Source organism: Triturus cristatus, chromosome 7 (genome assembly GCF_964204655.1).
Source record: "Triturus cristatus chromosome 7, aTriCri1.1, whole genome shotgun sequence".
NCBI lineage: Eukaryota > Metazoa > Chordata > Amphibia > Caudata > Salamandridae > Triturus > Triturus cristatus.
Genome location: NC_140590.1, coordinates 154763182 through 154835270, shown reverse-complemented (window position 1 = coordinate 154835270; position 72089 = coordinate 154763182). Strand labels below are relative to the sequence as shown.

The window sequence follows — 72089 nt, the reverse complement described above, 5'->3', positions numbered from 1 at the left end:
TTTAAGAAAAAAAGAAGCAGGGTGGATTTGTAGATAGCGAGCTGTTGAGCTGGGTCACAATAGTGATGATGAAATGCACTACTTCCTGTACGAGTGTTATCCCGCCCTGGAATCCTGACTGACTCTGTACAAAAAATTATGTTCCCTCATGTTATATTTTTGGCACATTGAATAAGACTCCATCACATAATGACAAAAAATGTAATAATGCTACTTGCACCTTGGTTGTATCAACTGGGAGTGGCATAATTGTCAATCTTATAACTCCCTACCGTTTATTATACAAATATGGGATCTTATTTGCTCACATCTCTCTCTCTTTTCTCCTCTGGTTACTTGTATACTTGTTATTAATCACTGCATTAAGATTCTGATTGGTCTGACGAATTTGGAGATATACATATGTAATATATTCAAACATTCTGTAAGAATATGATATATAAAAACTGAAAAATCTGTTGTTTTAGGTATATTTCCCAGTTATATTATCCCATGCTAAGATGGCCGCCGTATTGTTGCTGATATCATGTGACTGGATTTGAGCATATGAAGCTTGAATCTAGATCTTATACAACAAATTAGTTATATCTGTTTATTTCCCCCGATGTGGGATTGTAGTAAATATAGACTTATGACGTCACATTTGACTGCCCTGGAGATTTGTATATCAAATGTGCGTAGCCGGATTTCGGCGCGCTGAATAAAATGTGATCTAAAAACTGCTTAGGTGTCTTGAATAAACATATCTCCTTGTCCGTATATTACTGTTGGACTTATATACTATTAGCGTGATTTCTGTAAGTCACATGGTTCGGTTATTCCTATTCCAGTATGGTGCAGAAGCGGCGAGAGCCCAGCAGAGAGCAGCAGAGAACCGCAGAAGCGACGAGCGAGCAGCAGAGAGTCGCGGAAGTGGCGAGAGAGTAGTAGCAGTATCGCCGAGCCCGGTTGAGCCGCAGACCTATCCGTGACCAGGTGCCTGACCCCCCCGGACCCCGTCGGACACCACCAACCACCAACCCCCGAGGCAGCGCAGCATCTGAACGTGAGTAGCTCTGGACGTGAGCAGCTCAATCCCCACAGAGCTCACACCTGAAGTTACGTGCCGTAGGGGTGGAGACAGTGCATGGGAGCTCAGGTCCCGGTTTAGCCGCATCACCGGAAGAATCTCTGCAGCTACCGGCCCGCCCGCCTGCACCCGCACTGAACCCTGAGACTTGCAGGGTCCCGGAGTGCAAGGAAAATAGCGGGAAGGCGGCGAGAGGGAAATATCATTAGTGGACGGCATTAAGGGAGTCTCGGTAGTCTGCCAGGATCGGGCACAAGCCCATTGTCTAACAAAACGAGAGCCAAGTGAGAGGTATCTGCCCGATTCATTGAGTCCTGAGCTAGGACCTGTTGACTTGCGATCCGCGCACCAGGCTTTGCACTCTCTGCCCTCCAGCAAGGACAGCCAGCCCGCCCAGCAGCAGCAGTAGCAGCAGTAAGAGGTGAGGAGAGGAGCGGAGCTGACATTCACTCACTCACTGGTTTTGACCCAGCCATCGTTCCCCGGACCTCAGTCCTCCCCAGGAAACCTAGGGGGAGCCAGAGCTGGCCGGAGACGCCGAAGACGCGACGCACGGCAGGCAGGCAATCCAGGAAAACTGGGGAGAACCACAGAGAGCCGCCAGCTGCGATCCAGCGAGCTAGCAGGAATAGCCGGGACAGCCGTGAAAGGGGCAGCAGGACAGCAAGCAAGCTGCGAACCGCGAGCCGAGAGCTGCGTGGGGAGCGAGGACCAGGACCCGGACCAGGACCTAGGACCCGGGCGGAGGTTGAGTAATTCAGCCCACAAAGGCCCCCACAGCGAACGGAAAGCTTTGAGACGCTAAGTAATAAGAGCGTAGGAAAGCATAAGCGGCGACTGCAGAAGGCAGGTTAGTAGTGCAGTAAAAACGCGGACAGTGCACTAGCAGCAAACAATAGTAACAGCAAGCCACAGGAAAGCAACGCCCAGAATTGAAAAGGAGCCCAATAAGGCATAAAAGCAAGGGTAAAGGACTACAGAAGCACCGGAGCAGATCATCAGCCGACAGAACAGGACAACGCACATAAAAGGACAACATGAGGTCAGGAAGAGAAAGAAAAACCCCAACAAAGCAAACGGCGAAGAACAAAAGGAATAACATAAACTCAAGCGCAGGGCCATTAACAAAAAACAAACGATTATCCAATAGCTCCAACGACATAGACTTACAAGGAAGTCTTAACACCGTAATTGACTCCTTCATAGATGAAAAACAGTTAACAGAGACAGACCAAACCAAGACCTTAACTTCTGATTTACTACTAACCAAAAAAACGAGAAAGAGACAGGATCTAATCAACTTTGCAGGTCAGCATCCAACAACCAAATACGATTTCCAACTAAAAATTTACACCAAATTCACCTTTTTAAAGAATCCGGGAAATGAGATTTATTCATCAAACTATACTGCAACAGGTTTGCAAACCCTATTGCAACCCGCTGACGTAAGCAAACCTTTGCCCCAAGCCTCCAATCAAACTGTAGTCGAACTACATAAGCCTCCAAGTCTAAGGGAGAATAAAGAACAAATCATAGATAAAACCGGGGCCAGAGAAGAACTGGAACTAGGCGACATTGACCTAACGTCGAAAGAAGGCGTAACTAAACCAGGCGACATTAATCCAGCCCCGCTAATGGAAGGTCAAATCCAGGAACCAATTGTATCCTGCAAAATGCCAAAAGATGTCATACCAGGCAAACTCGCTTCAGAGCTGGAAGACTCACCAGGACTTCCCGGCAACCACACTCCAAATAGAGAGATCTCCCCAACTCAATTTCCAACTTTTAGCTCCGCGCCTACAGAGATAATGGCCAAGATGTATGCAAAAAAAGATTCAGAAATCAACCCACTTAGCGGTTACGAAGTTTGTTTCGAGTCAGAACTAAATTATCCCTTTGACAACAAGGGACATGCTCTAGAGGAAAAAGCAACATGCCCAAAAAATTCCTCCTCCATCAAAGTAACAAGGGACTCATTTTCCTCGGAAAAAGATATGACTTTCCTGGTAACACAAGAATGGAATGATCTAGTGGCCGCTTATAACGCAAAACAACCTGCGAACCGACCAAGAAATGAGAGCATACACCAGTCCCCAGAAGGGACAAGAGACCCCACTGATATCTTCTGGACAACTTTACTTAATACAATTCAACTATCATCCACAGCCCTCCAGTATCAATCAGACAAATTAGACTTACAACTGATAGTTTTACATAAGCTGGCAGAGGCTACAACGGGGATTGATAGAAAACTTGCCGATCTTAACGGCCTCATCAAAAGAGGACAAGAGTCAGTAAAACTGACTCAAATTGAAAGAACTAATTGCGTATGCTCACCGATAATCGACAAATTATCTTCATTACCAACGATGCTAGGAAATCTCTTGGAGGACATAAAATCAACAACAACAATGCCATTAATAAACAAGGCAAGGTTGGAAAGTCCATCTTGCGACAAAATTCTAACTGTACAAGAAAACGATTTAGTCGGCACCACACAGCAACGGTTCCAGCAGTCAAACCTTGTAAATACAACAGAAGAGACCTCAGAGAACAACTCAGTAAAAGGTCAAGTAGACCTAGTGCAGGATCTAATGAACGCGCGCACTCGAAGAAAACAAATAAGGAAGGGCAGGTATAATAAACCAGCTAGCCAACCGCCCACACAAGAGATCGGCCTGGCAACTCCACCAAAGGTGCAGGAACAGCCGGGAGCTACAACTCAACCTATGGAATACAAAAATCCTTCACCTTAATACATAAATCAATCAGTTAAAGAGACACCATTCAAAACAAGAATAGGAACTTTGACAACTACAAACGACGAAACCAGGGAACAATCAGGGCAGATGTTACAGTGTCACCTAAGATCCCCAACCCATAAGACCAATAGGGGCTACAGCATAAGTCAAGCAGAGGAACCACTAGCAGCCCCAGAAGCCGGTAAATATACCCAAGAGGAATCTGAAATCTCTAGAACATCGACTACAGTAACCGCCCATCTAACAAAAAGCACACACCCCATAATACAGCCAATAACCAAAGAACCGAAGGGCAACTTGCAAGCAGTAGAAGATAGCAGTAAAATCAAGGAATTAAAACATAGCGCAAGAACAATCCATAGTTCAACATTATCCAATACCCAGAGCTTACAAGAGAACAATACAACTAATCAACAATCACACCAGGAATCACGGCCCCTAAGTGAATCTGAATCAGATACAATACTTTTCATACCCGAATTTAAATCTAGAGGAAGAGCAGATACCCTAAATAGGGGCAATATACTGAAGTTAATTAATTCAATCGACAAATTAGGAAATATAAACACCCTCGACTTGCTCGCCATCGAATTCCATCCAGCCCAATCGCCCAATGGTAATGAAATAACAAAGACCTTCTGGATAACTAACAATGTAGCTAACCAAATCATGCAGGAAACAAGCAGATTCTCTCATTGGGGAATTAAACTCCAAGCAGTAAAAAGGCCAGCGCTCCTACTCCGCTACTTGAAGAAAAATATCAGGATCGCCATCAAAATGTCAAATCGATTTTGAAAGGTGCTCTCAGTCGATCGCCGGGAGTGGGAAACCATCAAACTAATCTTCAACGACTAAGCCCTAATCAACTAGCTCTATGCAGAACAACCATAACACGGACCGTAAATTGACATACAGTACCAGCACCAACTACTAATTCAGGAGATACTTCAAGATCCAAACTTAAAATTTGTAGTTGGAACATAAACGGTCTCATGGACAAACTAGAGGACCCCGAAATAATAAATTATTTTAAAACCTTCGACTTGATACTCCTACAGGAAACATGGGAGACAAATGAAATATCACTACAAGGCTATACAAGTCAATCACATCCGGCAATCAGTAGCTCCCTATTTGGACACAGGGCAGGAGGATTGGCAATATTCGCTTCAATAACAACAATAGGTGAAATAGAAACAATTACAGTAACCTAACTCCACCAAATGCGATACAGGTATTATCATTAACACTTACATCCAACTCAACCATCAAAGAGCTATACATCGTCAATTTATATATACATCCAAAGCACAGACACTCCGGATCAATGGAACTCGTCAAAGTACTAACAAAATTAATGGAAGACAGGGACATGGAAAAGACGCTTATTGCAGGCGACTTTAACCTTGTCCTCTTTGGCGACAAAACAACAGACGATATGACCAAGGAAATGGATAAAGCTTGGGAAATTCCAAGTCAATCTTTCCCGACCCGAAGCAAACCTACAAAAACAGCTTGCCAATTATTGAAAGAGCTAGAGCAGCTAAATTTGAGAGTACTCAACGGTCGCCACGAAGAGGACACACCACCGGCACCAACATTCTTCTCTTCAATAACCACCTCATACCTAGACTATATGTTGGTGTCACTTCCACTTTACAAGAAAATAAGCATGTTTAGGATAGGAGAAGGCTCTCAAAGCGACCATTTACCACTGGAAGCCAATCTGAGCTTGACTTGCGAAAACAAAGCAGAGGTGCAAAAAAGCCAAACTGGCATAGATTACACAGCAAACTACAGACGAATAAGGTGTAAAACGCCAGATATCGAGAAGTTAGCAGCCAGCGCAAAAGTTATCATACATCAAACACCCAGCCCACATTCTAACTTAACTAACATCTGGGCAAATTTCACACAGACACTGGGAGCTAAACATGGGACTGAACTAAAAACCCACAAAGGACACACCTCATGGTCTACTTTCGGTAAAATAACAACGCCAGAGATAAAAAACATAAAACGAGGTATAACAAAGATCCTCAAGCGGCTCCGGAAAGACCCTAACACCGATACCCTACAACAGGAGCTTCGCACTCAAAAAGCTCAATTAAAAAAGAAAATTTGGGCAAGGAGAAGACAACTGAATGAGGATCTCTGGGTAAAAATCGCCTACAGTTCTAAACAAAAGAATAGCTCTAACTTCTGGAAAATAATTAATAATCTTCAGCACCCGGGCCACAAAGGAATAGACTCTAATATATCAGAATCCGACTGGGCCAACTATCTAGTAGCACATTTCAACACAGTTGCTCTGGAAGAGGAGACCTTCATCGGCGATGATCGGCCTGATGATACGTATCTGAACCTAGAAAAGGTCTGCACATCCAATAAAGTAGAGAATTCACCTTACATGAATAAGTCAACTCACCACCGAGCACAAAAGGAGTTCAGAGAACAACTATCACCACCTGATCTAATAGTGTATAAGGAGGAAACCCATTACCCAGAAATAGCGGGCAGAATTATATCCCAAATATCTGAAGGTAAAACAGAGGGAGCCCCCGGTCCAAACGGGATACCGCCAATATTGTACAAAAACGACGCAGCATTTTGGAGCAAGATTCTAGCACCAGTCTTCTGTGAAATTAGAACAACAACTATAATTCCACCATCCTGGAATGGATCAATCATAAGTCCGATCTACAAAAAGGGGGCCAGGAATGATCCTAGAAGCTATCGCCTCATAGCTCTAATCGACACCGAGGCGAAATACTATGCGGGCCTTATTTTGGAGGACTTAACAGCTTGGGCAACAGAATGAAACATCATCACAGTAACCCAAACCGGGTTCCGAAGCGGCCATGGAACTACAACAAATATCATGGCGCTAACCCTTTTGATAGAAGCGGCGAAAACCACCAAAACCTCCCTATTTCTAAGCTTCATCGATTACTCCGCCGCCTTCGATAATGTGGACCAGCATAAACTTTGGCAGAAACTGGACAAATGGGGAATTCCAGGACCACTTTTACAGCAGCTGGTAGGGCTCCATACCAACACTTGGGTCAGGATCAAATTAGGATCTGGGAGGTTTCTTTCCAGAAAAATACAGACCAACAAGGGACTGAAACAAGGCTGCGTCTTGGCCCCAATGTTATTTAACCTTTTTCTAGCAGACCTTCCAAGAGAGCTTATAACAATCACATCTCATGCACCACGGCTGGGTGACACATCATTGTCTAACCTCCTTTACGCCGATGATCTGGTCCTCATCAGCCGGTCCCCTATTGGCCTTCAACATCTTTTAGACAAAACAAACGAATTCTCCAAAGGTAATTCATTAACAATCAACCTAAACAAAACCAAAATAATGACAATAAATTATCATAAAAAAAGGAAATGTCTATGGCGTTTGGATAGTAGAGAATAAGAGAGGGACCCCTTGGCAGTTTGCAAGGAAAATGAGGTCGTTCAACCATAAGAAAAAGGAAATATTTCCCTTGCTTGCACTTACTTATCTGAAGTAAAAAAACGGGTTTTCTAAACTTGTCTCAATTTATTAAAAAGGATTTTATTATGACGAAAATCTTTCTATAATCTTTAAAGGTCTAATCATGATACAATTTCATAAAAACACATATGTTAAAAACACAATCAATATAAAAAACATACACAGAATTACAAAGTTTACACAATTACAGACATCCAAGAGTGATGACCAGCATCATGGAGACAAACATGAAAGTAAGACCCCAATTTATGTTCTTTACTACTACACATCCATTGGACTCAGCAATACAGAAAATAATATTTCCAATTATATGCTCGTTATTCTGTGCTGGTTATGGGATTGTGTTTCCACAGATGTTAGCGTCGACGCGTTTCGATGGCTTCTATACTGATGCTGCCATCTTTATCAAGACGGAAAATATAGTTGTCTCCTATTCTCTTACGTTGCTGTCCCTAAGGAAGGAGTATACGAGAATATTATTTGTCTGAACGTATTATTATGTACAAGATTATATAGTTGTACCCAAGGGGGATTATTAATTGAAAATGGTACTAAAATAGCCCCCTATTTATTAAATACTGCAAATTTGGTCTATTTCAGATATATTATTAGTCAAGAAAAGCTATACAGTAATTTTTGCCGAGCACTCTCTATTGTCCGGCAAGCCAATTTTCATGAAGCACAGGATTAAAGCTTTAAGAAAAGCGTCTATTACCCATAGAATTGCTACTAACTCACCTTATTTTAATTGGGGAGTCAAGTATTATTTATATAGACGGGCAGGTGATATTCTTCAATTGAACCGCGATCTCCCGACAGTTCTGACGGTCTAGAGAGACGTAGCTGTCTGTAAGTTACTAAACCCACTGATAAAAACACTCTCCTACAGTACAATAGCAACCACCCCCATTCACAGAAAGATAATATTCCTTTTGGGGAATTTCTCAGATTACGCAGAAATTGTACCAATGTCTCAGACTTCTACAAACATGCAGAGATCATGAAAACTAAATTTAAAGCACGAGGGTACCCCAATAAATTAATAAAAAACTCATTAAAGAGAGCTAGATTCTATAACAGAGAGAGTCTTTTTGAACCCAAAGCGATTAAAAACAATCCAGCAACGGGAAAGGTGATTTTTGTAACTCAATTTTCCAACATCAGTAACCAAATTAAAAACATTGTCAACAGAAATTGGAAAATTCTTAACTACGGTACACAAATTCAGTTGCCGAAACCCCTTTTCTCGTTCAGAAGAAATAAAACCATTAGGAACTCTTTAGTGAGAACATACCCAAAAACAGGGGAGAAGCAAACTACCTTAGAGGGTAACAAAGCAAAGGGCAACAATAAATGTGGCAAAATGCAGTAAGGTGAAAGATTTTCGTCATAATAAAATCCTTTTTAATAAATTGAGACAAGTTTAGAAAACCCGTTTTTTTACTTCAGATAAGTATGGCGTTTGGATAGTCAGAGGCTAGAGCAGGTACTTACCTACAAATACTTAGGCATTATATTAGACTGCAATGGCTCCTTTAAACAGCAATTAGAAGCCATTCGTCAGAAGGGCACAACTTTTTCCATGTCGATAAAGCCACTCCAGAAAGCCCTTCCAGACCGGTCCCTGGGTCCTCTCTTGCAGGTAATAAAAGCTCGCTTACAACCTATTACCTATGGCTTCGAATCTATGCAAGGCAAAGACGCAACAACATTGGATAACACCATTAGTCGTGCATATAGGGCAATATTCCACCTTACAACTTACTCGTCACCAGCTCAAATTCGCCTAGAGTTCGGCTTACAAAAACAAACAGTGAAGAGAAGAGGCGCATACATAAAAAGCTGGTGGACAATCAGAAAGCTGAACAAGGAACAAGGAACACTAAATGCACATCTCTGGATTGAACTGATAAAACGAGACAAATCCCCAGCAAGGACCTATTTAATGGAATCACTGGTCATCTTGGGTCTAACAGAACTGTGGGAATCTCCAACCGATGCCGGTACCTTCAAAAGAGTGGTAACAAAAGTCACCAAGGCGATCTCGTTGAAAAAGGACAAGGCAACTTTAGCCAAGAGAGAGCATGGATGGGGAGTTTTGAAAAATTACACAACTCTCAAACCACAACAGTACCTAACAACGGGTCTCACACACAAAACAAAAAACAAGTTCCTTAACCTCCGCTTAGGAAACATACCCATAATGCCACATTTAGCACCCTGGAAGAGGGATAAAACAATAAATCTTTGCAGACTATGCCTCTCCGGCAAGGAGGATCTAATACACATTATCTGTATTTGTAAAAACCTTTTGGACATAAGGCGTTCCCTGCTCCGGACCCTTTGGAATCAGAGGAGGATAACCAGCTGCAGACAGGCCGTGTTGCTCTGTTTTAACCCCACGGAAACTCAACTAAATTGCAGAACAACAAAAAAATTTTAAATAGTTGCGGACAGACTCAAAGAAAAAACGGGACACCAATAGACTCAAACTAAGACTTTTAAAAACCTTTTAAAGACTTCAAATAAGCTGATATTTTCTTTTTAACTGGTTGTTTTAAATCCAAATTTTTAGCAATGAAATTATGCTATTAAATGTTGTGAGTTTTTATTAACTGTGCAATAAACTAAATCCTAAATCCTATTCCAGTATGGCTGCCAATCTGGTATGTGTCACACGCTCGTTTTTTGGTATGGCTTCGTTCACCTGAAGTTTTTTGACGTTTTTTGACTGTTTCGAGTGTTGCATATTAAATGCGTGCAGTCGGATGTCAGCACGCTGAACTTGATGGTATTTAGCCATTATCAAGGCATTTTGAATAATACATATTTCTTTGCCCTTATTTCACTGTTCCGTTCTGGTATTAATAGCGTGACGTTAGTAGGTAATATGGTTTTGTCATCACCATTACAATATGGCCGCTGAGTTGGTGCGCGTTACATGTCCCTTAGTGGGCGTGTGTTCGCGCACCTGATGTAGGAGGTGTGGTTTCTTTAGTTTACCCGCTCTTCTTAAATGCCAGATAGATAGTGCCACGGTTTCTTGCAAGGATTCCCTTTGGAGTGACGTTTTTCAGCACATACTTTACTTACAATTATCATATTGTGGTAAGTCTGTGGTCTGTATGTTATCTGCTTGGGCTAATGGGTTACAGAGGCTGCCCCTTTTGTTGTTATCTCTCTCGTCAGGGACGCGTTATCTATCTCTATACGCTCCATGGATAGAAGGGGTGAGGGTTATCAGCGTTCTTGATATTTATTATTTTGGTTTAGTAATTTCGTTTTATTTTGACAGCCAGCTTGTTGGGACCAACATAGACTATATTTATCTTTTTGGATTTGCATCATTAGAATGTTTATGTTACTGGCTGTATTTTAGTGAAGTGTGGGTCATTTTATCTTCATATGTGGGATACTTTTATCATCTGTTTTGGCCATTTTTCCATGTCCCTTCACCACTTGATGTAGCGCACATATTGCGCTGTCATTCTCGTCAATTTGAATGTTTTTACATGTGATCTATTCATAACGCTATTATATACTGGGTGAGCCCTAGGAGGGCAAGTATGATTATCTTGCCATTTATGCTCACCCAAACAAGTGAGTTGGCTATTTTTTGTCTTATGAGGTTAATATTTGTCATTAGCCTCAATAGTGTTACAGGTTTTACTGGTTTTTGTCTGAGATTAGGGATTACTATCTACTTATTGCTGTCCATTTTTTATATCTATCTTCTTTTAATTTGTCTTCCACTGATCTATAGATTTGTGACCAAAATACTTTAGGACGCTGATACGTTCACGCTACCTGGATGCGTTATAGGTAAGATCCTCTCCATATATTTTGATGTCTTTCAAGAGAGATCTAGATAGATTGTAGCCTCTTTTACCTATCATAGAATATATCCTTAGTGACTAGGTTTATTCATTTACCTTCATGAGTATTTGTCATTTGAATAGGTTTTCCCTCGTACCATGTGGTCTCAGTGTGTTTTCATATTGACTTCCTAGATATTAGCAACACAATTTTGATAATATGTGTTTACCTAATAGCTTTGTCTCATCTTAGTAGGTAATTATTTAAACCCTTTTGGACTGGTAGCATTCTAACAAAGATGTGTTAATTTTACTCAATAACACATCTATGTGGATTAAAAAATTGATTTTTCAATTCTTCCATGACAGATTTTTTACCTATGGAATTAGCTCGGCAACTCATCATAACATAAATTGATGTTATTTTAATCCAATATTGTGGGTAGTTCCGTACACTTTCCAGCCAGTCGTGGGCTTTATACTGATAGCTTGCGGACTGTGAATATAATGTAGGTTCAGAAGGAATTTAATCGCCTTTTTAGCATAATCCCCCCTTTTGCTATCTACCATTTAAACTGAAAGTCATATTGTTTGTGATTACTTATAGTATACGGTGTACCAGAGGAGAAATCACGAATCGTGAGTTTGATGCACTTGCAGTTGAAGAAAGTACTTGATCTTATCTCTGTTCATTGGTGGGTAAAGACTTCCTTTTTTGTCATTTTATTGTGCTGTTAATTCTTTGAATTTTTCATTTTGTCCTCTGGTCGAATTGTTTAATAGAGGGATGGATACTTCTTACTAATTTGCGATATTTGAGTATCTTATTTAAGACACTCATATGATAGTGATTATAGTATATAGGGGCTCTTTGTGCCAATATTGTTGGATATGCCTTTTTTGTCCCAAAGTCTCGATGAAGATTCTTTTACACACATTTCTTTGTACACTTTCCTTCAGATTCAATCTCCTGTGTATACCCTCTCGTATATTTCTTTCTCCCCCTTGGTCCTCTGTAAACTTTGGATTTGTCTTTGTCATGAATAATTAAAAGTAGTCCTATATCATGAGATGAAACGTGAGAAACATAAGGCTACATGAGCTTATTAACAAGAATGATAATATTTGTGATAACTGTGTCCCGTCTGGGAAGATTGGTCCTTAAATGTGTTAATTGATATTGAGGAATAATGTTCTATACTTTGAATGAAATTGGAAAAACATAGAACTGTCTAATAGTCTGTTGGTTTGTCTTTGTTATGTATAATAGAATAATTATGTCAAGTTCTTTTAATGTGAGTAAGGACCAGATGTTGGTCTGTTGTTCGCTTGTGTATAGGATGTTTGTTATGTGTGTTAAATGTTGTTTTTTATATATGTCTTTTATATGTTTGTATTCAACAGCCCTGAAGAAGTCCTCTATTAGGACGAAACGCGTCAGCTGTACTGTATGTGGAGTCATTAGAACTGGACTCTCCTTTTTTATCTACGCAAAATGAAACTGGAATAAAAAGAAATAATCAAAGAACTATTTGCTTTGGAACTTTTTCCTGTTGGATTATATTATGCAATGTGGTGCACCTTTGCTTATGTTTGAAATAGGTATGGAAAGTAGGAAAGGGCAGAGCGGCCGGGCCTGTGTGGCACGTAATACAGCACTGTTGGCCATTGCTCTTGCTGTGGGGGTGTGTGTGGGTCTTGCAAATCTATTAAGGATATGCTCAGCAGGTAAATCAAGGAGTAGTACAAAGGATAGATGGATTCACTGCTTTCAGTGGGATGTGGGTTGCGCTGCAGTCTCTGGCGCGTGGTTGCCGTGGGGGGTGGCAACCCAAAGGCACTACCCACCGCACTTCTCCGCTCGCCGAACCAGCGAGCCGATCCACTATCACTCCACAAACTGGACAGCGCTGATCGCTGCAGATGGTATGGGCCGGCTAGAGGTGGCAAGGACACCAAACAGGAGAGACATCATGCGACAAGCGCTACCTCAGCGCTCCCACAGCTGGGTCGGTGCAGAGAAAGATGATCTGTGGCGCACTTCGAGGTGCAGCGCTACAATCTGTGCTGGGCCGCTGGGCAGGGCCGAAATTGCCAAGGCCGCCTCCCTCTCTCCTTCAGGTTGGACTCCATTGTGGCCCTGACACGTGGCTTGCGTCTGCTGCGGCGGGAGCACCCGAGGCACAAGCTGCACACCAAGTTAATTATTTCGACCCCGGGATATAAAGCCGGGCCTAGCACCAAGTGTACGTGCCCCACTCCCACCGGTAAATGAGGCTCCTGAAGTGCGGCCTTTACTCCTCACCTCCAGTGTTAAAGCCGGTCAGCCCACGGGCCACACGTTGACTTTGTACCCCCGGCAGCGGTATTGCGGCTCCTGCCGGGTCACCGAGGCGCCTGCATAAGGCCTGCTCCGGCGATCCAAGGCTTCGGGAGGGTGCAGGCTCAGCAATACGCACCAGAGTTCCTCGCTGAGGAAAAGAGCGACGGATGGCATCCAGGGCCTGCACGCCCCTCCTCCGCTGCCAAGGCTGATATCCCAGGCTAAGTGCGACGTCAAGCCGATCTCGGCGTAAGCTTACTGAAAACAGCCGTGCTGTGGTGCAAATGAATCGCGCTGGCTTCAGGCACACAAGACTGCCATTCGTGCCTCTTCAACTTTTGATTTTAAATGGATAGATGCCGAAAACAGGTGAGCTCGGGCAGAGCCGCCTCAGAGAGCGGCCCTGTTATCCGGCAGTTGGCCACGCCCCCCTCAGATGGGGTTTTTAATTTTCCACATGAACTTTGGAGAAGTCGCTTGCTGAGATGCAGCTAGAAGATTCATGGCAAGTATCTTTTAAAACTCTTTACACCCCAGTCCATACAGCCAATTTAAGGAAATATCACATGCTTCTATTGGACCCCTCTAAAACTATCAAAGTTGAGGAATGGAAGAGTGCTGAAATATGTAAAATGCAGTCTATTCAAAGCTGATGATGTCCACATGTTTTTGGAGTGTCCAGGGATCCAAAAGCTCTGGGTCGATGTGAGTAGATGTATGACCTCCATTCTTGATATGGCACTTCAGGTAAGCTTGCCTATTATAATCTTTGGGGTGGTAGTACAACATGAAAGTTTGAGAAATTATTTTAAAAAATAATTTTCTATTTAATCCTCCTTGCTTGGAGGGAGATCTTTAAAAATTGGATCAGTAATCTTCCAGCTACTTGTCAGACTGGGTAAAGTCTATTAAATATATCATTAAGTTAGATAGTTCAGTAGCGAGAAAGAGAAATTAATTTTGGACCACAGTGCTGAACTGGTTAGAGTCAGTGGGGTAGAGATCGACTGAAACAATGTGTAACAGGGGAAGGTCCAATGATTACGCCTTTTCCTGGTTCCTACTTCTCCCATTGTGATCTTCAAATTGGTCTGGATGGCCAGGGCGGACGTTTAAGGAGAGGAAAATTTGATTTTATGCCTTAAATATAAATGATCTTCCTAGGCAAGGTGCTCATAGAGGAAGATCTCAGAGGTTAAACCAAATGCAAATGAGAACTAATAACAAATAAATACATAAATAAATTAATAAAACAATCTTTCTTCGTGGAAAATAGAAATCTAGCAGACAAATTGCACATTTTTCTAAATATTTAAAGCAAAGTCCCCAAGCTTAAGCATTCTATTGCAGTGATAGATTTAAATGCTGAAAAGACACACTATAGAGTTAATTGGCAATTCCTAGTGCGTGCCTTTTGATGGCATGGGTTTGGCCTACGATTTCTACAACTAATCTCCTTACTATATTCTTCTCTCTGTTCTTCTGTTATGATTACTGGAGTGCAGTCCCCATACTTGACTCTACATTGAGGCACGAGGCAAGTTTGCCCCTTATTAGCCTTGTTATTCACTCTTGCCCATAACGCTTTCTGCATCAACTAAAACACTCCAATGATGTTTCTGGTTTCCAGCCCAAAGACATGCACATTACATTTACAGCATATGCGGATTCTATCCTTCCTTATATTTCTTAGTGGGAATCCTCTCTGCCACATGTCTTTAAAGAGCTAAGAGCATACTTGGAAGTGTCTGGTTGTAAACTTAATGAAGAAAAGTCAGAAGTGATACCTTTGAAATAGTTCTGTTTCAGAACCTCCTTCACTGGAATGGGCTTTTCCTGGAACCCTGACGAAATAAAATGCCTGTGGGTCTGGTACCGCAACAATCTCAGGGATAATGTAAAAACAAGCATTGGCATAGCCAATAGGTCTCGCCTTTGGGACCTTATAAGTGTTTAGCCATGCAACAGTTGCATAACTAAACACTTATAAGGTCCCAAAAGCGAGACCTATTAGCTATGCCAATGCTTGTGTTAACTGCTGCAATCTATTGAAGCCTCACGGAGAACATCAAAGTGGCCGTGCGGCCGCGAAAGTGATCGCAATCAAACATCAAAGCGGCCGCGAAAGTGAAAGTAATTGCGGTAATGCGCGACGCGCGCGCCCGCGCACATGCACTGTAGCTCTAGGCTGGCCTGGTAGCACTTTTTGGAGCCCTAACATAATGTCTCGCCAGACCAGCGCATGCGCTGGGTCAGGCGAGACCTAACAAATATGGGTGTTCTTGTCTCCAAAATTACTAAACTGACACAGGGCTGATCGCAACAATTTTTGTCATGATGAGGTTGCCTTGATACAATTCAAATTATGATACTCCCTATCAACAATTTTTATCTTATGTATTTACCTACTATAATCCCTGGGGCACACTTCACAGCTATCTATAAGCTATTATCTTGCTTTTTTCTGAAATGGAAAATCCTCTCGTATTTCACTACATAGCCTCAGGTTGTCCAAGTCCTTAGGTGTGGTTATCTCCCCAGATTTTTCCCTGTATCAGAAAACTTTTAGTAGTAAGCAGTGCCAAGGCTGTTTTTATGACACCCTGGTTCTACATCCAAATTGTGGTACAAATTGGAGCTTGCAAATATTTCTCCCTTCTCTCACGAGCACCTCATTTACATGTCCTATCCCCCTAAGTATTAGATACCTTCCCTTGTTTTCCACTCCTGTTCATTATCCAAGCCATATGTGATACCCCACCCATCCTCAAATGAGTACTTTGTTCAAAGTCCTATTCGGTACAACAAATGGTTCTTGAATAATGGTAAATCCCTGTTTTGGCGAGTTCAGTTGAACAGTGAACAGGGGTTTATTAACAATGTCTCTATTGCTCTATCATAACAATGTGGTCATTCCTTTTGGGAGCCTCTCATCGCTCGTTAAGCTACTAATTCTCTGAAACAATATCTTCTGTTGGAACCTATGCTCTCGACCACACACTCTATTCCCTTTCATACCCTCCTATACCTGGTCATGACGCATAGATTTTCCCCATCCCCATTACCATCGGCTCCAAAGCTGCTCTTATCTATACAACATTAAAATACCATTCCAACCGACAGACCCAAATCTAAAGTTTAACTCATCTGGTAATTGGATTTAAAGTACAATTGGCCTATAATCTTATGGTAGAAAATGTACAACACTGGATGCCCTTCTAACCTCAATCAAAAAATATACTATTTTTATAAAGGCTTTATTATACCTCAGCACATCTCTTCAAACTAGAATTGCTCAAAACAGATAAATGCTGGTGTTGGAATACAAGCTCTGGATCATACCTTCACATCTTTTTCATGTGTTCCAAGCTCTCTCAATTTTGGGATCAAGTATGGTCACGAATTAATGTCATTTTGGGTATTAGCTCTCCACTCTCCACGGCTGCTTTATTTATTTGTGGTTTGAGTAATGTCTGGTCTCATAACAGACTTCATGGCAAATTAGTGGATCTTATGGTTGTGACTGGTTTACAGGTAATCACCTCCACCTGGAAATCTCCAATAGTGGTGGAACTTGATCTGTCATAACCATCACCTGGATCGGCATAATTCACATTCTACCTTTCTATTTTTCAAACACGAAGCATTGTGGGAACAACTTACCAGATACTTATGCCTGCATGCAAGTGATAAAGCTTAATTAACTGTCCAGTAACCAGATACTGTCTGTACATATTACTCTGCATGTTTACCATGTTGATTTATTTCCTTTTTCATTATTTACTTGAATCCATATAGTTCAATTCGTTTTTACTATCGTATATTTATGTTATGTTATGTTACTGAGTTTATAAAACATGTGTACACCAAATGGTTTCATAGCGCTATAGTGGGAACAAGGATATGAGATACAGAATATGTGGTGCATTAGTTATATGCTTGTCTAAATAATCAGGTTTTAAATGATTTCCTAAATTCTGATTAGCAAGATGCAGATCTTATCTCAGGGGGAAATGAGTTCCAAAGTTTGGGGGCGATAACTGAAAATTTGGAGCCACTCAGGAACTGATAAGTAGTCAGAACATTGTGGGCATTTTAGGGCGTTCTTTTGGATTAGGAAGTTGATGAAGAGGAGGCTTTTACTGTGAAGTGATTTAAAAATGTTGTAGTTGACTTTGAAGATTGCTATTTGTTCGACAGGCAGACAGTGGAGGTCCTTCATCAGGGGGTGGTGTGGCAACATTTGGGTTGTTTCTGAATTAGACAGGCTGCCTGTTCTGGATAATTTGAAATCTTTTATTTAAGCTTTTGGGTAACAGAAAGAGAGATGCAGTAATCAATCCATGAGAGGACAAGGGCAATGACAGCCTGGACAAGGGCCTCAAAGGTGAGAAATATGAAGATTTGGGGGATTTTGCGGAGCATTAAGAAGGAAGAAGAGATATCAAAGAGCCTTGAGAAAGCCCCAGACTCAATAGCCATAGGGGTAAAACATGTGTTCGCTGTTTGCATATCAAGTGGTGCATTTCATCTCTGTCAGAATATTGAACTATCCATCAAAAGTAAAAGAACACATAAAAAACAACGAAAGGGATGCATGTTGATTTATTGTGAATGAGAGGACTCTCCTAATCCTTTTTCCATTACCTTTTAAACTGAGGAACAGAAAGTCCAAACCCCGTTGGAGTGCTCCACCCACACAAAACCTAGGGTGTTTCAACAACAGGAAGAGAGCGTTGAACCTTCTATCCTACCATCATAATCTGGTTGCTGATAGGTTCTTAATAACGGCTCCTAGATTTGGATTTGCAGTTTAATAGTGTTCAGCATGTGTCGGCGAGGAGTCCAGTGCTGTCAATGTGAAGAATCTTGTGGTTGGCAGATTACACTATTCAACATACCGAGAAAGGGAAGGATGGTTTGGGGGCATGAAGACGATGCACTGCAGTGATATCTCTTAGACTTTCATTTGTATTTTGTTAGAAATGTAAAGCTCACAATGTTTGGTGATTAGTTTATTGTGCTAAAACAATGCACATGAACTACAATTAATGAAACAGAAAACAACAATATGCAAAGGCAATTCTGATACAAATATTGCTCTTCAGACATAACTTTATAAATACAAGATTTTATATATATATATATATATATATATATACATACATATAGTTTCAGAATTTGATCCCAAACTAGAAAAGTTTAATATGTTCTACATGAGGATAAAGTAAATACAGATGACAGCAGTGAAAAGTGAGGGCTATTTTCAACCTCTGACACTTCGCATTTGTGAACATTAAAATCACGTTTACACCAAGATGATGTCACAGTGTGGGGCAAACTCTTTCCTCTGCATTTGCTTAATTTTAAAGGGACCTACCAGTGTAGAGAAAAAAAGCCAGTTCTCTTTACCCAATCCTTCATCTCTAACAATCACCAACCATAGGCATTCCACATTGTTCCTTTGTTTGATGACATCTTCTTGATGTTTGAGATCTCTTATTGCATCATTCAACAGATATGTTCTGTTGCCTAGAGGCAGCAGGAAAACACCTAGAGGGAAGCACTCCATCGGACTGGTTATTACCATGCACGACAGAGTGCCTCGATGCTCTCAACCAACAGCGGGGCGTCACTTCTCATATATAAGGCCCTTAATGTTTTGTGCTCTGTGTCAGCCGTAATATTGGTTGTTGATTTGGTTTCTGACCGAGATGCTCACATATATAACATATGCCACCCAGGCGACTGTAATAGCGATTCCGACCCCAAGAGCAACATTGTTGAGCGTCAGCGCCGTGCGGGAGTTCTTGCGAGCCTGAGTAGCGTCCCCCATGTTATTGGCGTCTCGTGTCTGTAAGACAGAAAAGACCATGATACGGTTAGAAACAGGCACTGGGGGCTGAGCCTGTTACACATGCATTCAGCCACTTTTCAGGTACTTTCACAGATCTACCAGGAATCAGAAATCCTCCTACTTACTGAATAGAAATTTTGAACCACTACAGTAACATCTATTTCACCAGACTGCTGAAAAAATATTCCAGACACTAGAACATGGGACACTTTGGCATCGTGTAAAAAGTATCACTAAAAGGAGAGTTAGTTTTGTCTCGCACCTCTACCCCACCTCCAAAGAGTGCAATTCTCCCCAAGGTTAGGGTGAAATTAAATGCCACTAAATGTAATCCCTATAGTGCCTAGTGCAAAATACTGAAGCAGGTGTCAGATACGTACCTGGCCGCGCCTTTCCAAGAACACTTTATAACTGAAACAGTATGCCGCCTCTGATGAATTCTGACACACATCACCCAACCGGTCACATCCACCCCCTTCCAAACAATGCAGGGGTGTGGCTACATTGGTGCAGCAGGTCCAGTGGCACCGGGACCCTATGAGCCCAGACCATGGCTGAATTTTACTATGCCAACCGAAATTCAATGGGCTATGTTCCTTGCTTGCACCAGGGCCCTTGGCCTCCTTGCTGCATTGATGAAACAATGTACTCTCTCCTAAAGCACACGTAATCCACCCTTGGTAGTGTGTAAGCAATGAAGCACCTTGCACCACAAAATTTATAGGAACTAAAAATGTATGTGAATGTCTAACGATCACAAAAAGAGCAACAGAGCAAGAGGCCCAGGAGAGGGCACACCTCCTCCAATGGGAAGACAGGGTCCTCCTACATGGTAGAGAGGGGTTGCGGCAAGCAGCTCAGTCCAGGCCTTCAACCAGCGGGTTGCTGGTTTTTCTAGACTGGGCACATGGACCTAACTTCTGCTCTGTGAACACCGGGTACTCTGTCAACCATGAGAGAACCCAAAGCCCACAAGACCCCATTAAAAATCATCTAGAGAAATTCTGAGTCCCCCATTTTACAGATTTTTGATATAAATTGAAAATCTTGTAAAGTGGCAGAACATTGGAGTAAAGCAAAACGTTATGAAAAAGTGTCACCTAGTGCAGAGCTGATTAAGTATGGATATTATCCTCCTCTGGATGTTTTATGTAACCTAATTTATTTTTGTCAATCTATTTGTTGCTGCAAGAAGTGACACCACTAAATCAAGATGTTGTGTGTGAGCTGCAACAAACCGCCCAGCTGATGATGTTAGCTTCTATCCGTTCTAGGCTGTGGTCCAAATGGCTCTACCAATGCTCTTCCATTGGCTTTGAAGTCTAATTTTCAATGAATGCCAAGTCATTGGGTTTCACCCCGGAACTCAACCTCACCTTCAAGGAACACATTACAAAACAAGCATTTGCAATGCAATAGGTCTCGCATTTGGGAGTGTTTAAGCTATTGGCATTGTAAATGACAATGCCTTTTATTTATGTCTTTCGAAAACCTGCAAGCGATGCATAAACACGCACTACATATAGTCGTTGTTTACGAGAACCAAGGGGACAGTAAAAGAGGCGCAGTTACTGCCATCCTTGCTTCTCGTTTGCAATGACTACAAGTACAAAGTGTGTGTTTATGCACTGCTTGCAGGTTTTCAAAACATAAAAATAAAATGCATTGTCATTTACAATACCAATAGCAAAAAACTCTTGCAAATGGTAGACCTGTTGAATTGCAAATGCTTGTTCTGTACTGAGACCCGCATGCCAGCATCTGCCACTCTGAAGAAGTCATGGTGTGTTTCAATATTTACCATCACTACACTCAGAATGTGCTTTAATGTTTACCTTTCTCCCACTACAGAGCATGTCGCGCCCTTGTATAGTGATTATATGACTACAAGGCCGTGTCAAATTGTGCAGGGAAAAGAAGGACACAGGCTGAGAGAAAGCAAAAAATGAATAATAAGTTTCTGGGGAGAAAAGACAATATGACGTAAAATACAATATAGCTTGCATAAGTCTTAAATCCACCTTGGGGCGCTAATTGACAACAAGTTGTGGAGGAAAGGAAGGAAAAATGAAGAAAGGAGTAAGACAACTTGTTGTCACTGCTTATTGTATGCAGATATCACAGTATACCTCCAGTGACGTAACACAAAATGATGGGGTTTCTGCAGATTGTGATGAGGGGGCCCAACTCTTCCAGCTCTCACTAGGGATATGACAAAAACATACCATGGGATTTGGGGAGGTGGGGGTCTGTACGGGAAGCATACCGGCTCTTCTCAGAAGTACTAGAATTTAAAGCTGTCATACATTTTAAGTGCATCCAATGTCCGAAGACATGCCTGGAGCTGTCAATGTGTGCATAATGCACCCCTCTAACAAAAAAACACCCTTTGGCAAAGCATCCTGTGTAGAAGAGACTCAGACTTCCACCAGTCTACACATTTTCACAACTAATATAGGGGCATATTAACAAGGGCTTTATCTCCGCTTTTTTTACTTTAAAAGCCAAAGAAGCAGAGATAAAAAATACCGCCCTATCAACAACAGGGTGCTAACATGCAAAATCGCATGTTAGCACCCTTTTTCACAACGCTTCACTTTGCATCTCTAATGAGATGCAAAATGGGCGTTCAAGAGCAAAATAATAGGATATTATCAAGCTTCACGCTAACCCTGTTAGAGACAAAAAAAGCAGCGCTAACCACGGTTAAAGCTGCTTTTTTACGTCTGCTAATTTTCAGACTTAGCCATGTAATCCAAAGGGAGGTGGATTACATGGCTAAGTCCACCATGGGCTATCAACAAGGATATCCCTATCCTTGTAGTTTTATCGCTGCATTACCAGCGATAACCTCCCAAAATGCCGCTATCGCTGGATTTTTTATCGCCTAGGCGGTTAGCGTTGTTAATAACGCGATAACCAGGCGATATTATCCAGCGATAGTGGGCGTTAAAGAAATTAACGCTAAGCACCCTTAGCGTACATTTTCCCTGTTCCTTGTTAATATGCCCCATAGCGCCTAGAGGGCTACTTGCTCCTCGTCTTTACATCTGCTAAATCCATCTATGTGCTCTGTCAGAGCTCATGGAATTTTGCTCTTGAAACGCATTTACATCTGCTGTTTTCAGTGGTCTAACTTCAGATCTCTGATTAAAGGGGCACTGTATCCTGTCACACAGTCACCCAAAAAGGACACACTCCTTAACTGAACACAAGCACCAACAAAAGAGATGAAAAGGAAGGAATGTGTTTTATGTGTGGAGAAGTGTGCTAGCATGGGGTGTCACATTAGAGCTTTTTCATGAGTGGTGCTTAAAGTCCGGGTTTTTCCTTAAATAGGATGGCCGGATCTGCATTTCACAGTCCTTAAAAGCTGAAGGGTTGAAATTAGAATTTGGAGAATCACAGCTTGAAAACAGTCAATTGTGGATGAAACTTTAGTGAAAAATGCCAGACCGGACATTAATATTGTGCTCTTTTTAAAAGAACAAATTACATTTCGTGCAAGCAGCGACACTGTATTCCCTCAGAACAAGGAATATTGGTGGAAGGTTCATGATGGCAAGAGCTTGTGGCCGACAAGAGGACGCTCTTTAATGCAGGGCTGCCCCGGGCCCACGAAGCGGGCCCTCCTAAGAGGGTGGCACCCCTTAGTGCCACAGGATGGCACACAACAGTCAGCCTCCCAGTGTTGGGGACCCGCGAGGGTCCTCCTGTCACGCGTCACTTCCGGGCAGGAGGGGGTAGGGGGAGCGGTACTTATACCTCTCCTGCCCCCTGCTCGCCCTCTTTTTCTTGCTACCCTAGTTAAGAAGGTACAGGTACACTGACCATAGGTTTACTCCATGTCCTCCGATCCACAGCGGCATGCTACAGTTGCTTTAGTTAAGCAAAATATAATTGGGAGCGGTCAGCCAACAAGGGGACGAATGTCCCAATTTTGGCCTTGGAAGACGGGCAGGTGTGGTGCTCCCTTTCAAGGGGTAGGGAGAAGGACAGATTCCGACCAGGCTTGGCTGAAGGTATTCTGTTACACCCACTTGGAGATAGATGTATGGCCTAGTGTGTCTGGTCGCCCCTTACCTGGCCCTTCAGGAGAGTGGTACTCAGTACTCTGGGTCATGCTGACAGCACGCGCCTTACCATTTTGGGGTTAAACAGGTATGGAGGGTATGATTAAATGTCAGGCTTGCGGATCATGGCAGGCAACTTTACAAGCACTCTTTTGAAGGGGCAGCAAGCCCACCGATCTGGGCAGGCTTGTCAGTGGAGCGCCTCATGCAGGTGGGACGAGGTGCATCCCAATGTGTTAATAGGTACATTCGTCAACAGTCACCCAGGGGCGTGGCCGGATGACAGGTCAAGTGTTTTAAGTACAGGCGAATGGTGAATATACCATAGGCACCTGATGTTTGTTGGGGTGCAGTGTTATGAGGCAAATAGGTGCAAGCCATGGTAAGTTAGCTCAGTGGGTCGGAGCGTGGTGCTCATTATGCCAAGGTCACTGGACCGATCCTCGTACAGGCCAGAATTTTGGATTAGTTGTATAGAATAGTGTGCAGCGCTCAACAAAAGGGGTTTTGCAACCTAACATTTCCTAAAGTTGCCAGGACCAACGGTCTGGGGGGAGGGCCTTCCGGGCGTCCTGTGAGTGGGGGTCCCAGGCATGCGCGGGAACAGCTTACTGCAGAGGTTGCGAAACAGACTGGGGGGGTGTCTCCCCTCCCAACATTTTTGGTCATACACCTGGGAGGCAATGACTTTCCGGTGTAGGAGGGCAATCAGGGGAAGCCATGGAGACCTCGCGCAGGAGGGTGAACAGCGCCATGCGTAAATTCACTGACCAAAAAGGGGTTTGGGTTTTATCCGGCATGGGTTTCTACACGTTAAGTCCACAGGGTGTTTTGATACAGATGGGATACACCTGTACAAAGTGGGAATGGACATATTCTTGCTTGATCTGGGGGAGGCCTTGGAATCAGCAGGGTGTAGGTAACTAGGTCTATCGTGGTGGGGCCCTGGGCTGACGGTGGCCACACCCAGTGCTGCGGCGGAGTTACATGGTGATCCAGAGGCTGTAAGGTACAGAACGGTACCCTCTGCAGGAGCACAGTAAGGGTGCTAAAGCCTAATATCCCCCAGGGAGGTCCTCGCGTTGGACCCTGGAGGAGCAACGGCGCCCCGTTAGTCCTACGGGTGGTTGTGGACCTGAGCAACCGGGGGTTGCCTGCAATGCTCTACCCCCCTTAGCTGGGGGGGCCTGAGTAAGAGGGTGCACTGGTGGTCCACCGGTGGGAGAGGCTATCACCTACCCCAAAATCGACAAACACCGGTTGGCTAGGATCACGGTGTAATTTGTCTCATCAGGCGGACAGGCGGGCAGGCGGCGAGGGGCTGTCTGCCCTGGGATCGCCCGGAAGATAACCCACCATGTTGGCATATTTGTTATGCAAATAAACCTGCAGCAATTTTCTCCACTAAGAATGTATCTTGTCTGATTATTTATCCAAAGTATTGCTGTGGGAGGTATGGAGAGTGTTGCCGATATTGGCACTTAGCTTAAGTGCTAGAAAGGGCAGCCCAGGGACAGGTGAGAACACGGCCCTCCTGCCTGCTCGGACACGACTCCTTGAAGGAGCCAAGTACCTGGAAGTGCCTCGCTTGCAGGGTGCACTGGCAGCACCTCTCAAGTGTGCAGCTGATTTGCATGTAGTGATGACATTTTTACTTTACCGAATGGTTCTAAGAATTACTCAACACACTAATTCATATTTAGCTGCTTCCCCATACCTCCTCCCAAAAACCATTACTGTAAAATGACAAGAATCTTCTCACGGAAAACAGGCAGGCGTGAGGTAGAGGGGGAGTAAAGAAGGCAGTAGGAGAACCTCATTAAAGTAAATAGTGCTCACAGTCTAAATAACGCATACTGTGTAACACTCGAAGTAAAGGGGCCATTTGACATGGGAGTTGACAAATGAAGAGGAGGCAGTAAAAGGAGGGATTAACAAGCCTATTGACGAATAAAAAAAGCCAGCATTTAGGACAGACAATGACACAAGCCAATGGCAAACATGGGCTGAGAGTGGGCAGGGCTTCTATTCGATACTCGTCTACAATAAGTCTTGCAGCTCAGGCTCGACCTAAAAATGTGAATATAATGTGATTGGCAGGCAACTATATTTAGTGACTTCATTATGTGGGTTTTGCCTAGAATATCAGGATAAAAGTTAAGGATTTAGTGGACTCCTGATTAACATTTTACTCGATCTTCAAAGAGTGACTATCCCAGAGCGATCTGGCTTGGCTCTCATTGTAGGTGCCAGTGTGATCAGAGTCTGTTGTCAACAAGTTAACCAGTACCCAAGACTCAGAACACAGCAACTTAATGTAGCTCATATCAGGAAAGGAAGTTTTCTGAAGATCCACTTTACCTACGCAAAACTACCAAACGTTTTCTAAGTAGCCTGAAGCCCTGTAATAGAGCACACAGTCTCTGCTCCAGTATTGGAGATCCTTGCATCGCAGTGCATTACATGCTTTAGCACATCTCATTTACCAGCATTGGATATCTGACCTCAGAAATTGAACTACCTGGACTCTCAGCAAGGAAACCAGCACACCCAAAACCTGAGACCAAGCTAAAACATATCATCCCTACTTTAAGACATGGGAAGGCTCCAAAGAGGAAAAAGTCTTCATACAGAAGCAACAATGACTTGCAAATGGCACATATTTTAGGGAACTATGGGGCTTTCCAGAGTGCAGGAAACCTATTAAGCTGGGTCTACACTGGACTCTAAGATACTGCTGTGCAGTATGGGGCAAACTAGTTATTTTTAGTCCTCACAAGACAAAATACTGGTCAGGTGGTTTAAGGGAACTTTCTGACTAGAAGACGTTAATGTATGAGATATTGATCTGGAAAACTTTCCTTTCAACCACGTTTTCCAGTTCCTAGATAGCTAGTTCCAGAAAATCTACCCTATGTTTGTATACTCTCTGCAATCTTGCAGATATTCATACAAACAAAATTATGTGACGTTAATAGCAACAAAATCAATATTTGAACCATTGAGTCTCAAAAGCTGGACTATTCTTCATCCAGGAAAACCGCCTACAGACAAGTGTCAGAACCTACAAAAATGAGATTAAAAATTCCCAATCCACTTTCTTCGAAGACAAAATTAACGCAGCAGCCTCCCGACCAAAAGAAATCTATCATGTTGCAAAAACCCCCCTCAATCTCCCGGACAAACCTTTTAACACTATTAATACACAAACCCGTTGTAATGACTTGGCTGAGTTCTTCCAACAAAAAATTCAAACTATCTATACCTCTTTTCCCCCCACTTTGACCGGCCCAACCCCTCCTTTACCTTCCGAGCTAGGATTCCAGCCCCGGTCCACTTTTGATTGCTTCCCCCTCTTAACTCCACCACACTAGAACCATTTCTGCGCCAGGTAAAATCTGGCTCCCCCAATGACCTCCACGCACCTTGCTGACTGCTACTGGCGTGAAGTTTCAAGAAAAGTTTTTAAGCATGAACTGAATTAAACACGTCCATTACTGCCCATTTTTTGGGTTGATTTTAATCAAAATTATTTTTATGCAAATTTTCTTATTATTTTGCACGGTTATATTGAAGCGATTCAAGCATTAAATAATCAGAAAACAACAGATTATTACAAATATGTACATTACATTAACACATATAAATGACATCACCACTAGCGTACCTCAATCACTCAGACAACAACAACACTCAAAAATACACAAATATACACAAAAGGATGCTAATTAAACACTATAAAACAGACAATTTACAATTGTATGTACAAGATACATAAGGCCATCAACAACTAGCACTTGCAGTACTTCTAAACATTTATTTTTTAGTTGTTTTGACAGATGATTGGCCAAGGGCGAAGATAGGTCAAAAATAGGTCTACGCGTTTCGAATCCCTTCACCGGGGACTCTCTTCAGGACCAATACTCTCTAAAGCTTGAAAGTACGCTACCCAGGCTTTCAATGTGAGACGAAATTAACGTCCAACGACAACAATTTGTTGAAACAGGCGGTATCTCATAGGCGCTTGTGTGTCCTAACTCTTCTTGGTCAGCACGGTGCGCGATGGTTATGGCGGCATTGGAGTAACCGGATAAAAGGCCTTAGCTGGCGATTTAATTTCCACACGCCTTCCCGCACGAAAACATAACCATCTCTGACCAAGAAGAGTTAGGACACACAAGCGCCTGGGTAGCGTACTTTCAAGCTTTAGAGAGTATTGGTCCTGAAGAGAGTCCCCGGTGAAGGGATTCGAAACGCGTAGACCTATTTTTGACCTATCTTCGCCCTTGGCCAATCATCTGTCAAAACAACTAAAAAATAAATGTTTAGAAGTACTGCAAGTGCTAGTTGTTGATGGCCTTATGTATCTTGTACATACAATTGTAAATTGTCTGTTTTATAGTGTTTAATTAGCATCCTTTTGTGTATATTTGTGTATTTTTGAGTGTTGTTGTTGTCTGAGTGATTGAGGTACGCTAGTGGTGATGTCATTTATATGTGTTAATGTAATGTACATATTTGTAATAATCTGTTGTTTTCTGATTATTTAATGCTTGAATCGCTTCAATATAACCGTGCAAAATAATAAGAAAATTTGCATAAAAATAATTTTGATTAAAATCAACCACAAAAATGGGCAGTAATGGACGTGTTTAATTCAGTTCATGCTTAAAAACTCTTCTTGAAACTTCAGTGCAGCATTGGAACTCTCTTTGTTTTGTTTAGTCTATATGACTTGGCTTTGCTGCCATCGAGTCAAAACCCAAGTTTGTTTTGCTGACTGCTACTGGCAACATCCTCCCCACCATACTCAACCTACTGAATGCGTCCCTATCTACTGGCAGCGTCCCGCCTCCCTGGAAGCGTGCTCTGGTCAAGGCCCTCCTAAAAAAAACCAATCTAGACGCAGACAACCCCATTAATTATCGCCCAATATCTCTGCTGCCATGGCTGAGCAAAATTCTGGAAAAATATGCCAACACCATTCTGGCAAAATTCCTTGAAACCAATCACTTACTCGACCCCTCCCAGACTGGATTCCGGCCCATGCATGGGACCGAAACCGCCCTAGTCGCAGTAACGGAGGAAGCCAAAAATATCCTGGACCAGGGAGGATGCGCGGCAATCATCCTTCTCGACCTAAGCGCAGCCTTCGACACTGTTAGCCATAATATCCTCTTACACCGACTCACCAACTTAGGAGTCTCAGGGATTGCATTGGCCTGGCTCAAATCCTTTCTTTCCGACTGCTACTTGCAGGTCTTTGAGGGAGACTTTACCTCCCCTGATAAGCCCCTCGGCTGCGGAGTGCCACAGTGCTCCTCATTAAGCCGTACCCTGTTTAACATATACATGAGACCCCTAGCTGAGATAGTCCGCCCTTTTGGAAAATAAATCATCACCTACGCCGACGATACTCAGCTAGTGGTGGCTCTCAATCAATCCTCCGCCCCACGCAACAGCATGAGGGACTGCCTCGAGGAGGTGACCAAATGGATGACCTCATCATGCCTCAAACTCAACGGGGAGAAAACCGAATTGATGCTCTTAGGCAACCCCTCTCCGCTCCCTATTACCCTATCATGGCCAACCTCTCTCGGCCCTGCCCCCACCCCTAAGGACAAAATAAAGAGCCTTGGCATCCGGCTGGACAAGTCCCTCAATTTCAATCATCAAGCAGTTAAACTGTCAGCCACCTGCTTTGGTCTACTCCGGCTCCTGCGGAAGATTCTTCCCCTATTGCTGCCCCAACCACGACAGATAATGGTTCAGGGTCTCATTCTGTCTCGGCTAGATTTTGGGAATGCTCTCTATCTGGGGGCCACCCTGCGCAAGCTCCAGACTCTTCAAAATTGCGCCGCCCGAACCTTGCTCCTGATACCCCGTAGACTCTCCGTCAAACCCGGCCTAAGGAACCTCCACTGGCTCCCGGTCAGGGAAAGGATCAATTTCAAGGCCCTATGTATTGCTCATCGAGCCTTCTGGAAAACCGGGGCCGCCATCAACCACTCACTTATCACCCCCTACAAACCCACCATACAGCTTAGGTCAGCCTCCTCTTTCCTCGCCACGGTACCCAGGATTAAGAAGACCAGGTGTGGACGCCGCTCCTTCTCCTATAACGTGGCCATCCTATGGAACTCCATTCCCCTTTCTCTTCGTTCTGAGCCCAACCTTCTCCGGTTCCGTAAGCAACTAAAAACCCTGCTTTTCAATAGATCAGTATAAGCCCTCTACCTACATGCTTGGTCCGTAGCGCTAGGACGCCTCAGGGTAGCTACCGTGCTCTATAAATGGTCTTTTCATTTCATTTCATTTCAAAAGAACTATTCAATGGCAACCTTGTTCTCGAGGCTCTAGTCACCAGCTCAGCATGTCTGGTCATTCCATGCCGATGACAGTGTTGCCCTTATTGGCATCCTTCCTGTAAACAAAAGAAAAGTAAAAGAAATGACCTACTCTTTGTTGTCCTTTGATGTTGTTCCTTCACTGTGCTCCTTTGTGGCCAATCTGGCTAGTAGTAGCACGTTTTCAAGATTGTGGCCGATTTCTTCTTCAGCATGCAACTTCATAGTTATGTTATGGTTCTTTTCAGATGACAGCCCCACTATGAAGACACCTATGTAAATCATAAACCTTAGTATAAAATTACTATACCATGATTTGTTTATTTCTTCACATCCAGTGAACTGGGGACGGGCAAGGCAACTGCATAGACAAAGCAGCAACTGGGATCTAAAAATTAAATTAATTTCAATGGCCTTGCATGTTTGCGGGGATTCAATATCAGTTCAACAAATGAAAACATTCAATCTGGTAGGCCCAAAAAAATCTACTAGTAACTACATTTCAGGATCTGAGTATATTACTAGAAGAGATGATGCTAGGGTTCGGCCAAAACAGCAGTAAAAGTGAAGAGCTTGTCCACGGGAAAATACTAGTCCAACTATCTGTGTGTTTCTAATATTACTGTAGAGGATTGCAATTTGGCGTAATTCTTTTTATATCATTCTTAGATCTTAATTTGGTTCTTATTTGCTCTAAGTAAGAACATAACTTATCTCTCAGTCTAATTAGTAATTAGTTGTTGAACCTAAAAGAAAGAAAAGCTGACTAGACTTAGGTGGTATTGTCTTGTAAAGGCAGACTAAAAAGGTTCTTAGATCTAACCCTGAGTCAGTTGAGCAACAAAAACAAACTATAGCGGGAATTTCAGGTGATGAACATTTTAAGGAAGTTCTTTATGAGTTTGAGCAAACAAGAATAATGGTTTTCCCATCTGGTGCCACTGCTGTTCCATCTTGGAGTATGCACGTTTCCACAGTACACTCTCTTTTATAAATGTGTTAATACCCTCCTCTCCCTTTTTGCCATTAATTCTATGGCAGTGTATTTACGCAGCCTAGTCATTACTCACTGGTATGGATGCTCAAAAAAACACGGGTTCAATTCTGCTTTTCTCAACTCTCCATTTCCCCACTCTTTCGACGAAACTCCTAATTCCATTTTTAGGTCTCGTGAGCCAAAGGCTCGAAGAGACATTTTATATGTGGGATTTTCAAAGTGCTACCCACAGTCTTTTGGCTGGCCTAAACCTTGAGTGCACGATCACATGCACGTGCACAGCTGCTCCCACTCCCCCCTCCCTTCTCTATAGCTTTCTTTCATTTTAGCCGCGTTGACCCTTGCATTCCCCCCTCCCTTCACACCCAGCCCTTTGATGCTCTGCTCGATTACTTTCACTTTCGCCGCTACAAACTTTTCAAGCCTTTTACTGCCGCCGGGCTTGTTACACTAGGCAAAGGACTTTAAACGTGTTCTCTGCTGCCATCGTCAACCTAGCTTACAGCCACACTTGGTGCCTGCACTCAATTTGCACACCACTTCTCGAAAACTCAGCAACACTGTGAATACACCTAGTCTTTCTTAGTCTGACCGCTTTTACTAAGGTAGTTACTATCAAATAGAAATTGATTGTGTTATGCCCATGCAAACACGTGGCTGTGCGCAGTTTGAATCTCCTAACTGTCGTTAGCATTAACACATTTCTTTTGCCGTTTACAGGTAAGTCACTTAAGGGTGCATATTCAGTCACTGGTGCCTCTAGCTGACATACTGTTTCACAGTTAGAACCCTCCTCTTGCGTGTATTGAGCCTCTCCCCTACGCGTGCATGGACGGATTTACCACGCTTTGTCTATTTGATCAAAGGCGGAGGCCCGACAGAGAATGCGGCCATAAATTTCTTATGAAGGGGAGGGCGCGCACTGCTCAAAAGGCTGCAATTTGGTGGCTGTTCTAGAAATCTAGAGCATGCAATCTTTAGAGGAACAAACACAGAATGAAGTGCATACCAAACACACCTTATGAAGGAAGTCGGGCAATTTTTCACTTACGTAGAGTAATTATGAACATTGAGCAATGAGTCATCAGAACCGGGATTGCCCCAGGGCCAAAAGTACTCGACACAGTGAGAGTTCACGGGCGTCTGTGCAGGTGGAAAGATAGCTGCTCGGAATAAATGTGTGACGGAGATGTTACTGTACATGTGTATATGTGTATATGCGAGCATTCATCAGTACTGCATGGTTGAATGGCTGCATTCGTAAGTGTGTGTGCGTGAAACTGAACGTGTTCCACGTAGTTGTCACACTGAATTCTTGAGTGAGGTGTGAGACTGAATGATGAGCACAGCCCGGATGACTCTGACTACCTTCATAGGTGTCTGTATCTACGTGAGGCTGCATGAGTACAGCATGGTTGAGTCACTGACTTCGTAAGCGTGTGTTTGTGAGGTACTTTGTGTATTTTGCACAGTTGAGTCACACTGCATTCACAACATGAGTGAGACTGCATTAGTACTGCATGACTGAGGTGAATTGCCTTCATAAGTGTCTGTATGTATATAAGACAGCATGAGCACAGCATGGCTGAGTCTGACTGGAATGGTATGTGTCTGAGACTGCATGAGCACAGCATGGCTGAGTCTGACTGGAATGGTATGTGTCTGAGACTGCATGAGCACAGCATGGCTGAGTCTGACTGGAATGGTATGTGTGTGAGACTGCATGAGCACAGCATGGCTGAGTCTGACTGGAATGGTATGTGTCTGAGACTGCATGAGCACAGCATGGCTGAGTCTGACTGGAATGGTGATTGTCGGAGACTCTATGAGTGCAGCATGGCTGAGTCTAGCTGCATTGGTATGCATGTGAGACTGTATGAGTGCAGTATGGCTGAGTCTGGCTGCATTGTTATGTGTGTTAGTAGACTGCATGAGTACAGGATGGCTGAGTGGGTGATTGCATTGATAAGCGTGTTTGTGTGAGACAGCATGTGTTCAGCATAGTTAAGTCACATTGCATTCATAAGTGATGCGTTTGAGTACATGAGTAAAGCATGGCTGACTATTATTGCATTGGTGTGTGTGTGAGACTGTATGAGCAAGCATGACTGAGTCTGACTAGAATGGTATGTGTGTGAGGCTAGCTGCTAGAGCACAGCATGACTGAGTCTGACTGGAATAGTATGTGTTTGAGACTGCAGCATTGCTGAGTCTGGCTGCATTGGTATGTGTGTGAGGCTGCATGAGCACAGCATGACTAGGTCTGACTGGAATGGTATGTTATTATAGTGCTTGTATGTGCTGTAACTGCTTAGCTGCAGGCGGCCTGGCATTGTTTTTTATTATAGTGTGTGTATGTGCTGTACTTAGCTGTAGGCCGCCCACCGTACTTTTTATAGTGTTTGTATGTGCTGTACTTCCGGGCAGCCGCCGCTGCCTCAGGGCCCTGTCAGCGCCGCAGCGGCATGGGCTAAAGCTCCTAGAAGTCCATCTTTTGGCAGACAAAGTGGGTTGGAGCCATGCCGGAACCTGGCTGCCACAGTTGGACTTCGACAGTGTTCTCTGCTCTCTCTGGAGCAGGTGACATGCGAGCAGCAGGATCAGTTAAACTTTCAGTGCCCAAACCCTTTGGAATTCGATAACAAAAGGAGCGTTGTCATGAAGCTGAGATTGCGCTCCACAAGCTCCTTGAGTGCAACAGATGGCGCTTGGTGAGTTCCTCTTTACATACCTTAAGTTCATTTTGTATCATGTCTTATTATTTCTCTCAAATGAAACAACTAATTGAACCGGGGAACAGAGCGATAAGGTGACGTGCCCAGGATCACACCATTTCCTGAAGCGAGGAAATGAGTATGAGAGTTTGGTGCAGCTTTTCAGTGTGAGGCCCTGCCTTCTGTTAATGGCACGAAGTGTTTGTAGCTCCTGTTTGCACTTTGGCAACACTTTTTCAGTCTAACGTATATTGGAATGCACATAAACGTCCTAAATTTGCTTTTGACTCAGAACAATATTGCTTTTAATGTCAGGCCTCAAGGACAAAGCGCCTTCCTTGCTATTTTCCCGTCACCTTCACACTACATAGCATACCCATTTTCTTTGCGTTGGAGTCTCCTGATGTAAACCAAGTTGTTGTCAAATATAAAGCACTAGATTACTGTTAGCAACGAGAGCACAATCTAAAAAACGATATATTATATGTGTGCTCAATGCTGAAAATCATTAGACTGGAATTAGCTTTAATGGAAGCAACCACAGCTGCTCTCTGCGATTCTGGGATGATTGCTTTATCTTATGCATTCTGTGGGTCCACCTCTTGGGCTATTGGCCTTTGCTGAATGGATTAACCTGATGGGGCAATATGGTTATCTTGGCGCATGGGCAATCACGATTAATGCAAAGCTGATGGGGAATTATGAAGCTTATATTTTCAAAATTATTTGCATCAAAGCCATAGTTGTTGCTTATTTGTCTAATGCAACTAACAACCATTGACAAAGCCAACAGTCCTGGCTTGTTGTAGGCGTAATGCTACTTGTTGTATCTGGATGGAATGACGAAGCAGCAAAAAATCAGCGGGGCAACGCACTATGCTAAACATGGGTTTTCAGTTTGTGGTTTTAAGCAACGCCCTTCATTACATCGGCCACGTCCCTTTCAGAGCCCCCCCCACAAAGCCTTTCCATTCCACTGAAAGCCCTGCCTCCGTTATAGTTACTTCCTGCTGTAGAGGGAGAACAAGTTCACTCAGGCCATCATACCTGCCAACTTTTTATGAATATTACAATTAATATTTTAACAACAAACATAACACTAAACAATTTCTTACTAATGAAAAGATTACACAACTATTACCATACCCAATACGTATCATCTTCATATTCTAAAAAGTATTGCATAACTTTTACAGTATTCAAATTAAAACTAATTTCATTTTTTTTCAGATATTTAATATCATCTGCATAACCTGCTATATCTAATTGCATTTCTGACAATTTTTAACAGGTTGCTTTGCTTATAAGTACTTAATTTCTTAATGCACGTACAAATAAACCCCCAAAAATATTTTAATTTTCAGTGCCAACAACTCAAACTTTCATAATGCGAGACCTATTGCATTGAAAATGCTTGTTGTACATTGCAGTCACATAGCTAAAGAGGATCTGTCGCCTTGCTTTATTCAGAAATATTCTCCGCTTCCTTGCTCCTCTCTTCTGTTCAACATAACACTATGTTCATCCACCGAAGAGAGCTTTTTACTTCTTCATTAACTGCCCAAGCAAACGTGTTTGGATGGTATATAATGCAGCACTCACTTCTGTTGCCTTACTTTTCAGACTTCTAGATCGAACTTCAAAGACTGGCTCCCTAAACCGAGCTCCCCGTCCCCCAACGCCCTTGTCTCATTGACACCCTTATCTATGTTATGCCTGGTCATTTCTCCAGGGTCGGACTGGGAACCAAAACCGGCCCTGGCAAAGAGCTCGGCAGCCCCCACCCCCCCTTCCAGGGGGAGGGGGGGAGATTGGAGGTGCCGCCGAGCTATTTGCCAGGGCCGGTTTTCGGCCGATTTTGTAACCGGGCCGATTTTGCACGGCCCTGTATCAAAATCGGCCGCCAGGGGCCCAAAACCGGCCCCTGTGCGGCGCACCGGGGGATTGCCCGGTGCCTGCTACGGCCAGTCCGGCCCTGCATTTCTCTGAAACCTAATAGTCTTCTTACAGCCCTCTCTAACCTCTCTCACCTACTTATCCTCTCTTTCACCCAGTCTTTTAACCACAACTGTGCTTTTAACAAACCTTCTCTAACTGTGACACTCTGAATCATCCCCTATAGATGGGTGAAACTCAAAATCTACAACCTCTTCCGTTCCTGTCCACAGATTTCTCTGAACTCGTTCCCCCTGTGCTTGGAAAGCTGGACACTCAAGGTGAAGTCGGTTGTCTCGATTTTTTTGAAGGGATTCCATCAATGCAGCAATCATTTGACATATTCAGCGAAGAGTAAACATTATTCCGTTTGTATGCTCCTGATAGGAACATGCTTTGTTTACTTAAGAAAACAGGTTTTCAAGTTTTATTTCCCAGGTGGTGGAGCTGGAACTAGGGGTGCTGGGAGAGCTCCTTTCCCTCCAGCATCCTCCTGCTGGATTGCTTTGTTTGCTGATTTACACGTTGTTCTCTGAAATGAAGGTTTCACTGCACACACCATTAAAATAGATCCTTCTCCACCTCATCCTGTTTAATGACTTGGGGGCATATTATCAAGGACGGCGTTAAAATTATCGCCGGTTTAGCGGCAGAAAACTGCCGCTAAAGCGGCGATAATGGGCTTGGTAATATGCCGCAGAGAATTCCCATAGAAGTCCATGTTGACACCAGAACCTGGGCTTCTATTGGAATTCTCATGGGCATATTATCAAGCCCATTATCGCCGCTTTAGCTGCAGCTTTCTGCCGCTAAAGCGGCGATCATTTTTAACGCCGTCCTTGATACTATGCCCCTAAGCTACTAGCCCATAAGGGCTGTTAGCCCAGGAGAAAGAACCATATAGTGAAATTAAAATGCATTAATATATTCACAAGGGCAGGTACTGGTCTCCTTGTATAATTTGCACGTGTCAGGAACTCTTGGATTACCAAAGAGAAAGACGTCAAAAGCAAACAACGAGGGTTCCCCATAAAAACATCACCCAAGCACACACTCAACAACACTGATTGGCACTTCTATGTCACGCAGCACATGCTACTCCGAGAACAGATCTGCACATTAAAAAAAACAATATTCAATGGTGATTTACCAAGTCATACAAATGTAATCCTAAATTATGTAAAACGAACAGTAATACTAATATGAATATATGTGATCCACATTAAGTATACCATCAGCACGAGCCAAATAAAACCCAAAATGTTACCGGACAGGTATATTTCATATTCAAGATGTTATGTTATGTCATTATATTTTAATTTATTCAGCGCACAGCTACTCGGAAGTGTCCTGGCGCTAGCAACAGAAAGGCGGCCCAAAAATACAGATGTCCATTAAAACAGCAGAGTCTTCAAAGACTTCCTGAACAAACGAGGATCAGAGATGGCCCTCAAAGTCAGGGGAAGCGAATTCCAGGCAAGGCAGGCTCTACGGGCAAAGGAGTTGCCCCCCAACCGTTGACGCTTAAATTTGGGCACCTGCATCAGCAGCAGTGAGGACGACCTCAGCTGTCTCCTAGGAATGTAGAAGGTGAATCTGTCCTGCAAATAAAGAGGGGCCTAATCCATAGAGGGCCTGTTGCACAATTGACAGCATTTTAAATTTCAGTCGTGTTTCAACGGGAAGCCAATGAAGTGACCGAAGCTGCGCCCGTACACTATGCCTGGAGGACAGCCCCCCTAGAAGTCTGGCGGCCAAATTTTGGACCACTTGCAATTTCTTTACAAGGTAGCCCGGGCTGCCCGCCAGGAGGGCATTCGCGTAATCCAGGCGGGAGAGAACCAGTGCGCGCACCATCGTCTCTCTGGCCTTATATGGCAGCAAGGGGAGAAACTTCTTCAAACTCTTCATCAGCCCAAAGCATGTGCCGGCCAAGTTTTTTTTACATGCGATGCAAAGTTCAAGTTCTCGTCAAACCAGACGCCGAGATTTTTTTACGGCCCCATTAATCTGGGGGGGACATGGAAAGCCCGAGGGCCAGAGTCGTGCTCTGAACTCAGGAGAAAATGAGCCAAACAGCAGGACCTCCGATTTTGCCTCGTTACATTTCAGCTGTGCATTAGCCAACCACTGAAAGACCGAGGACAGACACTGATGAGGTCTAACCACCGAGTCGTCTTGCTTATTCCAAGTGAACAGCAGCTGAGTGTCATCAGCATAGGCCATCACTTTAGCCCCCAGTGACTCCGCCAGAAAAATCAGCGGAGTCACATAGATGTTAAATAGCAGAGGGCTAAGTGGCGACCCCTGTGGTACCCCCGTGGTAACCCTCAAGGGGACCGAGGCACACGGAGGGAGCCAGACCTGCTGCATCCTTCCCTCCAAAAAGGAGCTGATCCAAAGCAGCGCCCTCCCAGATACTCCAATATCCAGGAGGCGGTCAAGGAGCATGGCATGGGGCACCGTGTCGAACGCCGCCGAGAGATCTAGCAATATCAATGCTGCTCTCCCGCCGGCATCCAGGCACTCCCGGATCGACTCCAAAACCTCTAACAGTGCGGATTCGGTACTGTAAGAGGCACGGAATCCAGATTGCGCCGGGTGAAGCACACCTGCTCCCTCCATGAAGTTAGTCAGTTGGAACGTGACCGCCTTCTCGCATACTTTGGCCAAACTAGGCAAAAGCGAGATGGGACGATAGTTTTCTGGGAGCAAAGGATCAAGGGATGGCTTTTTAAGTAGCGGCAGAATTAAAGCGTGTTTCCATGCCATAGGCACATACGCTTCGCGTAATGATTGGTTAACCAGGAGATTCACCTCTAAGTTGGTGGTGTCAGCCACATCGGAGAGTAGTCTAGCCACGCACGGGTCGTTAGGCGAGCCAGACTTGAGGGCTTTAAGAATTCTAAGAGAACCTGTCAGAGCAATGGGACTAAAATCAGAGAGGCTGGAGATGGATGTTTTCACTCTTTAGCGCCGATGGTAAACGTAAAACTAGACCTTTGTACGCAGACGTCTTTGATTCGAAAAATCGTACGAAAAAGGAGACATCTTTCCCAGTTAAGGTGCCGATTCCGATCCGTTAAAAATATTCCCCGTACGAATCGCATCCGGATGTTTTTACGTACGAATCGTACAAGTCCCGTACAAACTGGCAAGTACGATCCGTATGTAAAAAAATCCATACGAATCGCATTGGGAAAATTCCCCGACACGTCCTCGGGTCGAAAAAGTGTCCGACACGTCCCCGGACATTTTTACATACGAATCGGGAAACTGAAGTCCGAGCGCGCAAGTACGATCCGTCCCGTCTGTCCGAATGCATAACCGTTTGTAAAAAACACAGTCTGGAGCGAACTCCCATGGCAAGCATGGAGACGTCCAAACATGTGCACGCATACGCGCCGAACACCCCTCCAGCCCACCCCCCAAGTACGCGCCGTACCCCAGCCCACCCATGTATGCGCCGTACCCCCAGCCCCCAGTAGGGTAGGTACGGAGCGTACCCCCTCCCCTGTAGGTATGGAGCGTACCCCCACCCCCGTAGGTACGGGGCGTACCCCCACCCCCCAGTATGTACGGGGCGTACCACCACCCCCCGTGTGTATGGGGCGTACCACCACCCCCCCGTATGTACAGAGCATACCCCCCGTATGTACGGGGCATACCACCACCCCCCGTATGTACGGGGCATACCACCACCCCCCCGTATGTACAGAGCATACCCCCCGTATGTACGGGATGTACCACCACCCCCGTATGTACGGGGCATACCACCACCCCCCCGTATGTACGGTGCGTACCCCCCGTATGTACGGTGCGTACGCGCCACATAATCCATTTGCCACATAATCCTTCATCTGCTGCATAACTGCAGATTTAAAAAAAAAAATGTTTCTAGCCCAGATGGTTCAAAAGTTAGTAAAAACACATTGACACCTGTTGCCGCGGACACCTGTTGCCGCGCAGTGGAAGGCCCTTTCCAAAGGTTGACTGGTCAACTTTAGGTAGTTTATTGCTATATGTGGGTGTTAAACTGCTACTAATGAGGCACAACTAATGCCCAAACAATGTTAACAAACTTAAAAATGACAAATGAATGAAGTAGTACAATGATAAATTGTGCAGCATAATTTGCCTTTTCTTGTACCCTTTATTTACTCAACTCTGCCGCATAATTTGACCCTCCCTTGCTGCATAATTGCAGTGGCCCTGCGTATGAGTGAAATTCTACAGTCAGATGAGCAACACTCTGAGTGATACTTTCTCACAAGTAAATGTAAGCAGTAAGTAGCCATTACTAAGATCTGCAAAAAGGCTGCTGGTCTTGGGAGTTTCCAATCGCTCCTCTGTTCTTTATCTTCAGTCTTTCACCCTTAGCCACTTGTTCCCTCTTTTTCTCCACATCTTTTTGAAAACCTTAATTTGCATATATTGCATCATCTCTTTCCTCATCCTCCTTTGTTTTTCAATATGTCCTGCATGCACAACTTGTATTGCCCCCGTCATCACACACCTACCCACCCGCTCTTCCTTCATCTTAAACCACCCTTTTCTTTTTATGCAATCAATATTTCAACATCTGTGTAGTACTCCTGCACACATTTTTATATAAAATAGAAATCGCAATGGGCCTACATGTGAACATCTCTCTAGTGAGAGGCCAAGGCTTGGATAGTGTAAACACCTAGGGCCTGATTCACAGAATTAATTTAAGACTAAATCCTAAACTTACTACTTTGTGGTATTCACAGAATGCACTTGCTACTTTTGGTATTCACAGACTGCACTTACTACTTTTGGTATTCACAGAATGGATTTACGACTACTAACTTTACGACCGCACTCGGGCCGGAAATTCCGGCCCGGAGGCGGAGTTTCCGGCCCGGAGGTGGGGATTCCAGCCAGTGGCGGAGATTTAGCCATGGCCGAAATCTCCACCTCCGGGCCAGAAGCTCCGCCTCTGGGCCGGAAACTCCGCCTCTGGCCCGGAAGCCCCGCCTCCGGGCCGGAAGCTCCGCCTCCGGGCCGGAATTTCCGGCCCGAGTGCGGACGTAAAGTTAGTAGTCGTAAATCTATTCTGTGAATACCAAAAGTAGTAAGTGCAGTCTGTGAATACCAAAAGTAGTAAGTGCATTCTGTGAATACCACAAAGTAGTAAGTTTAGGATTTAGTCTTAAATTAATTCTGTGAATCGGGCCCTTACATTCGACCCACTGTGGGAAGCTCTCTGTGCCTTCAGCCTCAGCCACACAGCTCTCTATCATGCCCCATAATACTCACTAACAAGCTTTAAGTAGCCCAGACACCTATAACCAACAGAGTGCACTGTAGTAGATTCATATACGTTTCATGAAAACTCTGCAGAAACAACATTGTATGGAAAATGCAAATAATTTTAGGGAATGCAGGATAAAGTCAAAATTGTTTTAAGGGTTTGGATTTTCTTATAATGCGTCACTCTGGGGCACGGTAGGTACCCCAATAAAACATAGGTTTAAAAAAATGCCAAGCCTGAAGCTATGTATGTTTGTTTTCCTCTCTGTCACACTAACCCTAATGCCGGGGCTGTCTCAAACGCCACGTGTGAGTCTTGTTTTTGCCCATGATGGCAGGTTTGCACAGCAGCTTCAGGGTGGCCGGTCTCGGCATAGGTGATCGGCCTGAGAATCTGTGCTGGACGAGATGTACACGTTCTTTGCAGCAGGCATATTAACCCTCTGTGCTACATCGGGATGGGTGAAAACTGCCACTGACAGAATGCTGATGTTAGTCCAGCAGGAACATTATTCACAAGAGTTATCTTGGCATGATTTTAATAGTTGACAGAAAACTCCTGGAGACACAAGGGTTTCGACAGAAGGTGTTTTTGAATTTTGAAAACATGGTTGTGGTTAAAAGGGCCGATTCCCTGACTCCTTCTCACTCGCAGATGGAACCAGTATTAAAACAAAAGTAAGCGGGTTCAGCAATGACTGCACCCGCTTCCAAATACACAGAACACACAAGCCTCTGCACTGCAAGAAATAAAAGTGAAACCAAATTGAAAACACTCCAGCAGGAGGGAAGCCTGACGTGCTGAACACGCGGGACCCTGCACCACAACAGCTGAAACAAACGCAACTCTATTATTAAAAGAAAAATGTTTCCTACCTTACAACTTGAAGCAACTTAAAACTTTGGGAAAATGAGGCTCCTGCACTTCGAGGAAAGCCAAGCCGATAGTGTGTCTCAACTCTGTGCTACACTATCCTGCTGCCATGGCTGCCCTGAAGTGTCGAGGTCAGGGAGGACAATCAAACTCCCGCCGGCGGCATGGGCAGCTCCTGGGGGCCCAGGTCCATTGGCAGTAAATTGAAGAAAAAAAATCACATAATGATGCATGCCTCACGCTGAGTACAAACCGTGTAACATAGTCGGAGTCTGTTCACGTGACCTGACAGACTGGCGCCAGCGGTCGGGTCCCACTCTGCAGAGGGCGCCAATTTGGTAGTAAATGCCCATGTGTGATCCTTGGCATATAGTGTCCCAGGCGCCCGCCAAAAGGTGTCAGTGGCACTAATAGGGAGTGGGTGGGGTGGCAGGCCCACTGAGGGGAGGCCCCGCCCAGCAGATGTCACTGTCTCGGTCCGATGACGTCAGGCCTTGGCTGTAGTCTAGAATATTCGTTATTCAGTCACTCTACACTGAGGGGCATATTCTCAAGGAGCTATCGCCGAATTAATGGCACTTTATCGCAGCTAAAGTTGCGATAAATTTATCACCCCATTCACAATCCGGTGCTAACAGCCCACAGCACCAGTTTACCCACGATAGCAGCCGCAAAAAACATTGCCACAGATGACTACCGCAACTATCGCTAATGAGATGCAGAGTAGGCATTCCCGTGCAAAAAGCAGCGACAACACCACTCCTCAACGACAAGGCAGATCGGCGGTAAGAACACAAAATAGGCGATAAGGCGTGTTAGCAGCAGGAAACTAACACCTGCTCCGACCTGGTGCAAAGTCGGACGACAGCCTACACCACAAAAGAGAGCCCAGCCCAGAGCCACACCTGAAGAACAACAGATACCATGGAGCCACTGAACATGCGTGCCGGATACCCAAGAGGGTCACAACAACCACCGCCACTGCCCCCAGGACCACCCCTCCCGGCCCCACCCCGGGCACCCCCCACCTGCCCCTGACCAAGACACAGCACATTGATGGCACAAAAACATGAACAAAAGCACCCGCCTGATGTGGCACAATTGCAACAATCACCATACATGTGAGCAATAAAATCCTGATTCATACATTCACCATTGAAAGACCAAACAAAATGTCACTTTTTAATTTGTCACCAAACTACTATTTTGAAGAGTCAAGGCGGGGCATCCCTGGACAATCTGTGACTCACAGCCTGCAAGACAATATCCAAGAGAAGAAGATGTGTCAGGCACTCATCAAAGGACATGGAGAGAGAGAGAGAGAGAGAGAGAGAGAAAGAGAGAGACTGAACAAGGAGCGCAAAGCCAATCGGGCCCTTGGCTCATGAAAACATGCCAACAGCTGTGTGTGTCTCAAAATATGTGCACCCCAAATCACAGGCCTGGCATTAAAGTCAGCACAAAGTCCACATCACAATTAAGAAATGCAAGCAGTAGTCAGACTAAAATCAGGAATGAAAGCTCTTTTGTCTCAACACACAATGCTGAAGGCCGACAGAACCCCTGACCTTTGTCCTGAATGTGGCTGGCACACCCTGCGTGAGATACCATACCAGCCTCCAAGGACTCCCACACCATGAACTGCGCTAATGAAACACCAACGTGCACACACACTTGTCCCTGCACGACCTACACCTGCAAGGGATACCCTTGACACATTGGTTAAAAACTACACATATGTCCAAACGTTGCACACACATACAGCTCATTGCCCAGAGCTGTGGCATATCGTCCACCGAATTTCCGCCGGTCTGAGGAGTGCCGGTGCCACGAGACCAACAAACGCAATGGCAGGCATTCCGGGGGACATGCACAACCCCTGTCACGTGGAACTGTACCGTACACGAATGCTGCATCTGTTGGGATCCCTGCCAGTGGCAGTGTTGCGAATCAGTTTCCGTCTGAGTTTCCGTCTTGCCTACGTCACCTGCGTCTAGCCCTGGTTCCACTGTCGATCATGCACATTCGAGTGGCCCATGGAGGTCTGCCTATCCAATGCAATGGTAGCTGAATTGGATTATGACCTGATAGTGCGCCCCCTGTTGGCCCACGAACAGGAGTGTCACCGGGATAGCCATGCATGGGATGCACTGATCTTTGGCATATGTACTGGCAGTTGCGCATGGGAGATTGCACAACTCATCGTGTACAGTGACCACATTGAGGCGCTTCCCTATTGTACTGTGTTGCGGATTGGGGAAAGGGCATGGACTGAGCATATCTGCCCGGACCAGTTAATGGATTGGCTCACCCTGGTGTTCCTTGAACCCGACAACGACATACTGATGGAACACATTGAACATGAAGCTGCGCTGGCATTCATGGACGATTAACTACGTTCCTGCAGCCACATCGGATTGTCACCCACAGCACAGGTCCCAACACTTTGTTGCATCGTGGAAATGCTCACATATCCCACCACAACAGAGGACAAGTCTGCCTTCGTCTGGTCTCTGAATGCATGTGCGTGGAACTACGCGTGTGTACACACACCGGTGCAAGGTGATGCTGTTCCATGGACGGAGCAGCACAGCGTTGTTTGGCAATGTTTCCAATTCGGACACACTGCTGGGGGGAGAGTAAACACATGGCAATGTAGCACAACATGTGAACTTGTCGGACCCTTTCACCTGATCACTGACAGCAGAGCAGACAGTCGGCGCAGTCCGGTGGCAGAGCAATATGCAGACCCCATGTGCTGTGAGTTGTGCCCCCTCACACGGGGCAATGGGCAGACGCCAAACAATACATGACTCTTCCAGCAAGGCTAGGTGGTGATGATTGTTTTTCATTTTTGCCTCTCCATTTCCTGCACCTCGACATGTTGCCATGCTGCATGTAAGTGTCTTAAGCATGTCCCTGCCTGTTGGGGCCATTGCCTTGTCCGTACTGACACTCACATGCCAATAAAGTCCACGCAACTCCACTTGTGTCTAACTGTAATGAGTGTTCATTAGATTGACCACACGTGTGCCACAATGAGCATCGTCCCTACACAGGGAGGAACTGACTGACGCATGTACAATGGGGGGTGGGTCCCTTTCGACAGCTCCACCTCTGTGAGCCAGACATTGTTTGGGATAGTTGCTGGCTGACCTGTGCACTTATGTGTCTTCAGCAATGTGAGTATGGTGTCCAACCTCTGACCATGTGGAGCAATGTTACAAATCATAACAGAATGTGTCCACACAGATGTGTGTGAGTAGGTATGCGACGTGAAGTTCTGTTGTCACATGTGATGTAGGACACCACTTCTGGCCTAACCCCGATTTGGTCATTCCTACACACAGCCCTATTCAATACATGGACGTGTGCCTACGTTAGGGTTTATGATATTGTTGTAAATGTGCAATGGGGACACAGCTAGTACTCACCTTCAGAGTCATCCAATTGGCCATGTGTCTCAGAGATGAACATGCGCATTGATGTAATTTACCAGGGTGTACCTTCCTGTGTAATCATTATCCCTACATCCAGCCATACTTCCATACCTGAGTGAACATACTTGTGACACATCTGTGTGATTTAGAATGTTTTATTCACATTCTGATGGAGCTGGAGCTGTACATGGCCATCCAAGCCCACATAACATGGAAGCCCAGTGGTGGGCCAACCAGAGTCCTTTGAGGATTTAAAAGTGATTTGGAAGAGGGGGAGTGCAGTCCGCAGCAGGATTTCTGTGTGATTGTCCAGCAGTGAAGATATGGCAGTCTGTGTCAGGGTCTGTGTGAATGTCGCAGAGTGTTCCGGGGGTCGGTGGAAGGTGTTGTCCCAGGGCATGATGCATAGGGCAGAACCAGGCAGGGACAGGCCACATGGTGGTGATGGATGCTTCTGCCTCCTTCCTCACACAGTAATTACCATCCACATCTTACTCCTCTGATACTTGTTCTGTTTCTGGTGTGTACGGTGTATGTGGTGGTGTAATGGCTGCATCACTGTGTGCCACTGACACATCAGGGTGTGAAGGTGATGGGGATGCATCACTGTGTGCCACTGACACATCAGGGTGCGAAGGTGATGGGGCTGCATCACTGTGTGCCACTGACACATCAGGGGTCGGAGAGGTGTGTGTTGAAGTTCTCGCTGCAGTCATCTGGGACTGGCTCAGTGGCAGCAATGGCAAGATGATGAACTACACGGTATGGAAGTACCCAGCTACATCTCGCTGGTGTCCAGCTGTGGCAACCATACTTCCAGCCTGCATCTGCTCCATGGTCTCCATTGTCCTTCGCATCTGTGCCAACTCTGTGCTGTCATCTCTGGTGCCTGTCTGACTAGACAGTTCTTGTATCCTATTAATGGCCCCAGCGAGGTCAGCCAAGGATTGTCGTGGAGCATGGTGTGGACACGGGGTGTCCGTTAGGGACTGTACGTGGTCCCTGATGGGACTCAGACACCCATGTTTGGCATTGAGTTTGATTACCATTAGCTTGAAACCCACCCGCAGCTGATCAGCCAACTCCACCCGGCAACCCAACACATGGCGTTGGAATTCCATGTATTGTTGGTGGGGGTCCAGGGAGACTGCCGTGGTGGTGTGTGTTTCCTGCTGTGCGGTCTGTGCAGGTGGTGGGGTCACCTCGAGACAGCTGGCCTGCCCTGCTCCTGGGGATGGGGTGCAGAGGCTGTCCATTAGCTGGTGGAGGGTGTCTTGACATATGTGCAGGTTGTCCTCTTTATCATCACTGATAAGATGTGTGGTCTGCCCTGAAGGAGGTGTTGCTTGTCCCTCTGCAATGTAAAGGGGAGATGCAGTTTAACAGAGTTTCCCATGTATGTTGACGATTTGCAGCTGTTTACATTCAGACTGCATGCCAATGTACATTGCGACTGTTTTGGTGGAACTGACTATTTGATGGCAGACAGTGTAATTTTTGACTACATGACGGATGTGTGGTAGTACCCATATATTACCATCACACAGTGTCAGGCAATACCAAATGTGGACAGTTACTACGCACGACCGGAACCTGTTGTGTCCTCTGTCCTGTGGTGTTGGTGTTGCATTTTGTACCACATTGCCGTCATTGCTGATGTTCTGTGATTGCTATGTGTAAGTGCTGCATTGTGGGGGAGTTGCCCCTGCAGCTCTGATTTCGTGTATCCTTATCCCTTTGAGACAGTGTGACTTGGGTTATATGTGCTCTTGGACAGATTTTGTGGCCTTGTGCATTGTTCGTCTGCTGTGTGTATTGGATGGCATGGGTTGTGGGTGCAAGTGGATATGTCAGAGTGTGACCTGCTCCTTTCCAGATGTGATCCGCACTGGGCCACCTCCATGTCGATTTGTGCACCATGTCATGTTTTTTGGCTGCTACCATGCTATCGGCCATGCAGTGTCACTTGCATAGTCAGTGTGGCTCACACAGCCGCTACTTTTCTGGATTCATCACATGTGCATGGCTCGGTTGTGTCGTTGGTGATTTGGAGGGGGCTGATATGTGCACATGGTGGATGGGGCCTACTTAGTGTTTGTATGTGTGCTGCAGTGTTGCAAGTGTATCAGGGACATGTTCCACAGTCATTGCGTGTTTGCAGTGTGCTACACATGATTGGGCATGTGTGCTATTGTGCCCATCTCCCCCCATCTCCCAGTCCCTGGTGGTCACTCACCCTGTTGCTGTTGAGTTAGGTCATTTCGAGCTGTGTCCAGGCCCCCAAATCCTGTCACCGTCTCCACACTGATGACTGTGGCCACCATTTCCTCCAGCTCATCCAGCTCCTCCTGTGGCGCAGGACTCCCACCTCCAGTCGCCGTTGCTGCCTTCCTGTTGGCGGTGAGTTTCTCCTTGGTTTGGCTGTGCACTTCATGCCAGTGCCTCTTGACCTCCTCCATGGATCTCCTCGACACTCCGACTGCATTGACGTTGGTGACGATGGACTGCCATATTTCCATTTGGGTTGCCAGTGCTGCAGTGGAGTTGCCGAACAGTTGTTGATGGTGTTCTATCACCTCCGTGACGATGATCCGGTCTTCCTGCGGACTGAACCCAGTCTTCCTCTTCCTCTTCTTCTTGCCCTTCCCCGAACACGGGGTTCAATGCTGGTCCTCCGTGGGGCTTGTGGGGTTCGGCTTGTCCTCTGCACTCGGTCTGGGTGCATCCATGGTGCTACACAGCTTGAATTGGTTTTGCTGGGTTTTTTTTGTTGCTTTTACAGTGCATTTTCCCACATGACGCGTGGGAATTGCAGGCCTGTCGCCAGTTTTTGCTGATTTTGGTACTGCGCTTTGTGGCATCGCACCTTTTTGGGTGTTCGTGTTTCGCATTTTTTGGTTGTCACGTTGGTTTTTACGCGGTCATTTGGCGGTTTTTCATGCTGCTATCACATGGTGCCGCCAGGTTGGGAATTGGACGTTAAGACGGTGTTTTTTTCTTGTGATGGACTGCGATGTGCAAAGTTGCGTTAAGCTAAATTTGCGATGGCTATCACACGTTCTTGAGAATATGCCCCTGACTGTCTTCCTTAAATGTCACAGCAATCGAATACTTACTTTCTGAACATGCCTGCGATCATGTTTCTACTGTTCATCTTTCTGCTTTGTAGAAGAATTTGCTATACAATGTATTCGCTGCTCTACATTTGTATCTGAAGCAGGTATTCACTTTCAACGAGAAATAAGCATTTACAATGCTATAGGTGTCGCAATTGCGAGTTTGTAACCTATGGCATTGTAAACAAGAGTTAACAAATAGAAAAAAAATAGCGGGCCACTCTTTTTTTTTCTATTTGTTTACTTTTGCTACAATCACTGCACCAGCGCTTTACCTTTAACCATGTTAAAATAAAGCGTGTGTCCCGGGATTGTTGCAAAAGTAAAGAAATAGAAAAAAATCTATTTCTTTACCTTTCAACATTTGTGGCACCTGCGCTTTAACTTTAACCATGTTAGAGTAAAACAAGGGTGCCGCGATTGCTGCAAAAGTAAAGAAATAGAAAAAAAATCAATTTTTTTACTTTTCAACAATCGCGTCACCCACGCGTTCGCTTAACATGTCTAAAGGTAAAGCGCGTGTGCCGCCAAAGTGAAAAAAAAGTAAATAAATGCAAAAAAGTAAATAAATAAATAAAAAAGCAGTAGATAAGAAAAAAAAGAGAGCGCTGTGCTATAGCGCGGCGCCCGTGCATACTTAAGTTCTGTACATGGTGGCCCGTGAAGCGCGAGCGGCCTTGCCAAAGCAGAATGAACACAAAACAGTGCTTACCGACTAATGAAGGAGACAGTGTAATGCCGCTAGTAAAAGATCCACTTCTGATGGGTGGTCCCAAAAGGAGACAGGGCGGTAACAAAGAGGCACTAAGAAGCCACATTATCAACCGGAAGCCAGCATTAACCATGGACGATGAGGCCAGCCAATGGAAAATATGGGCGGGGCTTCCACACTACTTCTAAAAAATACCCTAATACAGCATGTCTCGCAAAGCGGGCAGCGCATGCGCTGCAATGCTAGGCTCGACCTAAAAAACAAAGACCATTATTCCAGCAATTGCAATTCAGGCCCTCCTACCCTTGCATTTGGAAGGCGGTAACGCCCTGCTCCTTGGCCTTCTAGACTCCATTATGTCACCCCTTAAAAGTGTGCAACACGCCACAGCACATCTTATCCAGGACCTGAAGAAATATAAACACATCTCCCCAGCCCATAAGCTTCCCTTACTGAACCGCACAATCTTCAAAACTAGCTGCACCAATTATAAAGCCATTATGTCTAGCACACTCACTTATCTGCAGACAATCTCACCATCTCTGGTGGTTCTCGGCACACCCACAGCCAGTACAACATCAAATTGCAGACTAGGAAGTGTAAAAACTAATAAACAAGACAGCAGATGCTTTCCATCTATTCCCCCTGCATCAGGAACAACATCACCATATCTGGAAGGACCACTCCTTCTCTAATTTAGGAAAGTGTTCAAGCCTCACCTCTTTACTTCTCAAGTCACTAAGCATCCTCCCCGATTACTTGGTGATTCTTTGACCCTGTACACAACTGCGCTGACTTTTGGCTTTGTTTGTGCTATAGAAAAACCATATACATAGATACGTACAAAACACTGATCAATATTTTACCCATCTGTAAAAACCCATTATGCATTGCATGTCAGCTATACAATCCCTGTGCACAATTCACGTTTACATCATCTTATATTCCCTAAAACGATTTTCATTTTTTAAGATATTGTGTTTCTGCTTTTATTTTATGCAACAATGTAATGGTCACAAATATACCAATTGGAATTATTCACAACAAATAGTTCTTGTTTATTTATTTGGTACAGCTAACTATCATTGGCAAAGCCAATAGGTTTGGCTTGCTTCAGTATATATGTTTGCTGCCATGTGACATGTCTGGATGCAATAACAGAAAACTCACAGAAAACAGCCAAATATTGGACAGGTGGCACACTGTGTGATGCACAGGATTTTAGTTTACAAGTTTTAAGTCACACTCTTAATTGCACAAGTCAGGCCGCTTGGAAATGATCCTAGTTAAGCTTCTTTTGGGCCACGCCCCTTTAGAGACCCTGCTCCCCTCTTTTCATCTCACTTTAAGCACAGGAGGAGATAATTGTTCACACACTTACTTTAATGGAGTAGATAAGAGCCCCTATTCCGATGGGCAGGCAGCAGCAGAGCATTGTGAATATCGAGTAGCCCAGGTAGTCCGTCTCGTAGGCACGCGCCGGGGCCACAATCACCGTTGGCTGGGTCGTCACCACCGCGCTGTGCCCGTAGGGGTAACCTGGATTATAGGGAGGGCTGTTATACCCCGCATTGACACCAGGCATGGGTCCAGCTCCATACACTGTGGGATATCCAGGGTTGAATGACGGGGGGGTCTCTTTGGAAGGATCGGAGGCGCTCATGTTGACGTTGGAGTGCTCCCTTCTTGGTGTAGCTTTGCGTTTTCGCGTTTGTCTTTATGGCTGTTATGCTGTCCTCTTCTCCTAGCTCTCTGTCTTCTCCCCCTACTGCCAAACTGCCAGACCGAGATCCATAGTGGGAGTCTTTTTATACAACCCGTGCAGGAAACTCCAGTGCCCCCCCCCCCCCCGCACCTCCTCCCTCTTTCATAGAAAATTGCAACACCGGGTTGGTGCGTGAGTATTGTTACAGGATTGTGCTGGGAGGGTCTGGTTTTGACAATGTGTGAGGTCTGAGCCCTACCGCACCCAGGCTGCAGAATTTCCCCGTGGGGCCCTCCAGGAACTGCGGCACTCTTTTCAAGTAAAGCCTCCCTCACCCTCTGTTTAATTTTCCTTCACAGGTTTGGTTTCACACGGACAGGTGTTTCTGGTGTGAGTTTAGAACTCGTGCAGATGGGGGCAGTGCAGAATAAAATTGTCTGATGTCACAGGCCACACTCGGCAGGAGCAGTGCTACTGTGTACACAACTGCACGCAAGCTGCCTGAGTATCTTACCTGTAGAGCCCGCCCCTCCCCCCGCAAGTGGTCCCTGCCTATTTCAGTCAGGGCCTTTTTTGACTCCTTCTTATTCTCTGGGCTGCGTTATTTCTCTGGCATTGTCTCGCCCCTCTTGGCTCTTTCTTTTTACCTCAGCTGTTCTTGATTCTCTATTTTGCATTCTGCTCGATGTTTTCTTAATATTCACTGACTCGTTCTTAGTTTCCAGGACCGCTTATGGTTCACTCTCTAGTGTCTCAGCCTCTCGTTACCATGTCATGTGTACCGGGGTTTATCTTTGGGGCTCCCTTTGACTCCCCCACCGCTTCTCCACCTGATCTACTTTAGTCTCATGTATGGTCAGGCTTTTATCTCCTAACATCCGTTCGTTCTCTCTTTCGGTCCATGGTCTCTGTAGATTTGACATCTGGCCTCTCTTTAACGTCAGTTTTATTCAGGGACCTCTCTTTCACCTCCTGGCTCTCTCTTTTCGTACCTGGAGTCCTTCGGTTATTTATTTTATAAGTTCTTCTTAAGATTCTCTTTTTTGCTCTCCGACATTTCGTTTTTTTACTGCCTCCCTCGAATCTCTTTTATTCCCTATCCTTCCATCCTCTTTTTCCAATATATGTCCTGTCTTGGTTCTTATTTTCCAAAGCCACTTGGGTCTCTGTGTTATGTCCCCTGTATCATCATTCTCTTCCCTATTCGTTTAATTGCCTCTTTCATCATCTCACCTCTTCCCCCTTTACGTTTCCTTCATTTTATTTCATGCCGTCTCTTTGCTGTCTCTTTGATTCAATGCCCTGCGAAAGTTTACCCATTTATTCAGTCACTAGTGTTGTATCTCTCTATTTCTTTCTTACCACATGAGGGGAGCTCATTTTCTTTGCACTCCTGAGAGCAGTGTTTAATTTGTAAAAAAACATAAGTGCCAGGGCCTTTGTTCAGGTCACCCCAGCCAGAACCGCCAATGACAGAAACAACACAACTACTAACCATCACACTCCTACAAGTGCGACAATTCAGACCATTCCAGTTGCACCCCACCCAAGGCCGGAGGGACTTTGGAGGTACTAGTGGGCTACTGCAGGCCCTAAACCCACTTACCTCAAGGCGGACAGTCTGCAAGTGCTCTCTTGGATGGCGGCCCTCTCCTTGGGGGATATGTTGGGAGACAACCCTGGCTTCCTCATGTTTCTCCTCTTTGTTCTTCCCAGAATACTTTGGATAGAATTTCGGGGACAGGTAATACTGTCTGCTGGAAGAGGGCACCTTGTCTATTCCTTACAGTAGGACGTTCCCAATCCATAATGGTGATGTAATTTCTGTCCTGGATCTTTATAAGGAAGGGTTTTCCATTATCTCATTGTGTCCCAATGCTCCAGGTCTCCTGTGGTGTGTCCAGTGCTCCAGTCTTTCCTTGGCTCCTCCAGGAATCTTCCAGCCATTCCAGCACTCCACTCTTTACTTGGCTCCTTCCATAATCTCAAGTCATCTCCTGTTAGTTGGGTCCTCAGGCTTGTGTCTTTCCTCGAAGTGCCATCGGCACCCTGGATCCATCTGAGAGGTGTTTTCCTCCTTTCTGGGGCCAATTCCGAAAGGCACGTTCTGCCTAAGTGCTTTCTGTGTTGGCAGCAACTTGGCTGCTGCAAGGGGTCGCCCTCACCTCTGGCAGTCAAGAGCTGTGAAAACCTGGGCCTCTGGCCAACTCGCAGTGAAAGATTGTCCATCAGGAGTTAGATTTGTGATGAATGCCAATCTCTAAAGCTATATGAATGGCATGGGAGTCAGGTATTAGTCATTGTAATGAATATTGAACTAATATACAACTGTTGTTGTGTTCATCTCCAATTCAAACCAACATTGCCCCGGTGAAGCAGACTCATAAGTCCTGTTGTTGACATTAAAGAGCTGGTGAGCGCTGCATACCATGGTCTTAAAGTAAGCGCAGCCTCAGAGGTCCACTTTGAAGGAGGGAAAGGGTATCCAAAGACCTCCGAGGCATCCCCCTGTTGGTGGTCATGGCAGTCATTCTGTGCATCTGCCATCTAGGGGAATCTAGTCCCCCTTGAAGGCCAAGCCAGTTGCCGCCTTCCCAATCAAAGGCAGACCTCCAACAGCTTGTCCGTCTTTAGCTAGTGCGCTGACCCTAGTGCAGTCATGGGTAGAGCACATTTGTTTTGTTACAGTGCATTTTCTCACTCTGCCGTAGTGCAGAGTGCAAAACTGCACCATTTGCTTAATACTGACCCTGGTCTGGCTCCATCATTGTTTGTAGGCATCACACTGATCCTTTCACCAGTCATATCTCCTCCTGTCCACCACATGGGGGTTTGGGGGTAACAAGTACAGCCATCCACCTGGGCTGTGCTCTGATCCCACAGCATAGAGCCCTTCACCGAATTCACTGGAGGCTGCACAGACAGTGGTTGTGGGAGTGGGCGCTGGTCTTAAACTGCCTACAGCAGCCACATCCTCATCTGCCCACCTCTCTTTAAAGAAGTTAAGATGGTTCACAGCATCAGCACCTTGGGGAGCTGTGGGGCACCCCTGTTGGGATGTCCACTGAGGGCTATTGTATGTACATTTTCTCTGTGCACCCAATTGTGCTGGACTCCCATGTAATAGTACTTGCCGGGTCCAATGTTTGGGCTCTGCATGAGGCTTCCAGAGTGCTGATGTTAGTAGCCCTGCTGGGTGCCTCCAGTGGGGTACCAGTGAGAGGTTACCCCTACCTTTATGTGCACCTATGATGAACACTCACATTTGAAACTGTTGACTCTTGTTTGCCGAAATGGTAGCAATGAGATCAACCTCTAGTTGGCAAGTGTTGATGGGTCAGCGGAGGGTTTCTTCAGCAGGGGGTAGATAGTGTGCGTTTCCAAGTGTCTGGGAAAGTCACAGAAGAGGTGGAGGAATCCAGAATGGGTATTAGCCTGATGCTGGTAGGGTGGTGGCCTCTACAGTAAGCATGGTGGGGTCCGAGGTCTGATGGGGACCCTGAGTAGATAGACTTCATGGTGGCAATAGTTTCTTTAAGGGTGATGATGGAACAATATGGGTAGCAATGATTTTTAAGATAAGATCAGAAGGCATTTGGCTATCTATTGGGCATCTTTTCAGATCTAAAAGGCTGTTAATGGCAGTGATGATGTAGCTGTAGAATTGGGATAGATTTTTGCAGAGTTCCTGAGAGAGGGAGATCAAGTTGGAGTCGCCCGCTGGTAAGGTAAAATACTTTACAATGGCAAAGATTTATTTGCTTCTGTTGGTACAGGCAACAATGAGGTCCGTTAGAGCTGCACATTTGGTGCTCCGCATCATTTGATGAGTGTCTCCGGGCTGATTTGAATATGCTCCTATCTGTATTTCCAGGTTCATTATGCATTTGCGCTCATGTTGTGTATAGTTGTGTTTCATCAGCCTGGGTTTCTTCATGAACCAGATGGCCTGGGGTCGAGGTCTTGCTGTGTTGCAGTGTTTGAGGGGGGCTAAGGAGTAAGTGCCAGAGATGATCAATTGTTGAAATTCTTGATGGCTTTGGGAAGGCTGTTGCTGTGTTCAGGTCGATGGGTGTTGAGAGCGGTGTTCCAGTCCTTGTAGGTAATGCTTTTCCAGTGTCTGCGGTCTGGTCTGTTGGTGGTGCATGTGTATTTGACAAGCACAGGGATGCCAAACTTGATGAGGGAGTGGTCTGTCCAGGACATTGGTGTGGGCTTCTCAACTTTGATGTTATCAAAGGTGGTGAAAGTAGAATTCAGGATGTGTACTGCAATGTGGGTAGGTTCCTTTACACATTGAGCGAGGCCCATGTTTCCAAGATCTTTGATGAGTACTTTTTGAGTTAGGGTCGGCATGGTCTTCCAGGTGGAAGTTCAAGTCTTTTAGTAGGTTGTAATGGTTAGTATCGAGAGTGAGTGGTGTGACAGTGTCAATGACGTAGAAAGTGAAGCTGGTGCGCAGTTCTTGTGGTCTGTAGATGGGAATTCCACTTGGGGGGAAGTTGACTGTCACGTGGATCTTGAATAACAGGTGTCCCATGATGGAGAATGAGGTGTCTGTTGAGGCTGTGCAGCTGGTGGTTTTCTTGTGGATGATGTTGATTCCACCTCTTGGCTTGTGAAGTCTATCTTTCCTGGTGATCTTATACACAGGGTGATGTCTGTGGTGATGTCAGGTGCAGATGCAGGGTTCACCCAGGTTTCCATGAGGAAAAGTTGATCTAGAGTGTTGCCGTGCAGCAGTTCCCAGAACTCTGTGGTGTGTTTGGTGAATCAGTGGATATTGAGAAGCATGCATGCAAGTGGGGAGTGTTATGTGAGTGGGGTGTTGGGTGCTATAAGTGCTGGTGCGGAGGGTTTTGGGTATGGGTAAGTGCATGAAAAAATTCAGGAGAACGCCCCCTTGGTGTTGTGTGGTGTGATGAGACAGCAGTGTCTGGAGGGAAAAGACAATGATGTATTTTCCATGCAATGCCTTTACCACAAAAGTAAGTACATTTAAGGGACGTTTGTGTGCAGTTAATTATATTCATATGTATATATCATACAAATCCATCTCAGGCTTAGGGTGCTGCATAAATTATGCAAACGAGAAAGCAAGAAACTCTGGGTAGATCCCAGAGTTTAGGTTGGCGGTAAGCTCCTATATAGAGCACCTTACAACACCAGCGACACTGAATCTGCTCACCTCAAATGTCTGTTTTCTAGCAAAGGTTCCAGGCATAGGATTAGCACAGTGCCATCCACGCTGAGCTAGAAAATAACAAAGTCTTTTACCATTTTTGCATCAAAATCTTTAAGCATAGGATCAGATGTGGACATCCTTGCCTAGATGAAAAATGACAAAAGCCTTTTACCACTCCTGGCACAATATTACAGCTTTGAATTCATAATGTGTCATGAGTTCAGAGAGGTATAGCTTTGTCAAGACACAAAGGACCACCAAGGATAAGTCAAAACAATACCCTTTTAGTCTTAGAGTGCCACATAAATTATGAAAAAGAGAAAGCAAATAACTCTGAGTAGTTCCCAAGTTAAGGTGGAGAGCAGGTCTATATAGAGCACCCTACAACACCAGCGAATCTGCTCACCTCAAATGCCTGTTTTCAAGCAAAATTGTTAGACATAGGATGGTCACAGTGCCATCCATGCCGAGCTAGAACGTGCTAATCTCTTTTACCATTTTGGTTCAGTAGAAGGCGACAGCTGAAACGTGTTGACCATGTCATTTAATTCATGTGCGTTTTTTGTGAAAATTAAACAAATAAATTAGTTGTGAGCTCATAATCCCTGGAGTGGCACCTTTGGCTCCTAATAGTTGGTGGACGGAATCAGATGGGTGTATATATAGATCAAAAGATAGATATATTCACTGAAAAATCCAAAGGTATATATTCACTGTCTGTATTGATGAGTGAGTGGGTGAGTTAGTAGTTGTATGGGTTAGTAAGTATGTGTGTGAGAGGCTGTATGGGCGAGTGAGTGTTTGTAGAGCTGTGTGTGTGAGTGGATGTCAGTGGTATATGGGTGAGTAACTGGGTATGCGAACGGCAGTATAGTGAGTGATGGGGTATATGAGTGACTGTATGGGTGAGTGAGTGAATGTGAGAGTGGCTGTATGGGTGAGTGGGTGCTTGTGTCAGTGACTGTATAGGTGAGGGAGTACGTGTTAGTATCTGTATGAGTAAGTAAGTGGGTGTGCGTGTAACTGTATGGGTGAGTAAGTGGCTGTGTGATTGTATGGGTGAATGAGTAGGTGTGTGAGTAGCTCTATGAGTGACTGACTCAGTGTGTGAGTGGCTGTATGGGTGTCTGAGTGGATATGTCAGTGGCTGTATTAGCGAGTATGTAGGTCGATGAGTGGCTGTATGGGTGAGTCAGTAGATGTGTATGTAGATCTACGAATCAGTGAGTGGGTTTGTAAGTACTGGTATTGGTCTGTGAATGGGTTTGTGATTGGTTGTGTTGGATTGGGAGTGGGTGTATGAAAGGTTTTATGGGAGTGTCAGTGCGTGTGTTAGTGATTTTGTGGATGATATCATCAGTGTTGTCATTTAAGATGTCATCAGTGATGTAATCAGTGATCTCGCTGACCATGCCATGAGTGATGGAACATGTGAGTTCAGAAGTAGTGCATTGTGGGGGCGCGAGTTATAGTTAGCTCAGCTAATTATAACTGCTAAATTTCACTGGTTTTGTACGAGTAAAACTGGAGCCTAACTATTATGTTTTTAAGTTGTAATGGTGTTTGCAGAGTGGTGGATAAAGGGGGCAGGGCTTCTGAGCAGTTCTCAGAAATCCTGCTGTGTTGGACTTACAGAAAGTACCACAAGGGTTTCTTGGCCCCCAAGGTCCTTCAGCATCCAAAAAGTCTTCATTCCCCTACCAGCAGTGCACCAGGGGACATGGTTACAGAGTGGTGGAGAAAGGTGATGTGGCCTTCGAAGACCTCTTCGCAATCCTGCTGTGTGGAACTTATTGGAGGTAGCAGAAGGAGGTTGTTTGTCCCCCAAAGACGCTCAGCAGCCAAGGGGACTTGATCCCTCAAATAGTAGTGCGCCGGAAGGTGTGCTTGCAGAGTGGTAGAGAAAGAGGGCAGGCCAGGAAGACCTCTGAACAATCCTGCAGTGTGGGACTTCCTTGGGGGCCAAAAACTCCTCTTGTTACCTCCAGTAAGTTCCACACAGGATGATTGCTTAGAGGTCTTTCGAGACACTCCCATTCTCCGCCACTCTTTAAACATGCCTCCTGACACACTGCCGGTTGGGGGATGAAGTCCCCTTGGCTCTAGAGTGTCCTTAGGGGCCAAGAAATCCCTGTTACCTCCAATAAGTCCAACAAAGCCTGAATGTTGAGAGGGCGTTTGGAGGCCATGACCCTTTCTACACCACTCTATAAGTGTGCCTCTTGGCACACTGCTGGTTGGGGTAGGAAGTCCCCTTTGCTCAAGAGGGTCCTTGAGGGCCACCAAGTCCTCCTGTTACTTCCAGGAAGTCCCACACAGCCTGATTGCTGAGAGGACTTCGGAGGCCCCACCCCCTTTTTCCACCACTCTGCAAACATGCCTCTTGGCGCACTGCTGATTGGGGGATGAAGTCCCCTTGGCTCCAGAGTGTGTTAGGGGGCCAACTACTCCTCCTGTTACCTCCAGTAGGACCCACACAGTGGGATTGCTGAGAGTTGTTGGACGCCATGCCCCCTTTCTCCACCACTCTGCAAGCCAAAAAACATAATTTACTGATAAAATTAGAAGACTCAGTCTCTTTGTTGTGACATTTTGTTGAATTATTATACAGTCCTACTAAATTCAGAGGAATAGGTTGTGGGCTCCTGGGAGCTAGAGCTTGTCTCTCTTACATCCTGCAATACCTCCCGTACTTCTCCTTCAGTCATAATTTGGGGTGTGGTATGTTCCTTTACATTAATTACACATCATCTTTTGTAGTCTCCTTCTCATAGCCTGCATTAGAATAATATTTGGTACATTTCCATTTCACATTTTCCATTGCTGTACTTTGTTGGTTGTAGGTGCAGCCCATATGACTTAGGGCCTGATGTCAATCTTGGCGTTCTTGGTCTTGCAGTCGTGGTGGCATCGGGTTCCCAGTCTGACTAGTTGGTGGTCTGCCTGCAGTATTATGATGTTGGTGGGTTGCTGAGCAAAAGCCTGCCAGAGTCCCATTGATTCTGCCAGCCATTCGCTGAGCACCTTGATGGTGCCATGGTGAGAAGCTCAGACAAAGTTTCCCCATCCCGATTCAATCAATCAATCATAACATTTGTATAGCGCGCTACTCACCCGGAAGGGTCTCAAGGCGCTGGGGGAGAGGGGTCCGATTACGAAGTGTTTTACCTTCAAGCAGACTGTGACAGGGAGACCGTCTGCTTCAAGTCGGCGGATGACAGCTCATGCCAAGCAAGAGCAAACTGAAAGTTCACTCCCAGCAGGCAGGAACAGGGAAAGTTCTCCTATTTGCTGGGAGTGGACTTTTCATCAGAGTGGGCAGGAAAACAGATGAAAGGATTGTTTCTGCATGCAGAGAGGGACATTTTTGTCTGCTCCTTATGTGCGGGAGCAATGCCAGCTCCCGCTTAAGGCAGGGAGATGGCAGGGACTGCAGAGGGCATTGGGGCATCCCCCGCAGCCTTATTTTGGTAGGAATCGGGACCCCAAGGCCAAAATCTACCCGAGAGGAGGGTCGCACCACCACCTCTGACATTAATTCTTGGCTAGACCCCAGGGGGTGAGGTACTTTTGCCAAAATCAGCCCTGGGTAGGGGGCTTCTTGGCCTCATCCCCCCTTTAAATTGCTATGGGTAGGCAAATATGTAAAATCACATGGAAGCTCCACCCAATTGGCTGTGCCCCATTCACCTTAGTACTATGCAAAAGCCTTTCCGCCTTTTTGCCAGGATGGTGGACAGCTTACCAAAGGTCCCTCCCAGCGCGTTTCCCGGAAGTACCCTTGTTTGGTGGAGATTCACCTCTTTGTAGTGTTGTTGTCTTCTCTATATATGAAAATTCATGTTATCACACATTTCTTGATGAAGACGCACAAGGAACAAACACATTGCCAAATTACTGACCAGGTTGCTGGAGACATTTCCCCATTGTCCGTTATGTAACTGTAGTGTGGAATATGCACTGGACGTTTACCCAACGTGATAGCACTTACTTATTAAATAGTAGAAAATGCTCCACTTGGAAAGACACTTTGTACAAAACTGTAGACCCTTGTAGGATAAAAGGGCAGACGAGGTTCCTTCATGGCTCTGATGCTCATTTCACAATAATTGTCCCTCAACGGGAAGCACTTACAAATATGAACATAGCAGGTGCCCCAGTTAAAGCTCCACTTCAGTAAAGGACAAATGATCCTAACTTCCAGGGCTTGGCGAAGGCAAAGCAAGTGTGTTTTGTCAGCATCCACATTGAAAAATGATCTGAAATTCTTGGCAAAGGTGAATTGTTGGACCTGGCCCTTTTGGACGGATGGTCCCTAAACTTTTCGCCTTCCACCTGTACTTTTTCTGACCTGTTGTTGGCTATTCTATGACTCTGGGCACTTGACCACTGCTGTTCAGTGCTAAAGTGCATATGCTCTCCCTATTTAAAATGTATATGTTGGTTGGATTCCATGATTGGCTTATTTGGTTTACTGTCAGACCCCAGTAAAGTGCACCAGGAGTGCCAGGGCTTGTAAATACAAATGCTGCTGGTGGGCTTGCAGCACTGGTTGTGCCACCCACAGAAGCGGCCTGGTAAAATGTATCTAAGGTCTGCCATTGCAGAACCTGCATGCAGTCTGGTACTGTCATGCTGACTGGGCACGTGCACCCACTTGCCAGTCCCTAAACCTTCCCTTAACTTCATGTTAGTCACCCCTCTGGTAGGCCCAAGGGCAGGGTGCATTGTAAGCATAAGGTAGGACAAGCCCTGATGTGTGTGGCATGTCCTAATAGTGAATTACAGCCATTTTCGTTTTTCACTATTGTAAGGCTACCTGTTCTCCATAGGCCAGAATGGGCTGTCAGAATTGTTACATTCTATGATCCTAACAGACCCAGGGAACATGGTAGGAATTCGAGTTTAGGATGCCTGAACTCAGAATAATAAAAAACATCTTTTAGTAAAGTTTATTTTAATATTCTGTGTTTGCAAATACCACTTTTAGAAAGTTGGTATTTGCTTGCCTGACCATTTCAGCCCGCCTCTGCTGGGATGTGTATCTGCCTGTCTGGTTGTGTGAGTGACAGGGCTGGGGAAACCCAGAGTGGCAGGGCTAGGTAGCCTGGTGGTGAATAGAGAGATTGACAGCCAGATGGGTGGGTGGAGTACACCTGGGCTCTGAATAGGGTTGTGCTCTGCTACCACAATGCTGGCTCCACCTCCTGTGGAGCGGCTGATGTCTCTGCCCTGCACCCTGAATAGAAAGGCAGAGTCATGTCAACAGAGTGCTCAAGAACTGGTTTGGACTGGGCAAAGGCCCCTCTACCACAGAGGAACAAAGGAATTAGGGGTATAAGTATTGGGACCCTGCTCCCAAGAAATTAGATCCTGCTGAAACAAGAAGAACCTCTGCCAGAGGAGAAGGAACTGGAAAAGCTGTAAGGAGGAGTACTGTCCCTGACCTGGGGGATTGGCCTGCAGTGGTTGCCTTGCTGCTGAAGGAGAGGAGAAAGACTACAAAGACTTTATTTCAACTTGTGCCTCAAGAAGATCTCCAAGGGCTTGTGCTGAGCTTGCCCCCTGAACGAAGTCCCAGGACCAGTGGACTTCACCCCCAGCTCCCCAAAGTCTTTTGGAAGTGCCTGCTGCTGTTGTTGGGCCTTCTGAGGGACTTCCAGATGCATTACGCTTCTCCGATGTTGCGAGAAGACTCGACTCGATGCGTCAGCTACAGCGGCGTCACCCTTGACGAGATGCGACGACAGCGGCCCTGGCAGCGGCACTCTTCTCCGACGTTGCGAGACGCTTCCGCTCGATGAGATGCTGCAGCGGCGACACCCCTTCTGCGAGATGCGACGACAGCGGCTCCGACGGCAGCGCGCTTCTCCGTGGATGCGAGGCGCTTTTCTTGTCGCAAGGAGCTGGAAGCGCGACGCAAGGAGGAGAAGCGTGCCGCCGTCGGAGCTGTTGCCGTCGCATCTCGCAGAGAGTGTCACCGCTGCAGCATCGCATCGAGCGGAAGCGTCTCGCATCATTCCGGAAGTGTCTCGCAACGCCGAAGAAGCGTGTCGCCATCGCAGCCATCATAGCTGACGCATTGCACCGCATCAAGAGAAGAGTCTTGCATCGAGGAAGAAGCGTGTCGCCATCGCAGCCATCGTAGTTGTCGCATTGCACCGCATCAAGAAAAGCGCCTCGCATCCACGGAGAAGCGCGCCGCCGTCGGAGCCGCTGTCGTCGCATCTCGCAGAAGGGGTGTCGCCGCTGCAGCATCTCATCGAGCGGAAGCGTCTCGCAATGTCGGAGAAGAGTGCCACTGCCAAGGCTGCTGTCGTCGCATCTCGTCAAGGGTGACGCCGCTGTAGCTGACGCATCGAGTCGAGTCTTCTCGCAACATCGGAGAAGCGTAACGCATCTGGAAGATCTTCACGTCTTTATTTCTTTTGCACCAAGAACTACATCGCATCACATCGTTGCAAGACTTTCGTTGCCCTGCATGTCGCATCTAAGGTACATTGACTTAAAGTGTTGCATTTAAGAACTTAAGAGAACTAAGTAATCTTCTACCAACTAAAGTAACCGTATTGTGTATTTTTGTCGTTTAATGGTCTTGTGGTAACTCTATATAAAGAATCCTTATTTTTAATATAAACCTGTGTGGTGTCCATTTGTAGCGTTGTCACTTGGTTACTGTATGTGTTCACAAATGCTTAACCTATAATGCCCTGAGATAAGCCTTGTCTGCTCGCGCCAAGCTACCTAGAGGGTGAGCAGGGGTTATTTGAGGAGTGTATCCCCTTATCCTGACTAGAGGAAAGGTTCCCTGCTTGTCACAAGTACCTACCTGTGCCAACCAGAGAACCCGGATTCTAACATGAATGCATTGTTGATCTATTGAAGCATAATCTGTAGTGACTGTCTCAAGTGGGTTCTTTCTTGGTGAGTCCATAGTTCTCCCTTTAAATGACTATGAGAATGCAAAAGTGCAAATCACCTGGAGGCATCACCCATTTGGCTCTGCCCTGTCCACCTTAGTAGTATGCCACTCACAGACTCATACAGCCCTTCACATACCCAAAAAACCCACTAACACACCCACTCACACACCCGTATTGCACTTGCATAACCAGTCACTGACCCATAGAGCCACTCACACATCCTCTCACAGACCCATGCAGCCACTTACACACCCATTAAACAACTCACAAATCCACTCACGCACATACCCTCAAAACTACTCACACACTCACTTATGCAACCAGACACTCACATAGCTACTCAAAGGACCATGCAGTACTCACACACCCAGTCACTGACCCATACAGCAACACATCCCTCTCAGTGACCTATATAGCCACTCACACACCTATACAGCTACTCCCACTCACAGACCTGTATAGCCACTTACAACCCCACTCACCAACCTATGCAGCCACTCACACACCCACTCTTAAATGTTACAGGTTGCAGTTTGGATTTTTTTTTAAAACCTTTGAATTTAACTAAAAAAAACAAAGGGTAAAGGGACATTATAAATATGAAATACCATTAAAAAACCTTACAAATTCACTGAAAAAAATCAAAGGTTACAGGGAAGTTATAGTAAGGGAATAAAATTTGAAAAACATAGAAATCCACTGAAAAAAATAAAGGTTACAGGGTCACTATAGTTCAGCTCAGATTTCACTAGTACATGCACAGAACAACTCACACCCCGCTCACACCCACATAAAACCGCTCACACAGCCACTCACTTACCCATTCATAGGCACATACAACTACTGACATATGCCCACTGACTCACTCATTACAGCGCCTCACACAACCAGTCACTCACCAATACAGCTACTCACACAGCCATTCACTCACCCATACAGCTACTAACAGAGCTACTCTCTCAACCATATAGCCACTCACACATACATTCACTTACCTACAAAACCACTTGCATACCTATTCACACATCGATACAAGCACTTACACGCCCACTCACTCACCTGTACAGCCGCTCACACAGCCAATCACACAGATACTTACTGTGTAAAACAGCCCCTCGCACAGCCACTCGCTTATCCATACACCCACTCAAACAGCCACTCACTTACTCATACACCCACTTACACACCCAGTCATTCATCTGTAGAGCCATTCACACAGCCACTCTGTCACCCATACAGCCACCCACACACCCACTCACCCAGGCACTCATCTACCCATACAACCACTCACATGCCCACTCACTCACCAATATAGCCACTCACACAGCCAGTCACTCACCCATACATCTACTCACACATCTACTTATTCACCCAAATGCCACTCACACACCCATTAACACACCCATACAGACAATCAGAATCCCCTTCGTAAGCGGATACAGCCAGTCACACAGCCACTAAGATGATATATCTTAGAAATAGTATCACTCATCAGCAGTATATATAGAATAGTAATTTAACTTAAACAGTAGTTATATATATATATATATATATATATATATATATATATATATATATATATATATATATATATATATATCAGGATACAGGTGCTCAGCAAATGAGAGCGCACTCGGGAAACTCAAATCAACCAGCAGGCAATGCGCAGTGCTTCAACCATGCGAGTCGTGCCTGACGCGTTTCGGGCCATTCCCTTAATCATAGGCGGGACTCTACAGTATCTTGTAACACCATTGGATCTTTATTTAAACATTCACCCTCCAATGGGATTCGTTAGCCAGAACTCAATGCATTCTGGGATTTGGTGTCCAACAGCTTGCCTCTTGCCCCGGTGGGATCAGGTAAGTTAAGTTTATACTTCAGCTTTAAATGAGCCGTGAAGCGCTTGTAAAGCCCGCAATCCATGGAGCAGTTTCCCCCTCACTGACGACATTTAAATGATGTGTCCATGGCCCCTCTGGAAATCCGCGGGTGGTGCGCTCTCCACGCCCGAAGCCGGCGTGATTAACATCAGGATACAGGTGCCCAGCAAATGAGAGCGCACTCGGGAAACTCAAATCAACCAGCAGGCAATGCGCAGTGCTTCAACCATGCGAGTCGTGCCTGACGCGTTTCGGGCCATTCCCTTAATCATAGGCGGGACTCTACAGTATCTTGCAACACCATTGGATCTTTATTTAAACATTCACCCTCCAATGGGATTCGTTAGCCAGAACTCAATGCATTCTGGGATTTGGTGTCCAACAGCTTGCCTCTTGCCCCGGTGGGATCAGGTAAGTTAAGTTTATACTTCAGCTTTAAATGAGCCGTGAAGCGCTGGTAAAGCCCGCAATCCATTGAGCAGTTTCCCCCTCACTGACGACATTTAAATGATGTGTCCATGGCCCCTCTGGAAATCCGCGGGTGGTGCGCTCTCCACACCCGAAGCCGGCGTGATTAACATCAGGATACAGGTGCTCAGCAAATGAGAGCGCACTCGGGAAACTCAAATCAACCAGCAGGCAATGCGCAGTGCTTCAACCATGCGAGTCGTGCCTGACGCGTTTCGGGCCATTCCCTTAATCATAGGCGGGACTCTACAGTATCTTGCAACACCATTGGATCTTTATTTAAACATTCACCCTCCAATGGGATTCGTTAGCCAGAACTCAATGCATTCTGGGATTTGGTGTCCAACAGCTTGCCTCTTGCCCCGGTGGGATCAGGTAAGTTAAGTTTATACTTCAGCTTTAAATGAGCCGTGAAGCGCTTGTAAAGCCCGCAATCCATGGAGCAGTTTCCCCCTCACTGACGACATTTAAATGATGTGTCCATGGCCCCTCTGGAAATCCGCGGGTGGTGCGCTCTCCACGCCCGAAGCTGGCGTGATTAACATCAGGATACAGGTGCCCAGCAAATGAGAGCGCACTCGGGAAACTCAAATCAACCAGCAGGCAATGCGCAGTGCTTCAACCATGCGAGTCGTGCCTGACGCGTTTCGGGCCATTCCCTTAATCATAGGCGGGACTCTACAGTATCTTGCAACACCATTGGATCTTTATTTAAACATTCACCCTCCAATGGGATTCGTTAGCCAGAACTCAATGCATTCTGGGATTTGGTGTCCAACAGCTTGCCTCTTGCCCCGGTGGGATCAGGTAAGTTAAGTTTATACTTCAGCTTTAAATGAGCCGTGAAGCGCTGGTAAAGCCCGCAATCCATTGAGCAGTTTCCCCCTCACTGACGACATTTAAATGATGTGTCCATGGCCCCTCTGGAAATCCGCGGGTGGTGCGCTCTCCACGCCCGAAGCCGGCGTGAATAACATCAGGATACAGGTGCTCAGCAAATGAGAGCGCACTCGGGAAACTCAAATCAACCAGCAGGCAATGCGCAGTGCTTCAACCATGCGAGTCGTGCCTGACGCGTTTCGGGCCATTCCCTTAATCATAGGCGGGACTCTACAGTATCTTGCAACACCATTGGATCTTTATTTAAACATTCACCCTCCAATGGGATTCGTTAGCCAGAACTCAATGCATTCTGGGATTTGGTGTCCAACAGCTTGCCTCTTGCCCCGGTGGGATCAGGTAAGTTAAGTTTATACTTCAGCATTAAATGAGCCGTGAAGCGCTGGTAAAGCCCGCAATCCATGGAGCAGTTTCCCCCTCACTGACGACATTTAAATGATGTGTCCATGGCCCCTCTGGAAATCCGCGGGTGGTGCGCTCTCCACGCCCGAAGCCGGCGTGATTAACATCAGGATACAGGTGCTCAGCAAATGAGAGCGCACTCGGGAAACTCAAATCAACCAGCAGGCAATGCGCAGTGCTTCAACCATGCGAGTCGTGCCTGACGCGTTTCGGGCCATTCCCTTAATCATAGGCGGGACTCTACAGTATCTTGCAACACCATTGGATCTTTATTTAAACATTCACCCTCCAATGGGATTCGTTAGCCAGAACTCAATGCATTCTGGGATTTGGTGTCCAACAGCTTGCCTCTTGCCCCGGTGGGATCAGGTAAGTTAAGTTTATACTTCAGCTTTAAATGAGCCGTGAAGCGCTGGTAAAGCCCGCAATCCATGGAGCAGTTTCCCCCTCACTGACGACATTTAAATCATGTGTCCATGGCCCCTCTGGAAATCCGCGGGTGGTGCGCTCTCCACGCCCGAAGCCGGCGTGATTAACATCAGGATACAGGTGCTCAGCAAATGAGAGCGCACTCGGGAAACTCAAATCAACCAGCAGGCAATGCGCAGTGCTTCAACCATGCGAGTCGTGCCTGACGCGTTTCGGGCCATTCCCTTAATCATAGGCGGGACTCTACAGTATCTTGCAACACCATTGGATCTTTATTTAAACATTCACCCTCCAATGGGATTCGTTAGCCAGAACTCAATGCATTCTGGGATTTGGTGTCCAACAGCTTGCCTCTTGCCCCGGTGGGATCAGGTAAGTTAAGTTTATACTTCAGCTTTAAATGAGCCGTGAAGCGCTGGTAAAGCCCGCAATCCATGGAGCAGTTTCCCCCTCACTGACGACATTTAAATGATGTGTCCATGGCCCCTCTGGAAATCCGCGGGTGGTGCGCTCTCCACGCCCGAAGCCGGCGTGATTAACATCAGGATACAGGTGCTCAGCAAATGAGAGCGCACTCGGGAAACTCAAATCAACCAGCAGGCAATGCGCAGTGCTTCAACCATGCGAGTCGTGCCTGACGCGTTTCGGGCCATTCCCTTAATCATAGGCGGGACTCTACAGTATCTTGCAACACCATTGGATCTTTATTTAAACATTCACCCTCCAATGGGATTCGTTAGCCAGAACTCAATGCATTCTGGGATTTGGTGTCCAACAGCTTGCCTCTTGCCCCGGTGGGATCAGGTAAGTTAAGTTTATACTTCAGCTTTAAATGAGCCGTGAAGCGCTGGTAAAGGCCGCAATCCATGGAGCAGTTTCCCCCTCACTGACGACATTTAAATGATGTGTCCATGGCCCCTCTGGAAATCCGCGGGTGGTGCGCTCTCCACGCCCGAAGCCGGCGTGATTAACATCAGGATACAGGTGCTCAGCAAATGAGAGCGCACTCGGGAAACTCAAATCAACCAGCAGGCAATGCGCAGTGCTTCAACCATGCGAGTCGTGCCTGACGCGTTTCGGGCCATTCCCTTAATCATAGGCGGGACTCTACAGTATCTTGCAACACCATTGGATCTTTATTTAAACATTCACCCTCCAATGGGATTCGTTAGCCAGAACTCAATGCATTCTGGGATTTGGTGTCCAACAGCTTGCCTCTTGCCCCGGTGGGATCAGGTAAGTTAAGTTTATACTTCAGCATTAAATGAGCCGTGAAGCGCTGGTAAAGCCCGCAATCCATGGAGCAGTTTCCCCCTCACTGACGACATTTAAATGATGTGTCCATGGCCCCTCTGGAAATCCGCGGGTGGTGCGCTCTCCACGCCCGAAGCCGGCGTGATTAACATCAGGATACAGGTGCTCAGCAAATGAGAGCGCACTCGGGAAACTCAAATCAACCAGCAGGCAATGCGCAGTGCTTCAACCATGCGAGTCGTGCCTGACGCGTTTCGGGCCATTCCCTTAATCATAGGCGGGACTCTACAGTATCTTGCAACACCATTGGATCTTTATTTAAACATTCACCCTCCAATGGGATTCGTTAGCCAGAACTCAATGCATTCTGGGATTTGGTGTCCAACAGCTTGCCTCTTGCCCCGGTGGGATCAGGTAAGTTAAGTTTATACTTCAGCTTTAAATGAGCCGTGAAGCGCTGGTAAAGCCCGCAATCCATGGAGCAGTTTCCCCCTCACTGACGACATTTAAATGATGTGTCCATGGCCCCTCTGGAAATCCGCGGGTGGTGCGCTCTCCACGCCCGAAGCCGGCGTGATTAACATCAGGATACAGGTGCTCAGCAAATGAGAGCGCACTCGGGAAACTCAAATCAACCAGCAGGCAATGCGCAGTGCTTCAACCATGCGAGTCGTGCCTGACGCGTTTCGGGCCATTCCCTTAATCATAGGCGGGACTCTACAGTATCTTGCAACACCATTGGATCTTTATTTAAACATTCACCCTCCAATGGGATTCGTTAGCCAGAACTCAATGCATTCTGGGATTTGGTGTCCAACAGCTTGCCTCTTGCCCCGGTGGGATCAGGTAAGTTAAGTTTATACTTCAGCTTTAAATGAGCCGTGAAGCGCTGGTAAAGCCCGCAATCCATGGAGCAGTTTCCCCCTCACTGACGACATTTAAATGATGTGTCCATGGCCCCTCTGGAAATCCGCGGGTGGTGCGCTCTCCACGCCCGAAGCCGGCGTGATTAACATCAGGATACAGGTGCTCAGCAAATGAGAGCGCACTCGGGAAACTCAAATCAACCAGCAGGCAATGCGAAGTGCTTCAACCATGCGAGTCGTGCCTGACGCGTTTCGGGCCATTCCCTTAATCATAGGCGGGACTCTACAGTATCTTGCAACACCATTGGATCTTTATTTAAACACTCGCATGGTTGAAGCACTGCGCATTGCCTGCTGGTTGATTTGAGTTTCCCGAGTGCGCTCTCATTTGCTGAGCACCTGTATCCTGATGTTAATCACGCCGGCTTCGGGCGTGGAGAGCGCACCACCCGCGGATTTCCAGAGGGGCCATGGACACATCATTTAAATGTCGTCAGTGAGGGGGAAACTGCTCCATGGATTGCGGGCTTTACCAGCGCTTCACGGCTCATTTAAAGCTGAAGTATAAACTTAACTTACCTGATCCCACCGGGGCAAGAGGCAAGCTGTTGGATACCAAATCCTAGAATGCATTGAGTTCTGGCTAACGAATCCCATTGGAGGGTGAATGTTTAAATAAAGATCCAATGGTGTTGCAAGATACTGTAGAGTCCCGCCTATGATTAAGGGAATGGCCCGAAACGCGTCAGGCACGACTCGCATGGTTGAAGCACTGCGCATTGCCTGCTGGTTGATTTGAGTTTCCCGAGTGCGCTCTCATTTGCTGAGCACCTGTATCCTGATGTTAATCACGCCGGCTTCGGGCGTGGAGAGCGCACCACCCGCGGATTTCCAGAGGGGCCATGGACACATCATTTAAATGTCGTCAGTGAGGGGGAAACTGCTCCATGGATTGCGGGCTTTACCAGCGCTTCACGGGTCATTTAAAGCTGAAGTATAAACTTAACTTACCTGATCCCACCGGGGCAAGAGGCAAGCTGTTGGACACCAAATCCCAGAATGCATTGAGTTCTGGCTAACGAATCCCATTGGAGGGTGAATGTTTAAATAAAGATCCAATGGTGTTGCAAGATACTGTAGAGTCCCGCCTATGATTAAGGGAATGGCCCGAAACGCGTCAGGCACGACTCGCATGGTTGAAGCACTGCGCATTGCCTGCTGGTTGATTTGAGTTTCCCGAGTGCGCTCTCATTTGCTGAGCACCTGTATCCTGATGTTAATCACGCCGGCTTCGGGCGTGGAGAGCGCACCACCCGCGGATTTCCAGAGGGGCCATGGACACATCATTTAAATGTCGTCAGTGAGGGGGAAACTGCTCCATGGATTGCGGGCTTTACCAGCGCTTCACGGCTCATTTAAAGCTGAAGTATAAACTTAACTTACCTGATCCCACCGGGGCAAGAGGCAAGCTGTTGGACACCAAATCCCAGACTGCATTGAGTTCTGGCTAACGAATCCCATTGGAGGGTGAATGTTTAAATAAAGATCCAATGGTGTTGCAAGATACTGTAGAGTCCCGCCTATGATTAAGGGAATGGCCCGAAACGCGTCAGGCACGACTCGCATGGTTGAAGCACTGCGCATTGCCTGCTGGTTGATTTGAGTTTCCCGAGTGCGCTCTCATTTGCTGAGCACCTGTATCCTGATATATATATATATATATATGGAAACACGATCCTAACTATAACTATCTACTGGCGACCGCCAGTAGATAATATATAAAATATATATATATAATATATATATATATATATATATATATATATATATATATATATATATATATATATATATTCACTTAAAAAAACATAGGTTTCACACATGTTATAGTTAGCTGGACATTTCACTCGTTAAAAACCATTGAAATTACCCCGTTATAGTTAGTTCAGATAACTATAACTCGCGCGCCCGCAATCCACTGCTCATGACTTCACATATGACATCACTCATGACATGGTCAGTGGCATCACTCATGACATCACTGATGACATCATCCTTGTGATAGAGTGGCGGTCGCGCAAGTTATGGTTATCTGAACTAACTATAACGGGGGAATTTCAATGTTTTTTTACGAGTGAAATGTCCAGCTAACTATAATATGTGTGAAACCTATGGTTTTTTTAATGAATTTGCAAGGTTTTTTAAATGCTAATTCCTAACTATAACGTGTGTGAAACCTATGGTTTTTTCAGTGAATTTGTACGTTTTTTAAAATGCTAAGTTATGTATGTAATATTATATTTTTTATATATTTATTTTACAATAAACTACGTATTAAACATTTTTTTATTTTTTTTTAATGGTTTTTCACCATGCGCACATCGTGCGCGCACCCCGCGATTTAAAAAAAAAAAAAAATTAACATGTTTTTTTCTGCCTTCGGGGTCCGTCAGGGACCCCCTGACAAAGGCTAGGGGGTCAGGAACTCTCTACCCTGCCCCCTTTTCATGTTCGCCACCTTCCTTTTTCACTCTCGCACTGAAAACAAACAAAATGGCGGCCGACACTTCCTGATTTCGACCGATTCGAACGTTGACTGACATTTAACCACCAATCAGAATTACGCTCGCGCATGTTAGGGTGCTATATATATTTATGTACTTTTAACTGCAATTTTCTCAGGAACTACTGAACAGATTGACTCCATATATGCAAAAGGCTACCTCTTTGCCAAATTTCAAGTAATTCTGTTCAGTCGTTCGGGCTGTACCTTCGACTAAAGGTCCCTATGGAAAATTGCATGGGGAAAATGCGTTTTGGGACCCCCTTTTTTCTCGGCCCCCGCTTGACGAATCCCCCCGAGACTTTCAGGGTAGGAGCGGAGCGGAGCGCCCCATTAGTTTTGAAAATTTCGCGAGGATTCGTCAACCGGCGCCAAAGTTATTCCAAATAGAATGTTGCGGATTTCCTATGGAAACACGGTCCTAACTATAACTATCTACTGGCGACCGCCAGTAGATAATATATATATATATATATATATATATATATATACAATAACATATATATATTACCTACTGGCGGCCGCCAGTAGGTAGTCATAGTTAGGATCTATTATCCATAGGAAATCCGCAACATTCTATTTGGAATAATTCTGGCGCCGGTTGATGAATCTTCGCAAAATTTTCACAAAACTCGTGGCCCGCTCCAGTCCGCTCCTATCCTGAAAGTCTCAGGCTGATTCGTCAAGCG

The 72089-nt window shown here is 45.6% G+C and overlaps 1 protein-coding gene across 1 annotated transcript; it reads right to left on the bottom strand.

Moving 5' to 3' along the window:
* Positions 1 to 18480: 18480 nt before the first annotated feature.
* Positions 18481 to 50626, bottom strand: LOC146809086 (interferon-induced transmembrane protein 1-like). Its single transcript, XM_085614293.1, has 2 exons — positions 50204 to 50626; positions 18481 to 19334 (listed from the first exon to the last, which is right to left on the bottom strand). Exons 1-2 carry the CDS (start codon positions 50483 to 50485, stop codon positions 19155 to 19157), a joined length of 462 nt encoding a protein of 153 aa, XP_085470419.1. The 5' UTR covers positions 50486 to 50626; the 3' UTR covers positions 18481 to 19154.
* Between the last annotated feature and the right edge of the window lie 21463 nt (positions 50627 to 72089).

What these genes read in the sequence shown, in the direction of transcription:
- LOC146809086 (XM_085614293.1), bottom strand. Translation starts at nt 50,485, where the DNA reads ATGAGCGCCTCCGATCCTTCCAAAGAGACCCCCCCGTCATTCAACCCT. An exon ending in CTCTTATCTACTCCATTAAA is followed by an intron (nt 19,335 to 50,203) that starts GTAAGTGTGTGA and finishes TCTGTCTTACAG; the next exon opens with ACACGAGACGCCAATAACAT.